Genomic DNA, 70,137 nt, shown 5'->3' on the forward strand with positions numbered 1-70,137 from the left:
AATAAGCAACAAGGATTTATTGTATAGCATGGGGAACTATATTAAAAAAGAAAGAAAGATCAAGTTCGACTTTATCCCCATGCATGATGACTTCTCCTCCAGATACCCATCCTTAGCCTCTGTACCATCAGGGACTGGCTGGTGGAAATGAAAAGAATAAAGAATAAAGCCACTAGGAGTACTGTTGAGTTCATGAAGCGATTGAGAATCGGGTGGAGCTTCCATAAGGTGCAGAGTTCTACTGCAGGCCCTAGACATTCTCATCCTGTCTTCAGGCCAGGAGCACCTCACCCTACCTCCACCCCAGATTGAAGCAGGGCAGAGTACAATTAGGCTCTCCCCAGGACATACGGAATGCAGCCTTGGCTGTGTCTCACCCAGCCTCACAGCAAACCCACAGGATTCTTTTTCACCCATCTAGTTGGCCTTGACCTGTTGCTCATCCAGACTGGCAGATTCCATCAGACCCTCGCACTTGGCAGTTTCTGGTCCTGTCTTCTGCCTAGCATGATACATTCTACTCCGTCAGTGGGGAAGATGGTGGAATCTTGGGTCCAAACGTGCCGGAGCTTGAACCCTTCATTCCAGGAATTTGACAAAAGTCTAATTAGTTACAGAGACAGGACTGGAGCCTGGATCTCCTAATTCCTATCCAGGGCTCTTTCCAGAGTTCAGAGGCAGTGAGATGATATTCCAGATGAAGAATCTAGAAGGCTGTCTCCTGGCAGCAGGCTGCTTCATGCCCGTCATTAAGTGTCATCATCTCTGCTTTCCTTCCAGAGCTGGGAGTGCCCAGGGAGACCTCATTGCAGCTGAGGTTGAACTGGTTGTTGTTGTTCAGTTGCTCAGTAGCATCTGATTCTGTGCGACCCCATGGACTGCAGCACGTCAGGCTTCCCTGTCCTTCACCATCTCCCGGAATTTGCCCAAACTCATGTCCATTGAGTTGGTGATGCCATCCAACCATCTCATCCCCTGCTGCCCCCTTCTCCTCCTGACCTGGAAATACACTGCATCATCTTTCAGATGGTGATTCTTACAAGTGTTCTTCAGATCAAAGGGCAAATTCTGCAGGAGATGCCATGGTGGAGAGGAGAGTGACCGGGTGACGAGAGTTCACAGATATGTGTAATGTCCTGGGCTTCTTAAACAAACCATCAGGCCCACCCTCAGTGTTTGAGAGGTCTAAAGCCAAGGCATAAATGGAGGCCCACACGCCATGTATCCAAATATTTGAGAGTTGTAAACCAAGCTAACAAATCATTAGATAATGTTTGTTCTTTCCTCTTGCCTGGACAAACATATCTTTATAACAACCTCAAAGGCAGGTTTTAATTGCACATCTTTGGACACCTAGAACACTGGGGCAGAGAGGTGAGGTTTCAGCCCCACCCATGGCCTTCTTTCTTTCATTTTTGACCTGAGGGCCATTGTGCTGAAGCAGGGAAAACCCAATCCTGAGAGTCCACCCCAGTCCAAGACAGAGGCCTGCACAAGCCCGAAGGCAGGCCGTCTGGGGAGGAAATTTCCAGATCCTGGCTACTTAGAGCACAGGAGAGGGGAGGAATGGAGTTGGATGGGTGTGTCCTCAGGCCTCATGGCCCTCTTCCCTGGAGGAGGACCAGATGAGGGCTATCTAAAGCATATAGCCAAGGCAGGCCCTCTTGCCCATCTATAGGCTAGTATTATTAAAATTATTTCCATTTTACAGATGAAGTAGCTGCAGTAAGAAAACCCTAGTGACTCTACACAGGCACACACCAGGCACAGAAGAGCCGGGACTTGAACCTGAGCCTGCCTGCCTCCAGATCCCTGCTGGGCCTCTCCCCCCACACTGCTCTCCCCATGGCCCAGCATCACCTGGGATGCTGTGAGCCTCTCCCTGCTGGGGGCCCGAACTCCCAACATGTCTTGCCCCTGGAAAGGTGCAAACAATCTCTTTATTGGTCTCTTTGCCTCCTGTCTTGTCCCCTCATCGAGCCAGGTTTTCTAAGACACAAAAGCTGTGACAAGTGACCTTCTTAATCCCCTGCCTTCAGGGTCATGTTCAAAGACCTCGCTTTGGCCCATCATGCGCTCTTGCACGCTTCCTCTCGGCGGTGGTCAAGCCCCCTCTGGCCTGCACACACTCTTGCAAATGTGGCTCCTTCTCTGGTCTTGTCAGGCCTCCCATCCCCTCTCCTAGCAAACTCCCTCATCCTCTTCATCTGGGCTTAGATGGCCTCTGTTACCGCCGCCGCCACCACCCCCCCCCCAACTCTAGTTCTAAGGTGTATGCTCTTTGTCAATTAATCCCTACATCAATAAGTGTCAGGCTCCACACCTGACACTTGGCACCGGGTGGTACAGAGCAAGCCACCCATCAATGCTCATTGACCTCCTGGGCTCCCGACAGGATGGGAGCTGGTCCTCTTCTCCTTTCTGTGCTTCAGCCTGAGTCAATCCCTTCTGAGAGATAAGGGCAGCAGAGAGCCATTACCATTGCCAGCATCAACGCCTCTGAATGACAGGCACTTCCTGGACCAGCCCAATGTCCTGTGGTCCAAACGGCCACTGGAGGGGAAGAGCCCCGAGGGAACCCTGCTGCTCTGAGCTCCAGCCCAGCCTCACAGCTCCTTGTATAAAAGGCATTCAGAGCAGGAGACATCAGGTTCATACCCCAAGCTCAGAGCCCTCTTCTCCTTGTAGCAGTGTTTTTCAACATTGCAAATTACAAAAACAATTCACTATAGAAATTTATTGGAAGTCTGTAGAAGAAATTTAAAATTCTCTGTTATTCCACCACTCAGAAAAAAACCACAGCTGATATTTGCATACCTCCTCCAGATCTTTTTTCTACCTGTATAAAATAATTGAATATTAAATATTAGAATTAAAGGTTTCATACTGTTTTATTTACCTCAACATTTGATGTTCCAGTCTTATTTGCTTAGTGTGAGATCATTAGCATTTTCCTGTGTCATCAGGGTTTTTTTGAGAATTTTATTTGGATGGCTATATGTGATCCTATGCTACAGTTCTGTAAGTCAGCTGAACTGACACAGGCCAGGAGAGTGGCAGAGGGGATGGAAAGAAGTGGAAAGACCGGACCCATATGAAGTCTTCCCTGATGGCTCAGATGGTAAGAATCTGCCTGCAGTGTAGGAGACTCAGGTTCGATCTCTGGGTCAGGAAGATCCCGTAGAAGAGGGAATGGCTACCCACTGCAGTGTTCTTGCCTGGAGAACTCCATGGACAGAGGAGCATGGCAGGCTACAGTCCATGGGGTCACAAAGAGTCAGACCCAACTGATCGACTTTCACTTTTCATATTTAAGAGCTAGAGTCAAGAGGTTAGGTCAATGCCAGGGATTCTCCAGAAAGCCCCGGTTCAAAAACACTTGCATGTTTAGCACCGTCAGCCTGTTTGCGTGAAGAGGTGCTCCCATTAGTGGGGTGTCTCCTTTGACAAAATCCTTAGCGGAAGTCCTAGTGAAAGAGGAAGAAAGGAAGCAGAACAGGGCTCAGATGGGGAATTGCAGTGAGGGTCATGGGCACCAGAGGGCAGCACAAGGGTCTCAAGCATCTTGGGAGCTGAGTCCCACAGAAAAGGCCAGTCACCTTGGGTCAAGCCATTCTGCAGCCCCACCCCCCAGTGTGTACATCTACCCTGGAAATAAAGATGCTTGCCCTGCATCTCCAGTACTGTCCTGAGCATGGGAGATGAGATAACTTTGAAGGAGCCCACAATGAAGAGTCAAGAGTCTAGGAAAAGAACCTGACCATGTCCAGGCTGCCCCTGAGAGTAAGGCTAACTTCCAGTAATCAGCCCTGGGGCGGGAGATCCCAGGAAGAGGAGGAACTCTGCCCCCAGGTTCTGGAGTACCAGAACCAGAACCAGGGACGGGAGTACCCTGTCTGCAGTCGGGACTGATCTAAAGGCCTGGGTGGGGCAGCCCTGGTTGCAGTCCTGTATGTGTCTTGGGTGCCCGGAGCTCTGGACTCTGGTGGAGCAAGGGCACCCATCGCCAGTGGTCGCAGCGGTTGGCACGGCACCTAGCATTCTGTGCCTCGAGGCAAGCTGTGGTTAGTGGGGGGAACACAAGCTCTGGGGCAGCGCCCCGCGCCCCTCGCCCCCCAGTCCCCGGACTGGTCTGGGAGACGGATCTGGAAGACCTGCTTCTACTTAGCCTCTCCGAGCCTCAGTTTGCTCCTCTGTAAGCTGACCCGCCGAGGGGCTGTGATGGTGTGGCACGCGCTGCGCACTCAGTATACAGGCCTTGCTGCTGGTGGTTGGAATTCAAGCCGCTGGCGGGTGGAGTGGAGGCTCCCTGTTTGCGGACACCGCCGGAAAAGGGGTTCTCCTGCCCGCTCCACGCAGACAAACTGCTGACAGTGGCAAAGCCACGTTGCCACGCTTGGAGGAAAACCGCCTTGGTTTCTTTTCTTTCTTTCTTTAAAGTCTATTTGGGTTTGGTTTCGTCTAGGGTTTGGGCCATCGCGTGCGGTTTGCTTCTCCTCTCGGCTGCTCGGGTTGAGGTCCTGGCCGGGAACGAGCAGCTCGAAGGGCTTTAGGACCCGGCGCGTCCCGGTCCCCGGAGCCCCGGGAGGAGAGGCTTGAATGAGAGGCTGGAGGGGACCTCCGCTGAAAGGACTCGCGGCGGAATAGCTCCGCTGTCGCCAGGCAACCGCCCTGACGCAACGCAAAAAAAAAAAAAAAAAAAAAAAAAAAAGTCCCTTAAAAAAAGAAGAGTGCTGAGAATTCACCGTAGCACGAGAGAAAGGGAGGCAGAAGCCGACTCAGCCCCGAAGCCGGGGCCAGAGGCTGCGGAGGAGCTGGGAGCCCGCTTCGAAAGGAGAAGGCGGGGACCTGGTGACACCCCGCGAGGGGCCTCGGAGCGCACGGGAAGGTGGGTTCGCGGCTGTGTGGGGATGATCCCAGGTCTGGGGGCCGGTCTAGAGCTGGTTTGTCGGTGGCCTGCGGCGCCGCCAGGGGAGGGGGCTCGCGGGGCACCGCAGGTCCCCAGATCCGGCGGTAGAGGGGAGCAGCGGGGACTGCTGGAGCACCCACCTCAGGGCACCCTGGAGTGGACGCCCCGCACCCGCCCGCAGGAGGTGAGGTCCTACCTCAGCCGCTCCTGGGGGCTCGCTGCCCTCGGCGGGAGTGGGACGGTGGGTGCATCTCTCCCATCCCAGCGGGCCTCTTCCAGGGATCAGATCTGGGTGGAGATTTGAGGTTTGAGACATGAAAGGGAGGCGCCCCACTCAGCCTCTCCAGGTCTACTCCCGCCGGCTGGTCGCCTCCAAGCCCACCGGCTCCCTCTGTCTACTTCAGGCTCAGTGATGCGGCTGTTCCTGTCCCAAGGATGCAGTCCCTAACTCAGAAGTGACCCAAGGGCACTTGGGGCTGAGAGTGCTCTGAAGGGCCGAGGTCAGTGTGGTCAGAGAGAACTGCACGGCCAGGAGGGCCTGGGAGAATGAGTAGCCCTGGGGCTGACTCCTGCTCACTGAGAGAAGGCTGGCAGGTCTGTATAGCCTGTGGCCAGGAGGCGGATGTCTGTGTGCACCAAGTCACGTTGACTGTTCTGCTTTTTTTTAAATCCCATATTGTCTGTATCCGTTTCTCATTCCCTGTTTCTCCTGAGAAGATTTGGAAGGTGGGTTGTTTCCAGGTTGGTAGACCACCGTCTCAAACCCACAGCCGCGCTGTCCCAGATTGTTTCCACCAGCTCCCAGCGGTCCCCAGTGAATCCCAGGTGGAATGAGCCAGATCCCTAGAGTGCCTGAGGGAGGCGTGGTTCGAAAGCAGCTTCCTTTCCCATCCCCAGAGACAGTGCTACCGCCCTCCAGGCGGGATGCTGAGCTGGGCAAAGTCCTGGGAGAGCAGAGATGGCCAGGGCGCCTCTGCCTAGCCATGTCTTCGGGGTGGGAGCTTCTGCTGGCGGGTTTTTAAGGGGCTTGGCAAAGCAGCCAGGAGCTGTACTCAGAGTGCACAGTGAGGACAGCTCTTCTTCCCTGAGTGCATTTGCCAATCAGGCATGGCTTGAGAACCCTGCACACACACTGGCCATTTTATCCTCACGATCGCCTTTCAAGGAGACATTATGCCCCCATTTTACCAACAGGTCTCCAAGAGACTCAGTAACTTGGTGCAGCTCGTGGGACTGGTGAAAGAGCAGAGAGATTCAGCCCCACATGCCTGACTCCTAAGACAGTGGTCTCAAAGGAAGGCTTTGAACATCTGAGCAGAGAGGGAAGAAACCAGATGAAAAGCAGGCTGCATGGCAGGGCTTCTCCTGTGTCCTGGGAATGTCCCTGGCCATCTCAAGGGCCCTGTGGAGCCAGGAGAGAAGCCAGGCTCTGCATTCCACCTGGGTGGCTTCAATCCCACTCCCCTGAAGCCAAGAGAGAAAAGGGTCTTCCCTCACCCCCTTTTCCTCTTTGCCCAGTCGAACACCCCCAACTTCTCATGTTCTTGCTCCTGTCTTGTCCTCCTAATTACATGCATGGGATTCCACTAAATTAACAGTCCCACCTCCATATCTACCAGCTTGACCTCTTCCCAAGAGGGACTGTGGCAGGGAAGTAAATTCAGGCAGTGCCTAAGTATTGCTGAGAGAGATCCACCGAGCCCCAGCCCAGTGAGGAAGAAACTGCTTGTCAGTCTCCTCACGCATGCAGGTGGCACTCTCTAGGTAAATTTTGCTCGTGGAAAACTCCCTTGGCCCCACAGGAGTGTCTGGAATTCCCAGAACCTTCTGGGAGCTATGCCTCCCCCAACAGTCGCTCTTTGTTTGCCTGGGACATAGAGCTGTTTGCAAAGGTGGAGGATGGATGACGATTGGAGCAGTTTGATCTCAGTTTCCTGACTAGGCGGGAAGGGAGTTCTCACTCACGAAATGGAAATCTTCTAGGATTAATCAGGATGACTCTTAACATGCACATGGACTCTGGGATTTGGACCCGGGGCGAGAAGAAAGAAAGGGAAGGCAAATTCTGAAGCAGAGCCCAAGGGGGTGTGCATGGACCAAACAGAGGGCAGTGGGCAAGTGGACCCGGAAGGATCTGGAGGTGGGCAAGGTGGTTAGAAGGAACTTTGTCATCAGCCTGTAGAGTTTGAGCTGCCCCAGGGGTTCAAGTTGCCAACGTGAGTTAGGAAGACTGCAAATGTCAGCTTCTGCATGGTTAGGACAGCTGCCCTGGTGCAGGAAAGCCCATCACTGCCCCCTCCCCTGCTCCCCCCTCCTCTACCCCTCCATACTTCTCTCTGGAGAGGCAAGAGAAAGGAAGACAGAGAAACTGTCAAGAGAAGGTAGCAGTGTGCTCTGCCCCATACCAATCTTTTGTCCTCCCGATGCCGCCCAACAGCCATGCCCCCCCCCCCCAACCCACAACAACACTCGCCCATGAAAAGCTCCTTAAGGAAGGAAATGCGGAGCATAGGAGCTATTCTTCCTGTGGGCACACCGTCCAGGAGGGTAGGGGGACAGTGAACCCCCCACCATCATGGGCCGCCTCACTCCTGGCCCCTGGGCAGCAGCCTTCACACAGCCCCGGGGAGGGGTGGGGTTCATCTCCTCCCAGGCACAGACTGAGCCCCACTTCTTCCAGGCCATCTCTCCAGGACGGCTAGAGAGCCCCTCAGGTATCCTGATTCAGATGTGGGAGCTGCTTATGTATTCCCAGAGGCTTTGTTGTCAGGCTTGTCCCCTGGGACCTGGAAGGCCCAACTCAGAGCTGGTTTCCAGGGACATAATGGGCCCAGACAGGGACCTCCACTGCAGCCACAGCTCAGGCTCACTGAAGGCTGAACAGCCTTTCCTCATTCCAGGAAGCCAGCCAGGCCTGAGTGTGAGCTGGGCCGTTCAGGGCCAGCCGGGTGGTACACGGTGAGGAGTACACAAGAAGGTTCTAGATCGGGATGCTTGACCGGGCAGGCCACTTCAGGCACTCGTCATCCTTGTCCATCATCAAGTTAAAGCCGCGCTGTCGCCCCCATCCCGTGAGCATTTACCTGTGTGTCGACCCGGAGACATCACTTTACTGACCCACGGGTTTGGCCCAGACGCTCAGGTTCTGCTGTGTTGTTGTTTGTTTACTTGTTTGACGGCAGCCACTGAAAACTATGAGGTGAGCGCAAACCTCAGTATCAGGATGAATGAAAATAAGCCTCAGACGGAATTCTGCCTCCCAGCTAGACATTTTTCGAACACTTGTTTATTTGCAAATGGGTCCAGCAGAGGTCAGACAGCCTGTTCTGTGAGCTTGGTTCAACTCACAGTCATCTATCTCTCTAGAAGGCCTGATCATACCTCCCTCGAGGTCTTGCCAGAGTCTTTCTCCCTGCCCTTTCATGAGTCAAAATTCATTTGGCCAGCATATCTTGAATACCTCTGTTTTCACCAACGAGAATGCATTTCTAATGTTTGCTGTGTTAATTATTAAATGTCTGGTGCTGAGCAGTAAGAAAGACACTCAAGCATTTGCCAGAGTCCCTTCTCGAGTGGGGAACCCTACACTAGGCTCCCAGCTGGGGTTGGGATGTCCCTTGTTGAATGCAGCTGGTTGCAGCTGGCCCCGCAATACCACAAGGAACATCTCATGTCTGTGAAGTTTTTTAAGATCAATCCTTGACATCTCACCAAGGAAGTATAAGATGATAGCTCTGTTCTCGAGGCGTGCGGAGTCCAACCAGAGTTGCTGAAGAGAACAGAGCACTTGCGCAACCCAGAGTTCTGGGCTGACACTAGAGTGATACTCTGCAAATTCTGGGGCACACAGACGTGTGAGCTAACGTCAGTGGTTTGGCAGCCAAGGAGAGTCCAGCCAAGCACTGTCATGGGCGGGAGGGGACTGTCCTACTAGAGGCATAATTAAGAATTCACATATACTCATCAGATCCTTCCAAGGCTTTGCAGTTGATTCCATTATGATCCCAAGGTCAGAGAACTAGTGTCAGGGCTTGGCTATCAACCCACATCCACCAACACCCAGCCCTGCCTCATCCCTAACCTGTTCCATCTCTTTCTCCATTTCTTTCTCCAACTCCTGATTCCTGCCCTTTGTGAAGTGCGAATTCAGGCAGCTCAGCATCTGGCTGTGTTCAGCTCACGCTGACACCAAAGGGGAGCAAAGTCACACATCCTACTTTCTGTTCTGCCCAGGGCCCCAGAGAGGGTGCATGGCTGTGCTTTGGGGGAGCTGCAGACAGAGCTCCCACACATCCTTAGTACAGGCCTTGCCCAAACACAGGGAAACTCTGAGGGCCCTTCACCCCCCTGAGAAGTTAGCACGCCCAGGCTACGCAGAAGCTAGTGAAACTCCTTAGGAAGTCCTTGCCAAACCATTAGGCTTTGGAACTTTGGATGCAGAGTGAAACAGAAAACCAGTCATCCCAATAGTTTCCCATTTGAGCCTGAGCTGGTTGCTTCTGCTTATTTGAAGTTGAAGCCTGTAACCCTGTGGACTCAGATAGTCCTACCTCTGACTTGTCTGGGAGCTGAGACAAATGCCAATTCGGGGACCCTTGGGTGGGGTGGACACACCCCACGGGAGAGGAGGCACAGTTCCTGCATCCTCAGCTGTGAAACGTTCCCTGTTCTTAGAGTCAGAGTGTCTGCTCAAACAGCCTTCGGCTTTGATCTCTGCAAATTGCTTTAAAGGCCACTTTGTGTCTGCTTTCTGCCCCCTAATCCCCGCTGCCATGGCCTTTGGCCAGAAGAGCCCCACGGTCACATGCAGCGGTCGGCCGGGCAACGACGGGTTTGCCTCACCCCTCCTGCGCATCTCTGCCTCGTCAGGGTTCTCACGGAGGAGAACCTCTGCCTCGGACTCTGTTTCCCATGGCTAATCCCCCCAGCTCCCCCCGAGGGACCCTCAGATTCTCAGGCACCTTTCTACCGCCTGTCAGAGTCGAGCAGCCCTTTCCCAGGGCCTCGCAGCCTTGGAAGGGACACCGTGGCGGGGATGCTGGGTGGCCCGGCAGCCCCTCCTCTCCTTTCAGCCCGGCAGTAAATTACATCTGTGGCTCCCGGGAGCCAGGACCTCTCCCCAACCCACAGGGACACACAAGTCTTTTTCGGAGGTTTCCTCGGCCACCTCTTTCACTGGGGAAAACGATAGGAAAGGTCTCTCCATTCCCAGCCTCAGCGGGAGGCCTGTGTGGCCTCTCTTTGCAACGGGGAGCAGGCCCATCAATTATTCAGCGTGGCCCGAGCTCTTTGAAAGCACAGAAGTCCTGACAAGTATTTTTATAGATCCTTGCCTGCTCACAACATCCCAGCGAGACAGAGCAAGCTTTCTCCATATTTTAGACATTGGAAGCTCCACTTGGAGCCAGAAGATGTGGACCCAAGCCCAGCCAGCTCCCGGAACGGAGCTGTGTGATCCCAGGCAAGTCTTGCAACATCTCTGGTTTGTGGCTTTGCTATTACACTCTCAGGAAGGTCTTTCCACCCCAGGTCATCGAGCGAGTATGGGGAAACATTTGTAAACTGCAGTGTGATTTCCCAGTGTTTGTGATGGCTCCTGTGATTTCAGGTGTGGACAAGGGAGCTCTGAGTGATAGCCTGAGGTGCAGCCATTAGCACAGGACTTGCAAACCAAACTTCACTGGGAGAAACGCCTGAGAGCGCGGGTGAGTGGGTTCCTCTGTCCCAACCCCCTGTGAGTGCGACTTGGTGACAAGGTGACGACCTCATGGGGTGCTGTGGTCTAGATTCTGTGCTTATTGGCAAGGAATAAGGGTCAAGGCCATTGCCCCCAAACCGTGCATTTCAGAGGGGAGAAGCGAAACCCTAAGGGGAAGTGAGTCACCACAGTCGCTCGAGTTGGTGGGGGTGGGGATGGGGTCCTTGGAGCTGACTCCCAGGTCAGGGACGCCTCTTTCCCACCCAGGCTGGGCCTGACCAAAATGGGGGACCCATTCCCCTCCCCCAGCAGCAGTTCTGGGACCCCTGGAGCAAGCAGTGAGGAGTGAGGAATGTAGCATCCCCCAGCCTCCTTCCACCCTGTCCATTGGGATAGAGGACTATAGAGTAGAATGAGGTGGTGTCTGAACTAGGCTCAGGGACTTGTCAAATTCAAACACGAGGCTACATGGAAAGGCTAAAACATCGAGTTGAGACCAGCTTCCTAAACCACCCCTGCCCTCCCCACTCAGACTCACTAGAAACATTCTGACCTTGAGCTTGCAGGGGGTCTTCTACTGGGCAGGAAACCATCTGGAGGTGTGAATTTGTTCACTGGTTCACAGCACCGCCATCCTCAGCATTTAATGAGCATCCGCCGTTTGCAGAATTCGGAACACAAAAGAGAAAGGAAGGTTCTTCCCATCAAGGAGCTAGATGGTGGCCAGGGAGCCTGGACACTCTCACCGTTCAAGGTCACACAGGCCATGGGTGCAGTGTGAGTGACAGTGCTGGGAACATTCAGAGGATGGCTTGGAAGGTGGGGTTTCCTAGAGGACTTTGGAGAGGAGACCAGCCCTCAGATGAGCTTCAAAGCAGAGCTCTAGACCCAGTGAGGAGAAGGGTGTTCCGCAAGGACCAGTGGTGGACAAAAGGATAAAACCAACTGTCCAGAAAGTCTTCCTTCTTTCATTCATCCTATCACTCCTTCACTTGTTCATCAAGTTTACTGAGCACCTACAATGTGCTAGGCACTGTTCTGAGCGCTAGGATCACAGTAGTGAACAAGACGAAGTCCCTACGCTCAGGCCTACATTCCCATCGGTGACCCTTGTGATCAATGTGTAATATCTTAGTTATGTGAGTGGGAAGAGCTACAAAGCAAAAGGAAGCAGGGACATCCCAGTGGGCTGGTCAGAGCCGGCATCTGTGGAGGTGGCATCTGAGTGGTGGTGTGAGATCAGGGAGAAGTCAGCAGACAGAGCAAGGCATGAGGGTGGGGGGCACAGTCTCGGAGTCTTAAGAGGAAGTGGCTGGAGTCTCACAGTGGTTTGGGGCAGGAGTGATCTAGGCAGCCAAAGGGTGGCTTTCTGGAAGTGGTGAGTGGAGGGTTCTCCTGGTGGCAGCTTGTGGCCCCTGAGGTACATCGTGGGTGGAGGCGAAGAACCCAAGTACCACCCCACTGTACCTCCCCACTGTGCACGTCCAGAGCACACATGCAATAAAGCCCACCCCACCACACACACACATCCGCATGCACACAAACACACAGACACTCTCACACACGATATCCCAAAGCAGTTCGCCCCCACCATGCACCCACAGTTGGTACCCAGGGTCCTGTCTCTGCACCATGTCTTCCCCACCTCAGGTGCTCCCCACACCAGCTTTGACCAAGACCAGGAATACAGATGAGCTGGGAAAGATGATCTGTGCAGGGCCAAACCAGCAGTGTCCCCGCCTGCTTCGGTCACCATGGCAACCTTGGAGGAGGTGAGAAAACGCGCTCTCTTGCAGCTCCTGGAAGTGCCCTGGAGACTGTGGGTCGCTCCATGGGGCATAGGGCTGTGTCCCCCAGCCGCTCAGCCCCGGTTGTTAGGGCTCCCACGAGTCTACAGAGCACAGATGGGGTTTTCCAGCCTCCATCAGCCACCGGAGGTCAGTCCTGAGGCCCAGCCCTGGGCTCTCCATTTAAGATAAACATCAGGGTTTTATGATGAAACCCCATACTGAAAAGCCAGCCTCATCACAACTCCCCCTCCGTGTCCCACAGCTACTGACCTGTCACTCACCTGGAACAAAGAGGCATTCGCTGCTTTAGAAGATGAAAGAAAAAGATTCAGGTGTGAGTCGTGGCCTCAGCCACTTTGGAAGTTCATACTGTGAAGTGCGGACCACAGAGCTTTCTCCCCGACTCTGTCCTTTCAGCCCTGCGGGAGGCTGTGGGACAGACACTGCAACTACTTCATTTCCAAAACAGGGGCCGAGCCCCAAGTCTCACAGCTCCTGCTGGAGAGGGATCCCCCCCTCCCAGAGGACAGATCTGCAGCAGGAAGCAGAGGTCCCTCTGTCTTCAGCCCCAGCAGCCTCTGACCTGCTCTCAGGGCAGACCTGTGGGTGGAAGGTGGGACGGTGTTGCCCTGCTGGGAGGTGGCCGGCAGGCCTGGTCTGGCTAAAGCCAGAATGGGCGCTGCTGCTCCTGTCCTGCTTAGGTGGCCCGTCAGCCCTGGGCCTGAGTCCCTCTGGTAGGTATTTTAGGCCTCATCACACACAAAACACAGCCACAGGGAGGCTCTCTTTTAGGGACTGGTGGGTCCAGCCTGACTCAGGAGTCTGAGAGCCACAGAGGTAGAAGGCAGATGAGCAGAGGCAGCGGCCAGCACAGCAGTGGACACAGAGCCGGAGGTCCGGCCCCGGGAGAGGGCTCCGCAGCTGGGTCTGTCTTCTGCAGGCGCATTTCCACACTGAAGAACTGGCTACACTGCGGCTGAGGCCCTCACAGGATCTGACTTTCCTCAGCAAGGCAGACCTGGCCGGGATGGGATGCCTTAAGGGGCTGTTCCTCTCCACTCTGGTTCCTGTATGTTACCCAGTGCTCTGCTGCTGGAGGCCAGGGCCAGCCTCACACGCGTGTGCAAAAGAGCCGGTGCTGCAGGTATCACCCCAGGGAAAACCAGAGCATATCAGTTGAGGCACAAGAACACTTCTACTAGAAGGTGCAACAGAAGTGTAAATTTACCGATGTGCAAAATTCTTATTGCATCCGCATCAAGCATTACCCATAGTAGACTGTAAATTAGGAAACAATCAACTATGGATGCAGCTGGAGTCTTTTTTTTCCCTAAATATTTATTTATTTGGTTGCACTGCCTCTTAGTTGCGGCATGTGGGATCTAGTTCCTTGACCAGGGATCGAACCTGGGCCCCCTGTGTTGGGAGGGCAAAGTCCCAGCCAACGGACCACCAGGGAAGTCCCTCCAGATGGACTCAGTAAAAGCTTCTTTGAGTGGACAGCAGTCATCCAGCCTCAACTGGAGGTGGTGGCACCCCATCTAAGGGACACGTAGAAATGTGGGGGAGAGTGTCCTCTCGTCTTCATCTTATTTTATGACACTGCTCAGGCCTCAGTTATATGCTTTGGCCCCCCAAATGAACTGTTTGTCCCCCTCATTTCCAAGAGTCAGCCCTCAAGAGGCTCAGAGGCCAGGGGAGGAGACCATGGAGAAAGTTCCTGGTAGAAGTGCTGTGGTCTAAGAGGGCCACTGAGCCCAGTTTTGAGCCAACCTGGAGCCAGGCCACAGGGGTTCAGTTCCCAGCTTTTCAGCTGGTTCTGTGACCCGGGGCTGGCTACTCTACCTCTCAGGGCTTTGGTCTCCTCATCTGGGTCATGGAGATGGTGATAATACATGCCTCATGAGGGTATTGTGAGGACTGAACATGTTCGTGCAAGTGAAGCTCTTAGAACAACACCTGGCGTGAGCTGCTCCAAGGAGATGTGACCTAATGTTGCTGTGATGACATAATTGTTTCCCCGATGTGGTCTCGTGGCATTGCGGGGGCATGTGCAGCGTGGGCAAGTCGAGGAAAACTTGAGGGGGGAAAATTCCTGAGAACTGAGCTGTGGAAGGGAGCAAAGGGTGTTCCGGGCTGAGGGAACTAGCTTGTGCAGAGTCACAATGGCATGGGAGGGCCCGGGATTCAGTGTTGGAGAAGAAATGAGTCCCTTCTCGTGGAGAGCCCAAGACCAGAAGGAGCAGACTGGAGCCTGGGGATCCAGACTGGGAGAGAGTGACTGAGACTTTCTTAGAAAAACACAGGGCAGTAGGGAGGGAGAGGGATACTTCTCTGGTGGTCCAGCGGTAGGACTCCATGCTCCCAATGTAGGGGCCCTGGGTTCAATCCCTGGTCAGAGAACTAGATCCCACATGTTGCAAGTAAAACCCGGCACAGCCAAATAAATAAAAATAAGTATTAAAAAAAGAGAGAGCAAGTGTCCCATGAGAGAGAGAGAGATGAGAGAGAATGGGTCTTCAGCATCCTTCCTGTTCTCAGAGTCCGTCTAGGAAGCGGGTTTGGAAGTCGTCCAGGAGGATAGATTAGGTCATCTTGGGATGAGATGTTGGCCGCATGACTGGGCTGCACCCACATGACTCCCCCAGCAGCCGGGGCATTAGCTCATGGCTGGCAGGGCATCCTTTGTAGCAGCCACCGTGGGCCCAGAGTGAGCCAGGAGCGTGTTTGAACAGCAGTCCCTGTGTGTGGTGTGGGTCCCAGGTGCCGACACGTCACTACTAAGGAGCTCACGCGCCCCCAGGGCTGATCTTCTGCTTCAGGAACTTCAGGTTCTTTCGCAGCTCAGTGGCGGCCTGGCGGGGCATGCCCAGGCCTGGTGGGATTACGGTCCAGCCTTGTTTTTCCGGATGTCCCGGGTCCTAGATCTGGCGGCATTCTCTGGTTTCACTCCTGGGATCTCTGACTTTGCCAAGTCCCCAGCGAATGTCACTTTGTCTTGGGCTTACTGTAGACCGGCACTGTTAAGGGCTTGATATTTGTCACCTTGCCTAGTTTTCATAATGACCTACAAAGTTGATAGTATTATCCTCGGGGCCAGCTTCACGAGCAAGAGACCTGGGCAGCCCCACAGGGCCCTGTCCTTGGTTTCATGCTCTGCTGTCCCTGTCTTGAAAATCTAGTACTTTTTTTTTTTTTTTGCTGCCCCTCAGGTCTTAGTTGCAGCGTGTGGGATCTTCCATTGTGGTGTGTGGACTCTAGTCGTGGCTCTCGGGCTCAGTAGTAGGGGCTCTGGTTTAGCTGCTCTGCGGCAGGTGGGATCTTTGTGCCCTTACCAGGGACTGAACCCGTATTCTCTGCATTGCAAGCTGGATTCTTAACCACTGGACCATCAGGGAAGTCCCACAATCTTACTAGGTTGTAACAAGGTGCCCTGATTACATTTTGCACCAAGCCCAGCAAATTACATAGGGAGTCCTGATTCTCCCCATTTGTCAGGAGAAGACACAGAAGCGCGGAGTGGTCTGAAGCCACGTGCCTAAGATTACAGAACTGGGCCCCTGGGGGACTGATACCAAGGCCTATGCCCCCTGGAGTAAGAGGAGGCTGACCCAAGTCCCTCAACCTTCCTGAGCTCCATCTTCCCATTCTTGAAATAGGGGGACACCACCTGCTCCTCACTTGCCCTGTGGCTCAGCTGGTAAAGAATCCGCCTGCAGTGCAGGAGACCCAGGTTCGATCCCTAAGTTGGGAAGGTCCCCTGGAGAAGGGAACAGCAACCCACTCCTGTATCTGGCCTGGAAAATTCCATGGACTGTATAGTCCCGGGGGGTTGCAAAGAGTTGGACTCGACTGAGCGACTTTCACTTTCACTTTTTCACCTGCTCCTCAGGGCAGCCATGGGGCTTGAGGGAGAGGACAGACACACGGGGAGCCTTCTGTGCTCACGCTCAGCCGATCGGGGATCAGCACGGGCTGACTCCCACAGATGCTCCTGCCCATACCGCCAAGTCGTCCTGACACCGCCTTCGCAGGTCTTCTTGGAACTGATGCAGAAACCGCTGATTAAAATCAGCTCCCCGACCCCAGGAGGCAGCTACACAGCAGCGGTCAGAGCTGTTTTCCCCCAGAAGGAGCATGCCTCCTAACAGGTCCTCCCTCTGCAGGGAGGGTGCAGCCGGCAGAAAGGGAGGCAGACAGACATCCCAGTAGCTTCTTCTGCTCACAGATCTCAGGGCTCGTCTCCTTAAAAGGCTTCGATGGAAATTGCCAGCGCTCCTCTGTCAGTGGAGGATGCCCTGTAGGGTAAAACCACCCTGGGCACACTCCAGCCAGACTCTGACACCTCAGCAAAGAGGCAGATGGTGCCTGGGTGGGGCCCCAGACAGAGGCTAATGGGTCTTTAGATTTGGAGAGATTCTTGAGGAGCCTGGATAACAGTGATGCTGCATGGAAGGCCCCCATGAGAATACCCCACATTTGCAGGCTGTGCTACGCCTACAGAAAGTCCACACAAGCCAGTGTCCCAAACCTAGGGGGTTGGTATTATCACCCTCTGTTTTACAGATGCGGAAACTGAGGCTCAGCAAGCCTGGAAGCACCTACAGCTGAGCAATCTGATTCCAAGTCTTGTGCTTCTGTCTCAAGACCTAGTGGTTCTCAACCCTGGTCCTCTCAGATCACGCGGGGAGCTTTGAGTTGATGCCTGAGTCTGGTTATAGACGAACTGAACCAGGACCCCTGGGACAGGCCTGGGACTCATGTTGTGGAGGTTCCTCAGAGGATTCTCAGCTGTGTGACTGGAGGTGAGAACTAGGTTTCTCTGCCATCAGTAGGGGGAAGATTTCTTTGCATCCCTGGAGCCAGGGGCAGTACATCCCTCTGGTCAGATGCCATCTCAGGAAGGGGTTGCAGGAACCGTCCAGAGAGACAGCAGGCTCTGCTCTTGAATAATTCCAAGCCCAGGCGTGAAATGAGCCCACAGCCTCCCTAGCGGCCCAGCCCTCACACCATCGCCCCATGCCTGGTTCCCATCACCCTAGACACACAATCACAGCTCTTAGTTTCAGCTTTCCTCCTTAGCCACATCCAGGTCAATACAAATCTCTTCATTCCCTACCTTTTCCATACCAAGTGTCCTCTCCGGGCTGAAGATGTCTTATTGTTTTTTTTTCTCCCCCACGTAAGCTTTATCTTGGACGTTGTTCCATACCAGTTCAGTCTTTGGCCCAACTGCATGCCCTCCCACAGATTTTCAAAACTCACCCTGAAAACCAAGGACTCCTCTTCTCTGCTGAAGTGAAAGCTCTCCCACTCTGATGGCCCACCTCCACCTGCCCAGACCCTGTGGGACATGGAGGCCGGGAGCCCGGGGCCTGCTTGTGCCTCAGTAACTTCCCTGACTCCCTGTGATGGGGCAAGGGCCTGGCTCTCACCTGCTCCGTGGGGGTGGGAAGGCCAAGCCGGATCGGAGAACTGAAGCCCCAGCCCGGGAGCTGCTGCTGTGTGGGCATATTAGGTGAACGTGAGAACCATCTTTGCAGGAGGTGAGTCATGGCCTCGCTCTGTTTAACAATCCACCCAAGTGCAGCCTGCTTTCTCTCTGCAGGTTTCTTTGCTTCCTGCTCTGACGAGGTGAGGTAAGGTGTTGTCCTTGGAGAAAGAAGCTGAGGGTATGCGGTAGGACTCGCCCTGAGGAACCAGAGCGTAGGAAGGGGCTGTAGTGGGCAGGGTGGGGCAGAGTCAGGGGTCTCTGGCCTTTCCCTCCAGCTGGCAGCCTTAGCTCAAAGAGACCTGAGCCTGGCGTCCTTACTAATCACTGGGAGCTCTTGGGTGAGCCCTGTAACCTCTGGAGACTCTGACTCCTCATGCATAACATGGAGACAAAAATAAGTAATTATAGACTTACACGGAGGATTAAATGAGATAATAGGGGTGGAACCATTTCCTAAATGGTAAGACACTGTACAAAGTCCATTCTTTCCTGCATCGACTTTAGGCACTGTGCCTCTCTGAGCCTCTGCGTCCCCTCCTGAGGCTGCGTCCAAGGGAGGGGTCAGCACTGACGTCATTCCAATCCTTCCTGTAGGTTCCACACCAGCCAGCAGCTTCCCGCCGCCTGCCCTTCCTGCGAAGGGGACGGGGTCCGTCCTGCATCCCCACTGGAGTCTGATCTGCCTGCCCCTCCAGCACTGATAGATCTTCTTGGCAAAGCTGCCCCCAAAGATTCCTGCTAATGCTTGTCTGTTCCTGCTCTTGCAAAGCATGGCGCCCACAGCGCTCCAGGAAGCCTCTTAAGCCCTGAACGTCGGCAGCTGCTCCAGAGGACGCTGTGTAGGTCCCCTCCGCCCGCTCTGGACTCCAGGAGCCGCGCCCTTCCTAGCGATGCCCTCGGGAGCCTCGGCCCCCACTGGATGAGACCCCTCCAGAGCAGGACCCGACCTTGCTGCCCACCAAGAATCCCTCGGCACCCTCCACCACCTCTCATGTCTGGCTGTCCGGGCAGGTTCTAGAATGTCTGTGCCCCAGATCCAAGTAGGAGAAGGGGCCGGTGGGGAAGAAGGGCCGGCAGGAACGACCCCACCTCCAGATGACCACCTCCGGAGCCTGAAAGCCCTCACGGAGAAACTGAGGCTGGAGACCCGCAGGCCTTCCTACCTGGAGTGGCAGGCCAGGCTGGAGGAGCAGACGTGGCCCTTCCCAAGGCCGGCGGCCGAGCAGCGGGGCTCGGCGGAGGAGGAACCCTCGCTCCTGCGAACCAGAGCACTCAGGCCGCGTCCCCCATCTAGTGGGAGGGCTAACCAGGACGCCGGGCCCCCGCCCACTGGCAAGCTGGAGGGCTTTGAGAGCATCGACGAAGCTATAGCCTGGCTCAGGAAGGAACTGGTAAGTGGCTGTCCCTTCAGGAAGCCCCAGAAAAGAAGCCTTTCTCTGCCTCTTCCCCTGCCAATTTCACATCTTCCTATTCAGACAAGGGGGTGCCTCATTATTATGTAGGTCCATGTGGTCCATCAGCCCCCAACCACAGGTACTTATGGAGAGCCTGAGCCCATGCTCTGAAGGTGTCCACAGCCTTCCTGATGCCACCCCAAAGCCACAGCATTCCACACTGAGTGGTCCCAGAGCTGAGCGGTTCCAGGAATGAGTGAGGTGCTTGTTGTCAATTGCTGAGCCTCCTAGAGCCAGGTCAAGTTGGGTCTGGCAGAAGAGTCTCACGCGCTCCTTCCTGGATTGTGACTGTGCCTCTTCCTGTCTGAAACCCTGTCATCCTGCCATCCGCCCGTGTGGTCCTTTATTTGGCGGCCACTCTCTGCACGGCGCTATGCTGGGCAGTGGGGCTGTGTGGCTTGGGCTCAGCCTAGCAGTATTCCGTGCACATTGAGGGGTGAATCGGGAGATGCCTGGGGTGACATGGCTGATCAGGCCTGGCGGGGGTGAAGGCTTTGGGTTGAGCCTCGGAGACTGAGTAGGAAATTGCCAAGAAACCAAGGCTTCCCTGGTGGCTCAGAATGTAAAAATCCACCTGCATGCATTTCAGGAGACCCGGATTCGATCTCTGGGTCGGAAAGATCCCCTGGAGAAGGGAATGGCAACCCACTCCAGTATTCTTGCCTGGAGAATTCCACGGACAGAGGAGGCTGGTGGACTACAGTCCGTGGGGTTGCAAAGAGTCTGACATGACTGAGTGACTGACGCACTGGATGAGAGGGCATCCAGGTGGGGTAAGTGTGAGCACTGGGCCTGTGTTGGGAGCTGGGGCCAGCAGCTCAACCCGTTTTCTGCCCACGGTCATGGCAGACTCTCATCAGTGGTGGTGCTCAGCACAGGAGAAGGGGGTGGGCGTGCCAAGCTGCATCGCTTGGCTCTTCTTAACCACTGTACTATGTGGTGTCTCCCAAAGGCAGTTGATTTTGTTCTGTGACTCCTAAAAATGTCAATTCATAGAGATGTTGGCAGGCACTCAACAGAATGTGTAGGGTGGGGCAGAGGGAGAAACAAAACTGGTCCAGCCCTTACGCTGAGGTCTCTTTGAATCCTAGAACAGACCAGTGCAATTGCTATTATTGTCTCCATTATACAGATGAGTAAACTGAGGCTCGTAGGAGTCAGACGACCTGCCCAGAGTGATGTGACTAGTAAGTGGTGAACTCAGCCTTTACCAGTGAGAGCAGAGCTTTGGGGAGAGAGACCGTGGGTGAGGGGGGTCCTCCCCACAGGGCCCTGTCATCAGGCAGGCCTCTTCGGGTGGCAGGTAGGGAAACTCTCAAAGCAGAGACTCTCCAACTCTAACGGGAGGATTCTGATCTTGTTAAAATGAAGATTCTGATCCTATAGGAATGGAATCCATGATTCCGAATTTCCAACAAGCTCCAAGATAGTGCTATCCTGCTGGTCCATGGACCACACTTTGAGAATCTAGGACTGAAAAGCAGGCAAGACTGGGGTCAGAAAACCAAGACGGGACCTCAGAAGGAAGTCCCAGGATCCCCAAGTTTGTGCCCTAAGCCCTGTCCCTGCCGCATCTACACTATGGGCCTGGGTTTCCAGAGATAAAGTTACAGCATCCCACACCGAGTGCTCTACGAGCTGAGTTTGTTCAGAAGACTGTGAGTCTGAGGCCAGAGCAGCCCAAATGCAGATAGGCAGGCAGGCCAACTGAAACATGCAATTCTGCCTGCTTCTAAGATTAAACACTAACAAAGGCAACCTATAAAATCCTTTGATTGGCTTGAAAACAGAGTCGAATGTTTGGTCAGCATGCCCATTCTCTAGTTTTAAGTCTCAGTCAAACATCAGACTTTATGTCATTGTTTTCCTAATTTGTCATCTGTTAACTTGTTGAAGGTGTCATTAAAAATTATTGATTTTAAAAAAATAGTCATTTCAAAATTGGTTTCAATAACCTTTGTTTTATTTTAAGCCCAGAGTCAAGTTTTCTCTCTACCTGGGAGGACTCTCTCTGGCAATTTGTCAGGCTCACTTGCAAATATGTCTTTTCTCTTGATCTGGCCAAGGAAACCAATTAAGAATCTGCAATTCAGTCAGCCATGTGCCTGTTTGCCCTACACGATGCCAAACTCAGTTGCTTGGGAGTTTGGGCTCAGTCGTGGGTTTGTGCCCTGAACAGGTCTCTATCTTATCCTGGGACAGTTGATGCAGTGAGTGAGTCATGTCCAACTCTTTGAGACCCCGTGGACTATAGCCTGCCAGGCTCCTCTGTCCATGGGATTTCCCGGGCAATAATACTGGAGTGGGTTGTCCTATCCTCCTCCAGGGGTACTTCCTGACCCAGAGAATGAGTGAGGTGCTTGTTGTCCATTGCTGACCCTCCTAGAGGCAGGTGAAGTCGGGTCTGTAAGGATGGGTGGTCCACTCCTGCTTCCTAGGAGGCCAGTTCAAAGGTAGAGTGACTGCTTGAATGTTGGTTTATTTCCAAGGCCAGATAGGATCCTAGCAGCGCCATCAGGGTCTGCCCTCCCTCTCAGCTTGGACTGCAAGGAAAGTTCAGGCACTTCTGACACCCCCAGGGACTTGCAAGTAGTGAGTTTTCCTTCAGAGTCACTCACTGTGAGTGGGAGGAAGGTGGGAATACTTAAAAACCCTGCTGGCACTATTTCTCCAGCCAGCAAGACCTGACCTTTGGTTCCCCGAGTGTCCAGGAGAGGTGTCACCACCCAGCCATGGCAGGCAGGGCTGCCAGCTCTGTACTTGGCAGCTTCGGCCCCCTGACTCCCCAGGTTCGCTTTCTGGGAAGAGAGACTCAGAGCCGGGTGAACTGACCCTCTGTGATTCAGCTTGATCTGGATTGCTCCTGCTGCCAGAGTGGCCAGAAAAAGAGATGCTCCCTTCTGCCTTCAATCCTAAAACATTTCCCTTGCCAGCTTGAAGGATAAAGAAAAGGGAAAAATCGTCTCCTTGGCCTCTGCAGAGCCAAAACTAAAACCAAAAAAAAAAAAAAAATTTCCAGCTTCCTAAGTGCTTGTCTTGTGGCAAGAACCCCTGAGCATCAACAGATATTTTTCTCTTAGCCTCACGCGGTTGTTTGATCCCCACAGACAGCCTGCCGTCGAAAAGGTGTTTATGGTTGTTAGGAAAAGGAGAAGAAACCTGGCAGGTTTTAATAACTGTAAGGCCCGCTGTGGCAGGAGTCCTGCAGCCGTGGACCCAGCTGGCCCCTCTGTGGCCACAGCTCAAGTCCAGCTTCTCCACGTTAACCTTCTCTTGCCTGTGCTGCCCGCTTGACAAGCATGTGACTAGGGTGTCCACACTGCCCTCTGAGGCCAGTGTTATCCATTGCCACTGAATGATAATGGCCAAATGACAATTCAGGCTCACTGAGCATCTTCTGATGGGGATGGAGGTGAGAGGCATGAAGGTGATACCCACATACCCCCTGCCCACCTGGGAAGCATCTTATGGTCCCCCAAAGCACTTTTACATGCAGTATCTAAGTGAGAAGAATTGGAGGTGTTTGCTCTTCCCATTTTATGAGAAGACTGAGGCTCAGAACATTGATGAGACTGAGGGTCAGAGAGTTTAAGTAACTTCTCCAAGATCTTATGCAAGGGGGAGACGAAGCCAAGACCCGCATCTCCAGGCTCTGGACCCAGATCTCTTTCCTGTGTACTGGGTACCGGTGCTCACATCAGATGTTCAAGTCATGGGGGCCAGGAGTTGTTGGAAAGCCTGCATGTAAAATGCTACTGATCTCAGAACGGGACCCCTGTTATTAGCAATGTCTTGTAACAACCCTAAAGCAGGGATAGGGCGAGCCATGTCCAGAGCATGATGAGAATAATTAGTTGCTCAGAGCCAGCCAGGCTTTGTGCTGGCTGAGATGAGGTTTGATGCACAAGGGATTCCAGCTCTAGTGTGCCTTTACTCAAGGCTCCTCCATGTAGCTGGGCTTTCTGCCTGTTGTTCCTGCAGGAGGAAGACTGTCCTGTTAATCTGGCCAGATACTGCCCTTTAGTTGTTACTAAAGAATTGATAAAGGTGTTTACCTGGTGGCTCAGCAGTAAAGAATCCACCTGCAATGCAGGAGACAAGGGTTCTATCCCTGGGTTGGGAAGATCCCCTGGAGGAGGGCATGACTACCTACCCCAGTATTCTTGCCTGGAGAATTCCATGGACAGAGGACCCTGGTGGCTACAGTCCAGGGGATCACAAAGTGTGGGACACGACTGAGTGATTGAGCCTGGGGAGATAGCCAGTGCGGTGCGCAGGCGCTGTGGTAGGAGGAGTCCAGTGTGGGAGTCTCTCTCAGCCTTCATGGTTGGGGGACAAGGGCTGCGCTGGGCCTGAGGATGTTGGCGTCGGAAGGGTTGGTTCTGAAAGAGGGGACACAGACCCAGCATGGCTGCTTCAAAGGGCCAGGGGCCGAGAATGGGGAGAGCAAGGGAGCCAGGAGGGCTGGTTGTACCTTTGAAGGGTTTGCAGAAGGGGAGAAACCTGACCACTGGCCTGTTGACTGAAGGGCTAAGTGCAGAGAGGCGGCTGGTGCAGGTGAGAGGCAAGTGTGGGCATGCCCGCCTGCCCCTGGCCGCAGTGCCCCTCTCTGCCCTCTCACCTTCAGGCACAGAATTCCTTTCTTGGGCGTACGGTTTCCAGGGCTCCCTCTTGCACAGGATGAGCTCTTATGAGGTGGGGGAAGGGGACGAACATCCCCTTTCCACAGAGGGGGTCACATCAGCTGCCAGAGCCCCTCATCTCCTTACAGGCTGGACAGGGACTGTCTATGTCTATTCCGGCCGCTGCAAGTGGAATTGGTAAGCCACAGATGTTCAGTTATCACAGTTCCAGAGGCTAGAAGTCTGGGATCAGGGTCCCAGCATGGTCAGGAGAGGGTCCTTTTCTGAGTTAAAGACCTCTCCCCATGTCCTCACACGATGGAAGGGGCCAAGGGACTCTCTAGGGTCTCTTTGATAAGAACAGTAAACCCATCATGGAGCTTCCCTGAAGGCTCAGTGGTAAAGAATCCACCTGCCAATGAAAGACATGAGTTTGATCCCTGGGTCGGGAAGATCCCCTGGAGAAGGAAATGGCAACCCACGCCACCATTCTTGCCTGGGAAATCTCTCGGACAGAGGAGCCTGGTGGGCTACAGTCCATGGGGTTGCAAAGAGTCGGACACGACTGAGTGACTAAACAACAAAAGCCTTCATGAGGGGTCCATACCCCTCTTGACCTCACCACCTCCCAAAGGCCCACCACCACCACCTGGTATTAGACCAACATGTTGGGCATTAGGGCTCCAACATATGAATCTGGGGGAGAGGTGGACACAAAGATCCAGATCAAAGCAGACTAGAACCCAGAAGCTCTGGGTACAGACCTGGAGGCCTGCAGAATGTATCACCACATTCTTCTTAAAGGTCAGCCTCCCCTGTGTAGGTGGTAATTTGGCCTGGGACCTTCCGAATTTGAAAATCAAAGACCTTATCATAGAGTATGTAGAGTATGACTCACCGCTGGTGATGGAGAGTGCCTGGTGGGGCCTGAAGCAGCTCCTGCTCTCTGTCCAGCTCCGGGGCTCTGCTCCGACTTCCCCTCCCAGCAGACAACGGCTCCAGGGGGTGCAGGAGAGCACCTCGGAGGAACCCCTCCAGACAGAGGGTGGGAGCCATGGGACCTGCCCCCACCCACACCCCCGGCCAGCGACATCAGGAGACCCTGCGTCCAGCCTGCGCCTGCCCCAGTCCCAAGGCGGGGGGCTGCAGAGTAAGTGGAGGCTGAGAAACACGTTCCACCCTCTCCCCGAGTTGACAGCATCTCCTGGAAATCAAGTCACAAACACAGTTTGGTTTCTGAGGTGTCTGAAAAAAATTTTTTTAATTTTTCCCGGCATCTGAGATTGCCAGCCAGCAGCACACTTCAATGACAAGCCTTGCTTTCTTTCCTCACAGTGTGATTCTGGCTCTTTCTAAGAGGCCAAGATCAAATAATGAGTCATGTTTTATCCAGGCTTCTAAGTGTGTGTCTGAACAACACTGATTAAAACAGTAACTGGACCTTTAGTTAAATCATGAGACAGGTTACAAAAACTGTTCCCAAGTTTCCAGCATTAAGTCCCATAGAGAAGGGAGCATGTTTCTGAGAGAATGGCTTGGACTTTATACCCAGCCTCTCTTCAGCATCAATCAAAGATTAATTGTAGCTGTTAGGCTGGGCTTCCCAGGTGGCTCAGTGGTAAAGAATCTGCCTGCCACTACAGGAGATGCGGGAGACTTGGGTTCGATTCATGGGTCTGGAAGATCCCCTGGAAGAGGAAATGGCAACCCACTCCAGTATTCTTGCCTGACGAATCCCATAGGCAGAGGAGCCTGATGGGCTATAGTCCATGGGGTTACAGAGTCGGACATGACTAAGCTGAGTTGAGGCTAGAATAGCTTAGACATCGGCCTTAGAAACAGGGATTGAACAAAATGTCCTTGGTCACCTTGGGATTTTTTTTCCTGTCTGCCTGAATAATGCCCCTTCCAAGAACTGTAGGAAGCAAGTAGATCAGAAGTAATATGCCATATAAGCTGAGCAATGCCGGTCAAATAAAGGCAAGAATTCCACCATCTAGGTCCTTCTAGGTACAGAATATGGAGATTGGGCAGGGCCTTCCAGTTTTGAGCCTTTATTAAAAAGACAAGAGATGCTGGCCCTAAAACCTGGCCCCAGTGACTCCACCATCCATGTGGGCTTAATGCTCGCCCTGGCAAAGGCTCAGCTGTGGGACATGTGATTTGTAGTCCCCCCTCCCAGGGTGGCCTGTGGCCTCTGCGGGATAAAGACACTTACAGGATTCTCAGAGGCGTGGCCTGTAGCTCCAGCAATCCTATAATTAGGGCATCGTGAAAGGCTGTGTTCCCACGGGGTGAGGAAGTGCATGCACCAAAGTGGGGAGGGGGGTGCTGGGTGGCCGGTGACCCAGGCCCTGTTGCAAGAGGTGTGCTGCAGGCAACACACGTTTGATTCTCTGAGTCAGATAAGAATGGCTCTTAGGAGAGCCTGTTTCTTTCTTTCGGGGGTAGGAAAAAAATCTTATTGTGCCAGTCACAGAATTCGGTCTCAGCCAACAGAAACTACCACTGGCTATCTATCGTAAGTCAAACTGATTGAAAGGGGATTTTTAAAATTAATTTTTGTTGGAGTATAGTTGCTTTACAATGTTGTGTTAATTTCAGATATACAGCAAAGTGAACCAGTTATACATTTACATATATCCACTCTTTTTAAAATTCTTTTCCTATGTAGGTCATTATAGTGTTGAGTAGAGTTCCCTGTGATATACAGTAGTAGGCCCTTATTATCTATTTTATACATAGTATCAATAGTATATATATGTCGATCCCAGTCTCCCAGTTCATCCTGGCCCCCCTTCCTCCTTGGTATCCATATGTTTTGTGGAATTTAGAAAAATGGTATAGACGATCTTATTTGGAGAGATTGGTTGTTTCTTAAGGTGAAAGGTGAAACTCCAAGGGAGGGAAGATGTAACTAAAGGTGGTCATTAAGCTGCTTTGCCAGAGGAAGGGCTTCCCAGGTGGCTCAGGTGTAAAGTATCCACTTGCCAATGCAGGACATTCAAGTTTGATCCCTGGGTCAGGAAGATCCCCTGAAGAAGGAAATGGCAACCCACTCCAGTATTCTTGCCTGGACAATCCAAGGGACAGAGGAGCCTGGCGGGCTACAGTCCATAGGGGTCACAAAAGACTCAGATACAACTTAGCAACTAAATAACAACAACTGCAAGAGGAGGAGGAAGATTTCCCCAGTTTTCTTTGATGAGATGAGGGGGTGTGATGAGTAAGGCTCCAGGGTGACAGGGATAGAAAGGGAGAATCAAGGAGGGTGCCGGCCAAGGAAACTCAGCAAACAGAAGAATCTGCGTGTGTAAGTGATTTGCTGTGAGTTCTCTTTGTCCGAGTCTCATGGGTCTTTAGTGATTTCCTGGAGAGTTAAAAGAGGAGCTGACTACTCCTGCCTCTGGACTGGCAGGAATAAAACCAAGAACTGCAGTTAAATGGTGCGGAGAACAGTATGGCAGTTCCTCAAAAACTTAAACATAGAATGACTACATGACCCAGCAATGCCACTTCTTAGTTTACACCCAAAAGAAGTGAAAGCAGGGACTCAGATCCTTGTGCACCTGTGTTCATAGCAGCATTATTCACAAGAGCCAAGAACTGGAAGCAGCCCAGACACCCACTCATCCACGGATGAGCGGATAAGGCACATGTGATCTATATACTCAGTGGGATGTAAGTCAGCTTTAGAAAGGAAATCTGACTCATGCTGCAATGTGGATGAATCTTGAATGAATGAAATATGACAAAACAGTAAATAATGTACTGATCACTTACTCGAGGTAACCAGATAGTCACATTCACAGAATGGTAGTTGCCAGGGGCTAAGGGAGGGGAAATAGGGAGTTATTAATTAATGGAGATGGAGCTCCAAGTTTGCAAGATGGAAAGAATTCTGAAGATAGTTGGTGGTGATGGTCACACAGCAATGTAAAAGTATTTAATACCACTGAACTGCACACTTCACAAAGGTTTAGACGGTAAGGTTTTATGCTCTGTGTATTTTAACACAATTGAAAAAATCCTAGTGGCAGGGAGTGGGGGCAGGGGGAGGGTGGAAAGAGCCTCTTAGCTCTGCACATTTTACTCAGGTTTCTTCGGGGGCTCATAATACTTGTTTCTATATGGATTTGGTTTGATTGCAGTGAAGTTACCTCTTCATTAAGGACTCAGTTTAGGATTTAAGATGTGGAGTACCCCTTGGAAAACTCCTGTGTGATCTGCAGAGTAGGTGGGAATGGGGCCAGTACTGCTGCTTTTCCTTGGAGCCCTGGGACAAACACTATTTCTTTGAGCATCAGGTGAAATAGTGGATTTATATTCAGGAGTCATAACAAAATATGTCTTGCAAACAAGTCCTAGGATGGGCTGCTCACATGATGATGTGCCCTCAGGACCAAGGCAGTGGAGGAAACAGAATTCCCAGCCCCTTCCAGTGTTGAGACTCCCACGCGGGGAGTGACCAGGTCACCATCCCCACCGGAAGCCGTTTCCTTCCCTCTAGGTGGAGGTGAACACTTCCAAGCTCAGTGGGTGGCAGGTGACTCCACCAAGGTGGCTTTGTCCAAGGAAACTGGATAGGTGCCTTACTATCACCCCTCCTTCAGCTGGTTTTTCAACCCTAAATTGTTCTCAGACTCTTGACCAGATCTATTTGCCATAGAAAAATAGCCCCTTTCTCCCATCAGGCATCCCCACCCACCACATCTCACAGAGACTTGCAGACACCTGGTCAAAACTGGAATTCTCCAACTTTAAGGATATTTTCAGAAGGTGAGGGTGGGATGATCTGAGAGAATAGCATTGAAACATGTATATTATCAAGTGTGAAAGAGATCGCCAGTCCAGGCTGGATGCATGAGACAAGTGCTCGGGGCTGGTGCACTGGGATGACCCAGAGGGATGGGATGGGGAGGGAGGCGGGAGGGGGGTTCAGGATGGGGAATACATGTAAATCCATGGCTGATTCATGTCAGTGTATGGCAAAAACCACTACAATACTGTAAGGTAATTAGCTTCCAACTAATAAAAAATAAAGGGAAAAAAAATTCAAGAAAAAAAAAAAGGGGATATTTTCAGATTGAGGATCCAATTCCTGAGGCCAGTTTCTGGGTTCATGTCTGAGCCACAGGCTTCCTAGCTTTCAAAGAGATCAATCTTCAAATTACAGGAAACCCCAAAAAAGAAGTGGTTCAAGCCAAACTCCTAGAAGACCATGTTAAATAAAGCAGTGATGTGAGCTGGCACTATCTTTCAGACAAATTGGACCCCTATCTCCTTCAGAAGGGCTTAGGCAGCACCTAGTCCAGCTTCCAAATAAGTGAATGAATGGCCAGTCACCCTCTGGCAAGCCTGCCATCATGGCTCTACTAGGGTATTCTGATTGACGATGCATCTGAGTTATGATGCCCAGGCATTGAGAAGTAAATGGACCAACTGGATGCTATGAACTTGCCATTAAATACTTTGGTGGTGATGGTCATTCAATACTTTGCTGATCCCCCATGCAAGACTTCCTATCTTGGTTTTTCTCATCTATAAAATCTGAATTAAAGAGATCTGTAGAAGTACATCAAACAATGAAAGAGAGAAAATAGAACAATGAAATGCTTATTGGTGGAGTTACTAATTTTTCTGCAAGGCACTTGATTCTAAGCCTGAAGAGGGAAAAGTGAGAATGTTGGCATTGATTTGCATAACCAGCAGGAAAGTCCCTCTGGACTCCCACAGTTGGTCTTTCTAAATCAGTTTGGCTCCAAGCACTGGCTGAACAACACAGCTGAGTGTGAAGAAACAGCAGTACGTAAACATTAACCTCTTGCAAGCAGAGCAGAGCAAACAGTGAGAAGGAGTCAGATCTCGTGCCAAGTAAGAGCAGCTGGTGACCTCAGTGACCAAGTGTCATTAATGGAAAACACTGCACTAGGAGCCGAGGAGACCCCGGGAGCGAAGCTGCGACACTGGATAGCTCATTAAAACTCTTCTGGACTCAACCAGACTGCCACACTGCTACCTTGGGGCTGGCTGTGGTTCCAACAAAGTTAACCGGGAAGTGAATTTTAGAAACTGTAAATGTGTGACCAGGTGAGGAGTTATTATCCCATTTCTTCCTCAGTAGAAAAAAAAAAAAAAACACTAAATATATCAAGAACCTTCTCCTAGGTCATGAGCACAAAACGGGTCCCATGCCCCACACTCCAGCTCTACCTGAAGAGGTAGAACTTAGAGGTCAGAGGTTGGGCTCTGGAGTCTGACTTCTGAGCACCTCATCCCAGTTTGGTGAGCTTTGTGACTTGTCATGAGGACTGACTTTGCTGAACCTCGGCCTCTTCATCTATAAATTGTGAGTGCATGCATGCTTGTTAAGTCACTTCAGGCATGTCCAGCTCTTTGCGACCCTATGACTGTAGCCCGCCAGGCTGTTCTGTCCATGGGATTCTCCAGCACGAATACTGGAGTGGGTTGCCATGCCGTCCCCCAGGTGATCTTCTCGACCTTGGGATCAAACCCGGGTCTCTTATTTCTCCTACACTGGCAGGCGGGTTCTCTACCACTAACAACATCTGAGAAGCGCAGAAATTGTGAGTAGGATGGTGATATTACTTCCAGAGTTGGGGTGAAGATTAAGTGCTGCATATCAACATACCCAGTTCGTGTCCCCCCCTCCCCAATTCATATGTTGAAACTCTAGGCCCCAGTGTGACAGTGTTGGGAGGCAGGGCCTTTGGAGATGATCAGACATTGCAGTCATGGGAGTGGAGCCTTTTGGTGGGATTATTGTCCTTATAGAGGAAAAGAGACCAGAGCACTCTCTCTGCATCACGTGAGGACACAGTGAGAAGGTGGAAGAACCTGTCAGCCAGGAAGAGTGTCCTCACTGGGAACTGAATCAGCACACCAAGTCCTTGAACTTGGACTTCCCAGCCTGCAGAACCGTGAGAAATAAATGTCTGTTGTTTAAGCCACTCAGTTTATGGTATTTTGTATGGCGGCCTGGGCTGACTAATACCTACTCAGAAAGCTTAGAACGTGCCTGGCTCACAGTAAAACATCCAATAAATATTAGCATGTATTTATGCTTGGCTCTTTTGAAATAAGAAGTATTGCAAATACTCTGAAATGTTTAAAGAATAAGGTGACAGCATACCACCACCCGGCATATAATATAAAACAGCATCAATAGAGCTGAAGCCCCGAATACCTTCCCTAATCGCAGTCTCTCCTTCCTGCCCAGAAGTAACCATGCTCCTAAACTTGATATTTATCATTCCCATGCATTTCTTTATACTCTTACTCCATTTGTAAACAATGAGACAGCTGGAAATGCTTCCAAGCCAGGACTGACACACAGGCCTTCCAGAAGGATTTGGATTCAGTATCTAGCTTACTGCAAAGGGCTGTGTGGCAAGCGTGTCCTCGTTTGTCACCTCACTCTCTGATTTTTCACCTCCCTGCCCTGAGAACGGGATACCCGCTCTGTGCTCTGCTTAGTCGTTTCAGTCGTGTCCGACTCTTTGGGATCCCATGGGCTGAAGCCTGCCAGGCTTCTCTGTCCATGGGGCTTCTCCAGGCAAGAATACTGGAGTGGGTTGCCATGCCCTCCTCCAGGGGATCTTCCCAACCCAGGGATCGAACCCGGGTTTCCCGCATTGCGGGCAGATGCTTTACCGTCTGAACCACCAGGGACTCCTGGCTACTCTCCCTAGGTGGGCCCCAAATGATGACGCAAGCCGGTCTGTTAACCAGGGTCTGTGCCCCGCCCCAGCGCCCCTCCAGCGCGGCGCTGACGCCTCCCCTCCCGCCTTCCTTGCAGACGGAGATGCGGCTTCAGGACCAGCAGCTGGCACGGCAGCTCATGCGCCTGCGCAGCGACATCCAAAAGCTGAAGATCGAGCAGACCTGCGACCTCCACCGGCGGATGCTCAACGACGCCACCTACGAGCTGGAGGAGCGGGACGAGCTGTCCGACCTCTTCTGCGACGCTCCCCTCGCCTCCTCCTTCAGCCTTTCTGCACCACTCAAGCTCATCGGGGTCACCAAGATGAACATCAACTCCCGCAGGTTTTCTCTGTGCTGAGAAGCCCAGGACGGGGCGGTGGAGCCAGATCGAGGGTTTGGGAGGTGGACCGGGGATGTAGGAAGGGAGCTGAGGCCCAGCTACCCCAGGGGGTCTCTCTGGAGGCAGGGTGTCCCCAGGACAAGTGCTCTCGGAGCCCAGCTGTGGAGCCCAGTGTCCCCATGCCTGACCCTGGTTTAATGCCCAGAGTCCTGCAGAAGGGCTGCTCCATCCGATGTTCAGTGAGACCTGGGTACCCCACGCACACATCTCATCCGCCCACTTGGTAACCCAGATTCCTGTTTCCTGGAATCACTGGTGCTATGACCTGGGAACCCAAAGTGGGGGGTGGGGGCAAAGCTGTGATTCTTGCAGAAGGCTTCCCCAAGGACACCGAACCCCAGAAGGGAGGCATTAGATACGTCAGCCGCGCCTATTGTGCTCTGAGGCTCACTTCACCCTAAGTGGCTGACTCAGCAACCTCAACAGGGACCCACCAGCAAAGGAAAATCAAAAAGAATAACAGGTGGCACTTGGGAAAGCAGGCCCCACCTGCTGCCAGCGCCCTGGGCAAGGTCTTGGACCTTGGCCCCACAGATGCCAGGTAAACTGTTTCCGGTATGTGGGGTCCTGCCAGTGTAGCCGGGGTAGAACAGGCAAGGCTGTTGCCCGCTCTGGCTACACACACCAGTCCCAACCTCCAAAGAACCCCTTTGCTGCCACCCCACAAGCTGGCCTTGGTAGGGCCTAGGGGTGGGCTTCCCCAGGGGGACCAGCAGAGGCCTCCTGGTGGCTTCTGACACTGTCACCTCCACACCTTCGTGCCCTCCGCAGAAGCTCTCCCCGAGCTGCCTCTGAGCTTCTGTGCCTGATTGAAACGCCTAACTTTAACTGAATCAGACTGTTACTAACCTATGGCCAGCTTGTTTATAACTGCTTGATTTTTGCCCAAATGGCGAACCAGTGGGTAGGTCAAGTTTGACAGAGGTTCAGGGTTTGGTTTTAAAAGGTTCTGCCTAAGGACAGGTGGGGGGGGTCAGCAAGGTAAGGATGAGACCTCCACAGTTTGGGAAGTTAACCTAGTGGAGCGCCCTGTGCCTGGGGGTTCTGGGTGTTTGACCCAAAGTCTTTGATCCTTCTAGCCAAGCCCTCTGGTTCATAGAGGAATAAAAGAGGCTAGTGGAGGAGCCCCCCCCACCCCCGCCAGGCTCCTCAGTGGCTGTAGAATATGGATGTGTTAATTATAATCATTATTAATAATGCCTGCACCAATCATGTATCAATGAACTTGAATTCCAAAGATGGTACTAAGGCTTTGCCAAACCACGAACTGCCAACCTCTCTACTCTCCGCCTCACTCAACTCTGTCACCTCCCAAGTTAAAATTCTGCTTGCCGTCAGCATTCCGTCATCGAAGTGAGGGGTCCTGTTGCTCTGTCTTTCATGCTTCGTCTTCCTGTAGAGTTTTATCAAAGCCCATGCATACTTGCACACACACACACACCATGACCCATGCTGGGGCAAGGTTGGTTTCCTCTTGTGGGCTGGGAGTAGGAGTTTGTAAATGATTGGTCCCTGGTTAGAGGATGATTTGGTGTTTCCTTGTGATTTCTAACAGCCAGAGGGTTTATGCTTCCCTCAAAGATGCTACAACCACCTAGCCAAGGTCTGTTTCAAGCTGACTCTGAGCAGTGGCAGAACTCAGTGGACTCTGAGGTCCACGGAGAAGGCCTGGGTGGAAGGCCAGGCTGCCCCACGCCTGTCCTCACCCCAGCGATGCCTTTCCTCGGGGGTTCTGTACAGATGCTGCCAAGCCCTACAGAGGCACGCCTGCCAGGCTTCCTCCAGAAGAACCCTTGAGGTCATGGGGTATCAGGCTGGCCTGCACACACTCACACCCACTCTACAGAGACGTGAACATGTACACACCCAACCCACATGGGCAAGCCCATTCCGTATTCTGGAAGAAAAGTGCCAAACTGGTTATTTTTCTTTCTAGAAACCAGTCATTACAGTAACTGAAAAAGCTGGAATCAACCAAAGCTGAGCGATCTAGCTGAATGTCATCAAGTCCATGGGTGAGGCAACTGGGCAGTTCAGTTGCTCAGTTAACCTGATGATTCCTTTCTTTGAGATCAAGGCACACACCTTTTGGAATAGGTTAGTTGTCTGAGCTATTGTGTTTAGTTCATCCCAAGAGAATCTTACTTTGGGATAAGGGAGGAGGGGATCAGGAAGAGAAGCGCAGGGGAAAGACAGGTGTGTTTTCTTACTTGTTGTGCAGCATCTGTTAGCAGCCTTATTTCCAAGGTGAATGCAAACAACTAACCAGGTCAGTTCAGCTCTGTGAAGTCCCTGCCTCTTGTGGTCAAGAGATGTCCGAGTCAGTCGCAGCCTAACCTTCCTCACCTCAGAGCAGCCTTCCAGCCCTACTGTGTGTATACAACACTGTTGCAGTTTTACTCATTATCTGCCCATCTCTCTGACACCCCCAAGAACCCCTGGGTGTAAAACTCGAAGTCTGCATTAACACTGCCACGCGGGGCAATATCTGACACCTTCGTGGGCTCAGCAGTGATCCCAGAGGCCTGGGGAGCCCAGGCAAGCTTGAGACGACCTGCCCCTGCCCCAGGCCTCCTCCCTGTAGCAATACCAAGTGCTATTATGTAATCGATGGACAATTTATAATTTTATTTTTTATGATTGTTTCTATATTGCTGTTAGCAAAAGTGAAATTAAAATATTTCAAAAGGACATCTTTATAAAGAGGAGAAATGTGCTTCCTTTTACCTTGTTCCCGTTACAGCACACACAGGGCCAAGCACTGAATTGGAAGAAAGAGAAGCAAAGAGGGAGATCAAGAGGGAGTGGGGAGGACGGGGGAGAGAGGAGGAGCTACAGGATTCACTGTCCTTCCTTCATGATGCCTTCCCTCACGGAGGGCTGCTTGGTAGTGATGCCATCAGGAGCTTCCCAGCTCAAGATGTGAAATTAAGATACCCAGCCATTATTCCTGAATTTGACCAAAGCTGGACCCAAAGCACACCCACTCTCTCCTACATTGTGTTAAATCGCTTCAGTCCTGTCTGACTCTTTGCGACCCCGTGGACTGTAGCCCTTTAGGCTCCTTTGAGAAGATTCTCCAGGTAAGAATACTGGAGTGGAGGGCCATTTCCTCCTCCAGGAAGTCTTCCCGACCCAGGGCTTGAACCCAAGTCTCTTGCATCTCTGGCATTGGCAGGCGGGTTCTTTACCACTAGCGCCCCCTGGGAAGCCCCTCTCCTGCATTAAAGACTTCAAAGGTGACTGGGTTCAGCATACTTGGGTCAAACTCAGAGCACAGCTGGACAGTGGACCCACGGGATGTATATTTCAAATCACAATTCCATCATCCAAGTACGTTGCCTCGCATTACTGTCCCATGTGGAGAATTTGTGTCAAACTCGTTCAACATCTCAAGCAGCGGTCCTGAAAAGGAAACCCGCATAAAGCATCGCCTGGAGCAGCCGATGCACATGCATAGTCCCAGGAAATTCCTGGGCTCTGTTCAAGATTCCTGGTGTGCAGCTCTGGTTCAGGACCTAGGAATCTGTTCTAACAAACACCCCCGTGAGACCAGCACAGGTGGTCCCCAGACACTTAGAGAAACCTTCAGAGGAACAAAGCAGGCAGGGGAGGCATGTCTTGGTTTACTTTGGGACCTACCACGGGACACCCTTCAGATACTTCGGAGGTAAACCCAGCAGGGCCCACCGGTAGCTGGAGACTAAGGATGGCTCTCTGGTCAGCAGCTGGATGGGGGTTGCTGTTTACTGAGATGAGAAAATTTGAGGGGAGCTCAAGTCAGGAGTCGTCAGGAAAAGACCAATGTTGGGTGCATAAATTGGGGAAACTGGATTTGGGTGTTTGGGTGATGTTAAAAAGCACCACACCCAGATAAACTCCTCTAGGAAGAAAGTGTTGACAAAAGTACAACACCCTAGGGACGCCAGCATCCAGGGGTCTGATAGAGAAGGAGCAGTCCAAGGAGACTTAGAAAGACCAGCTGGTAAAGTACAAGGGAAAACAGGTGAAGGAGGCAGGGAGCCTTAAAGAGGAAAATGTGTCAAAGAGTGTCGTCAATATCAACCACTGTGGAGAAATTAAAGAAAAGGTACACAGAGAGATGAACAGTGGTTTCAAGCAAGACAGAGCCCATTTGTGCTTTATTACAGCAACAATAGCCCTTTCAGATCAGGGGTAGCACAGAAGTCCAGTTGTGTGGGTTGAGGAGAAAATGGAAAGTGAAGAAATGGATTCTTTCAAGTGGGTTTGCTATAAAGGGAGCTGAGAAATAGGAGCTGGACAGTCATGAAGTCAGGGAAACAATTTTTGGTTTCCTTGAAACACTGTATAACAAAATAAATGCATAATAGAGTGTTAATTGTGCATTAACAGTGTATCATAGTAAAAATGTATAATAAAGGTGCTGGCATAATATATAATAATGGTGCTGACAATGGGAATAATCTGTTAGGAAAGAAGAAATGGATGGTGCAGGAGAGAGGAAAGTAATTGTAACGATGAAGTTCTTCAGGAGGAGAGGAAGGGAGTGTCAGCGTGTAAGTGGAGGGAGGGGGCAGGCTGGGAGGGAAGCAAAGACACTCCTTTCATTGTCATGAGAGGGAAGATTGAAGATGAGTGGCTTAAGGAATCTCTGGTGGGAAGAGGAGGAGAGTCCCATTGGATCCTTCCCATTGTCCTTGTAAAAGAGCGTGACTTGGAGTTGGTGGAATGTTGAAGGTCTGGGGAGAAAGTTTTGAAATAATTATCTCATCAAGTGGGCGTGTTCATTTGTTAGGAAGAGTAGTGGAACCATCCGGCGGTGTCGGCTCCCCATTTGAGGCTGTGGTCTTTCCGTGTGATGCAGATCCTGTGAATGAAGTTGTGTGTGTGTTTTTTTTCCTCCAGCAATGGTTAGACGCCACAGCACACACAGAGCAGGCAGAGAGTGGCGAGGGGGTGTGCCAGGCAGGTACATGGGAGGATGGGGAAGCAAAAGTTAAAGTGTTTTGCAAAAGAGCAACCAGTGTTGAATCAAGGAGTCCCAGCTGAGCGAGGAGGAAAGAGGGGACATGGAGATTCAGGACTGGAGTGCCAGAGCTCTGGGTCCACAGTGGGGGTTCTGGGTGCCTTCTGGGACTCCCTGAGTGACAGGGCTGGTGGAGAAAGGCTGCGCAGGTGTGGGGACAGTGGAAGTGACAGTTCGGGGACCGTGCAGGCTCGTCTTTCAGAGACCCAGCCCGAGGCTACATTTGCTGCCTGCTGGCTCTGGCTAAGTGTGTGCTGCATGCATCGGTGATGTCGGTCAAGACCGAGAGCCCGACGTGCAGACTTCACCTGTCTTATTTAGAAAGGGGCCTTTGTGCTCAGTCGACAGCATTCCCCTTGGCTTCTCTGCAACAGCAGAGCATCTCCCACTTTCTAACGCTCCCTGTCAAAGCCCCGAGTCTGAGATTGTGAGGGCTGGGGAACAAGGGCTGGGGGAGCAGCGGTGGCCCCGCCGGGACACACAGGCCAAATACAGCCAGGGACCTATCTGATGGGAGTCTGATCGGAACTGCTCAGACACATGGAAAGTTTCAGACGAGGCTATTTTTAAATACCCTGTTCACAGGCTCAGAGCAAACATTGGTGGAGACAGCGAGGCGGTCTCTGAGGGAAGTTGATTCAGGAAGACAAACCTCAAACATTGGAGCGCTCTGGACAGTAGTCACCCACACTCACGGCAAGGAGATAAGTCCATCGGGGACGCTTCCCACCCGGCAGCGACAGGCGCCGATAGTGGGTGGAAATTCCCCGAAGTGATCCGGCAAGGCGTGGTTCAGCTCTGCAGGACTGGAGGCTGTTTATTTCCTAGACCTTTTTACAGACGGGGAGCCCCTCAGTCATGCTTCTTCCAGCCCCTTCCTCCCGACATGGGGACAACTGAAGTCTGAGAGAGGACCCAAGGGACTCTGCCGCCCTCAGGGAAACTCCCTCCCAAGGGGCACCCGGGACCAGCCACTGCCCCTCAAGCCTCACCTGGTCAGGGTGCTCCATCTGGTGAAACAAGACTGAGGCAGAACAAGGGCGCTCTCTCTCCTGTCGGAGTGGGTGGGAAGTGAAATTGTCCCAGCATCCCAAGCCGGGGAGGACCTGACCCAGGGCATCCAGGCTTACAGAACCACTGGAAGAGTCAGGGAAGTGGCTGTTTTAAGACGTGACTCCCAGAGCTGCTCTGGATTCCAGCGGGCAAACTTTTGGGCTTCTGGCAGTACCTGAGTGGGTGATTCTCAACAGGCCTTCTGCCTGCCTCTCTGCCTGCCGCAACACTGGGTTTTTACTCACACAACACCCCCCACCTGAACAGAAGACGTGTGAGTTTCCCACCCCTATCAATTCTGTGGTTCTCGGCAGATACCAACTGGGTGTTCTACGTCTTAATTTCGACACTGTCCACACACAAAATGTCGTTCCCTATATCCCCCACTCCCAACCATAGTGGCCTGTAAGCTCAGCTGTCTATACCTCTCTCTAAGGAAAGACTTGATCCTAAAGATGTAGCATGGTGCCCAGGAGGTGAAAAGGGATGCGCTGAAAGCAGGTTTCTGTTAAAAGTTTCCAGCTGCTTCTATTTCTAGCAGAGGAGACACAGAGTCTCCCTGAGTGGTCCCTTTCAGAAAAGTGGATCAGAGGGACTCGCTGACCACTCCCCTGGGGGAGGAGAGCCAGGAGTCTCTGAGCTGTTGGCTGCCTGGGAGGGGTGGGCAAACTGCACCCACACAAGGCCTCCAGAAGAAAATGACCTTGACGCCTCTACAGCTTCAAGAGAACCTCGAAGGCTGAGTGTGTGGCTCCTTCATAGGCTCACAGATGTGCAGTGAGACATGCATCCCAGGGGTGGGACACAGGAGCAGTGACAGCATCGCTTCAAGGGACAAAGCAGAGAGCAAGAGGCAGCCTTGGGGAGTGATGAGTCTTCGGGAAGAAGGGAGAGGAGAGAGACATGCCCTGATGAGATGGGGCTAGAATTCAATCATATAACATGTCAGAAGAGCATGGATTTATATCAACCCCGAGCTGCAGGGCGGGCACACCATATGCTGTCAGAGTCAGGTGGCTTTAGCAACCTAAGTACAACTTTTTTTTCTCCTTTCTTGCAAACAAAGAAGCATGTCCAAGAGCTGGAGTGGCTGATCAGTGTCACCGTCTGGCTGATGCAGAACTGGGAATGCACCAAGGCCTCCTAACTCCTCATCTTGGCTCTTCCCAACACCCTCTCTTCCCTGCAGAACCTTGCCTCCGGAGCCACACAGAGAAGGAGGTCTGAGAAAACAAATCTGAGAAGTTCTTCCCCCAGTACTGTAAATAATTTTTTCAGATTTTTAACATGGAGTTTGGTGGTTCAGATGGTGAAGAATCCGCCTGCAATGTGGGAGATCCAGGTTCGATCTCTGGGTCGGGAAGATCCCCTGGAGAAGGGAATGGCAACCCACTCCGGTATTCTTGCCTGGAGAATCCCATGGACAGAGGAGCCTGGTGGGCTACAGTCCATGGAGTCGCAAACAGTCAATCAGGACTGAGCGACTAACACTTATTGAGTTAAGGAAATCCTAAAACGCCCCCTGCTGGAGAAACAGAGGAATCTACTAATACATGGTTTGTTTTCCAAAGACTGTAGCATCCTTAAGAATTTACACCTTGATATTTGCATTTGTGATTGTCATCAGTTTCCATATTTGGTGGAAAACTCAAAGTTCAAATGCTGTTTCCACCACTCAAAAACTGAAATCTCTAGTTGGAATACACTGTCACAATTAAATTAAATTCTACCAATACTTTTTAGTATTTACTATGTGCCAGAAATATGCCAATTCTAGGAAAGCAAGGTGACTGGAAGCTGAAGGTTTATATGGTTCTTTGGTTTTATTCATGCCATCTCGACAGAGATTCATGTTTTGTGTCAATTTTAGAAATCTGTGTGACCTTGGGATAAGCAAAGATCTTTTTATATAAAAACACAATAAAAACCCAAACCAAAAATTTTAACAAATTGGACTTTATCAAAATGTAAAACTCCTGATATTTGAGAAGAGATTGCTTATGGAAAAATAAACCACAAACTGGGAGAAAATGTTCTCAATAGAGATGTCTGACAAAGAACTTGTAGCCAGAAAATTAAAAAAAAAAAAAAAAAGAAAGCTTCTTACAACTCAGTAATAAAAAGACAACTTAATTTTTCTAATGTGCAAAAAAATTCAAACACACCCTTCACAGGAAAACAAATGGTCAGTAAGCATGTGAAAAGATGCTCAACACCACCTGTCATCAGGGAAATGAAAACTAAAACCACAGTGGTGCACCGCTTCCCAGGCTTCCCAGGTGGCGCTAGTGGTAAAGAACTCGCCTGCCAATGCAAGAGACGTAAGAGACGTGGGTTCGATCCCTGTGTTGGGAAGATACCCTGGAGGAGGACATGGGAACCCACTCCAGTATTCTTGCCTGGAGAAGCCCCACGGACAGAGGAGCAGGGTCGGCTACAAACCATAGGGTCGCAAAGAGTCGGACGTGACTGAAATGGCTTAGCACGCACGCACACCACTTCACACCCATGAGAAATACTAAAAAAGACTAGTAACACCAAATGTTGGTGATGTGGAGCACTCGTATGTTGCCCCTAGTAGGTTCAGTTGGTTATTTCTCTGAATTGAGTGCTGGCCGTGCCTACACACCATTACAATCATTGCAGAGAGCCTTTCATATCCACACTGGATTTTATGGTCTGTGACCAGGCATCTTCACAGCACTCCCATTCACTCTTGACTTAAATATTATTGTTGTCTCCATCACTACAGAAAAGGAGACTGAGACTCAGAAATCAGTGATTTTTTTTTTTTTTTTTAGGACCACATAGAAGATGATAGACCTGGGATTCAAGTTCAAGTGCCAAGGAACTTTGTTTTCTGAATTCGCTCACCTCTTGTGCCCCAGGAAATGTAACTCAGCTACTGTGTTAATTAATTGAAATCACTGTGAGTAATAACATATCAATAACAACAGTAACAGATCTAAGTAGAACTAGGCTATAACATTCATGTTCTTGACCAGACCAGTCCACATGTGCTTTTCGAACGATAGAATGACTATAACACCGACTGTTGTGTTTAACAATGCTTTATTTATGAGTATTTCATTTCAACAAATACTCTGCGGTGGGGAGGCATTGTTAGGAACGTGGCATTCAGAAAGGATTAAGACACAGTCCTGGTCTTCCAGGAACTTAAAAGCCAGTGTTAAACCCTGTTCAGCTCAGGACTGTTTTCTCCTGTGTGTGGTCCTCACACCAGCTGTTACTTCCTACCGACATCCCGTCAGCTCCCAGCGACTCACAGAATGGGCACCAGGTAGGCACCATGTCTGGACTGTCTTGTTTTCCAAGAAGTATAATGGCATTTCCCAAAGTCAAATGGAGGAAGGACCTGACAAGTACAAGGGCGCTGATGCCCAGAGTAGGAAAGAGTAATTTAAACCAGAGCTGGCTTGCGGGATCCAGAACACACAGCGCCGTTTTTAACAGGGCTGTCAGCCTCCAGCCTGACAGCCCTAGCCTGCTTGAGAACTGGTAATGTTAGAGTTTTGACATGCTTTTTAACATAATTATAAAATCTGATAAGTCAAGCAAACACAGGTCTTTTTTGCCTTTTTTCACAAATTTTAAAACAACTCTTTTATAAATCATCGCAAACACCTCCAATTATAAACGTTTCTCTGGGAAGCTAGGTTGGGGCACTTCTGTGATACATACCTTTTATTTACACATGTCCTGCCTTTTGAGGGCAGGGGAAAGAAAGCAAAGACTGTTATTCTTCTTTTCTGTGATGAGAAGCATTCTCATGAAGGACCCGTTGGTTTTGTGCATCTCAATCCTTTTTAAAGTTTTGGTATATTCATTTGTTGAATGAATGACAGTGAGTAAGCATTCCCTGCCCACATTTGGCTATCCAAATGAGCCCCTGTATCAACTCTTTTAGCTTCCCAGATGGCTTAGTGGTAAAGAATCTGCCTGCCGATGCAGGAGATGCGGGTTCGATCCCTAGGTTGGGATGATTCCCTGGAGAAAGAAATGGCACTCGCTCCAGTATTCCTACCTGGAGAATTCCATGGACAGAGGAGGCTGGTGGGCTACAGTCCATGGGGTCGCAAAGAGTCGGACATGACTGAGCCCACACGTCACACAGGCTCTTTCACGTGTCCCTGCTCATATTTATGGGCTGAAGCCCCCTCCCAACTTACCAATTGAAATTCAGCTGCAGCCTCTCCTCTATAAATGAGTTCCCCATGTGATCTGAAAATATTAGTTAGCAGCAAGAATGGCCATGTAAATCAAATGCAAATCAAATCAGCAAAATGTATTCTATCTAGTATCAAAACAAACTAATTGAGCTGCTACAATGACATATCAAGGAATATAAAATGACTGAGAAAATAAATCAATAAATCATTTTAGCTATTTCAAGTAACTGATCTTTTACAGTTTTTGCCACTTTTTTTTTTGACTGGCAAACTGTCACCTGATAGGTGAAACTAATTGTCTGAACCATAATTTGACTTGCAGAATCATATCAAACTCTCAACCATGCTCCCCATTCAGTTAATATTTGGTAGGTGACTTTAGTCCTAAGTAAACATCTTAGTCTCAATGGTTTCATTTTGTGTGCTGAATCTTCTACTGAACTAAGGAATTTCACTAAAGAATTTCTTATTCAATATTTCTGTTACCAACTAAGTCATAAAAATATTTATTGAAAGGTCCTATTAAAGAATTGGTTTTATTTTATCAACTTATGTTCACCTGCAGCCCATGAAATTTCGTGAATATCAATCAGCCACGTGGAAGGAACTTCCATGACAGTGTTTACCTTTGTCATCAAATGTGCATTTATATATAGTTTATTTAAAAATGAATAATTTTCTCTTACAATTGATGTTTCATTACTTTAAATATTCTTTATTTTTTTCTTTATACATATTTATATGTGACCTATATCTTCACTGGACTTCCTTAGTGGCTCAGCTGGTATAGAATCTGCCTGCAATGTAGGAGACCCAGGTTCAACTCCTGGGTCAGAAAGATCTGCTGAAGAAGCGATAGGCTACCCATGCCAATATTCTTGGGCTTTCCTGGTGGCTCAGCTGGTAAAGAATCCACTTGCAATAAGGGAGATCTGGGTTTGATCCCTGGGTTGGGAAGATCCCCTGGAGAAGGGAACAGCTACCCACTCCAGTATTCTGGCCTGGAGAATTCAATCATGGGGTTGCAAAGAGTCAGACTGAGTGACTTTCACTTTTATATTTTTCATTATTTCATCTTTTCTCATTATCTTCTGCTTCTCTTTCTTACTTTATATATTTAGTTTTATAAGTGTAACAACTCTATCATTCATCAAAATAATTTTTCAGCTTTAATAACTGAAATACTTCTTTCTTATAAAACAAAACAAAGTTTTGAGGTATGTTAGAATATTATTTACTTGAATCAAGTCTGTAATTTGTCTGTTAGAATATTATTTATTGATACTTAAGTCAAGTCTCTAATTTAAAATTTTTTTCCCAAATATTTAATCACTCCCATTTCAGTTTCCTGCTCTAGAGGAATCATCTAAATTTCACATTTAAATATAAAGTCCTCAGCTGTTTAAGCCCCTCACCCCTTTCCCTCTGTAGATAATCTAATCACCACTCAATACTCAGAAATGCAGAGCCAGACCATCTGTACCCTTGACCCTTGCAATGGGCACTATGAGGATGGGCCAGCACTAGGCCCCCAGCACCTGGATGTGCCCCTCTGGGCCTGGATGCCCTCGGACCTGCTCCTCACCCTTTCCAGGTGCTGCGTATTAAGGGGCAGCCTGCAGCCTGCAAACCCCCTTCTCCGCGGTCAGCCGTGTTCAGCCCAGTGGGAGGTGCTGGTGGGGATGGAAATTCAGGAGGAGAAGAGAAACCAGGGTGTTTCTCTCATCCCTCCCTCTGGCAGCATGTCCAGCAGCATCTCCATCTCGTCTGCAGTTCCAGCACTGCCACGCAAGCCCCTGACTCTGGTACCTACCATCTCTCCTCCTCTCTCTCAGCCCAGCAGAGGGCCTTCCCTCTGCTCCTGGACTGACATTGTCCCTGGGTGATTCTGAACCTCTCCACCCCCTGGGGAACCGATTTCCTGCATTATATCTCCTTTGCTATCCCAGTTAACCTTTGGCTGATGTGTTGCAATTTCAAAGCCCAGTGATAACATCCTGTGGGGAGGCTCTGCCCCATCTCCCACTGGCCGTGGGTGTTCCCTGCAATACTGCCCATGGTTTGGATCTGCCCTTTGCCAGATCTTCCCAGCTCTGATTTCAGCAACATCTTTTGTTTGTGGCTTGAACTTTCATCTTGGGGGGAAACTATGTCATGGAAAATTGCTCACCCTGCCCATCCCTGCTTTGCCAAGGGCCAGCTGTTAAATGCTGACCAAAACACCCCTGGTGGAGATCAGGATGAGTTAGCGCAGTGAACGCTTGTCCATTGGCTGCTGGCAGAGCAGAGGGCTTCTCTGTGGAGGTGGGTGTCCAGCCCTGGAGGAGAGCTGGCCCCACGTGAAGATGACTAGAGAGCCTGGCTAGCTGCTGTGTCCGGAGCAGGGCTGTGTTAGGGTGAGGGGAGGGAGGCACTCAGCTCGGGCAAAAAATGTTAGGGGCATCAGGAACCTCAGTAATCAAGACAATTGGTATTTTTAACGCAATATTTTTAAAGGTCAAAATCAATGCCCCCAAGCTCCATATGAAGAAAATAACAACATTCTCAGTGAAGACAGGACTGAACAAGGCTGAGATCACAGTGAGGTGAAGAAGGTTAAGTCATGCAATATCCATCTGGGTCAGGTTTTGATCATTTTTCCACATTTCTTTTTTGTATTAATTTTTATGTTTTTTAAAAGTTCATGAAGTCGTGTCGGCGTTGCCGGCACCGCCTCGCCGCGGTGGCCGTGATGCGCTCCACCCGCGAGTCCCCACTCTTGGGAGCCCCGGCCGTCGAGTCGGACGTAGCCGAGCAGAATAGGAGGGCTCTAACGCCAGGAGGACTGCGGTGATGGTGTGAGGACTGATTCCCAGAGCCTTGCCTGACCTCTGACCCATCAGCATGGGGAGCACAATAGCAATGTGCAAGAGGCTGGTCTTCAGAAGGCCTTCCGGGAACACAGGGGCAGCTCCTGCTGAAGGATTGGCATCTCCTGTCTTTTTCCTGCTTCCTGGCATTTCAGCATCTCTCCAGTGGGGTGTCCCTGAATTCTGAACACCAACTTACGCCAAATTATCGTCATCAGCCTTCTGGCTGCTGCTGTCTCACTTTTATACTTTTCTGTTGTCATAATCCGAAATAAGTATGGACGGCTCTCCAAAGACAAGAAGTTTCAAAGGTACTTGGCACGAGTTACTGACGTTGAAGCTACAGACACCAATAACCCCAACGTGAACTATGGCATCGTGGTGGACTGTGGGAGCAGCGGGTCTCGGATATTTGTCTATTGCTGGCCACGGCACAATGGCAATCCTCACGATCTGCTGGATATCAGGCAAATGAGGGATAAAAACCAAAAGCCTGTGGTCATGAAAATAAAACCCGGCATTTCAGAGTTTGCGACTTCTCCAGAGAAAGTCAGTGATTACATTTCTCCACTCTTGAACTTTGCTGCAGAGCATGTTCCACGGGCAAAACACAAAGAGACCCCTCTCTACATTCTCTGCACGGCTGGAATGAGAATCCTCCCCGAAAGCCAGCAGAAAGCCATTCTGGAAGACCTTCTGACTGACATCCCCGTGCACTTTGACTTCCTGTTTTCTGACTCTCATGCAGAAGTAATTTCAGGGAAACAAGAAGGTGTCTATGCTTGGATTGGCATTAACTTTGTCCTCGGACGCTTTGAGCATATTGAAGACGATGACGAGGCGGTCGTGGAAGTTAACATCCCTGGTAGCGAGAGCAGCGATGCCATTCTTCGTAAAAGAACAGCTGGTATTCTAGACATGGGAGGCGTGTCAACCCAGACAGCATACGAAGTACCCAAAACTGTAAGCTTTGCCTCCTCACAGCAGGAAGAAGTAGCTAAGAACCTCCTGGCTGAATTTAACTTGGGGTGTGACATTCACCAAACGGAGCATGTGTACCGTGTCTACGTGGCCACGTTTCTTGGGTTTGGTGGCAATGCCGCTCGACAGAGGTATGAAGACAGAATATTTGCCAGCACAGTTCAGAAGAACAGACTCCTGGGGAAACAGACCGGCCTGACTCCTGACACTCCGTACCTGGACCCCTGCCTACCCCTGGACATCAAAGACGAAATCCAGCAAAACGGACAGACGCTGTACCTGCGGGGGACAGGGGACTTTGACCTATGCCGGGAGACCATCCAGCCTTTCATGAACAAAACAAACGAGACACAAACCTCCCTCAACGGGGTCTACCAGCCTCCGATTCACTTCCAGAACAGCGAGTTCTACGGCTTCTCCGAATTCTACTACTGCACGGAAGATGTGTTACGGATGGGCGGGGACTACGAAGCCGCAGCATTTACTAGAGCCGCCAAGGATTATTGTGCCACGAAGTGGTCGATCCTGCGGGAACACTTTGACCGAGGACTGTATGCCTCTCACGCCGACCTCCACAGGCTCAAGTATCAGTGCTTCAAGTCCGCCTGGATGTTCGAGGTGTTCCACAGGGGCTTCTCGTTTCCCATCAACTACAGAAGTTTAAAGACGGCCTTGCAAGTTTACGACAAGGAGGTGCAGTGGACCCTCGGAGCAATCCTCTACAGGACCCGCTTCGTACCTTTGAGAGACATCCAGCAGGAGACGTTCCGGGCCAGCCACGCGCACTGGCGCGGCTTCTCCTTTGTGTACAACCACTGCCTGTTCTCCGGCTGCTTCCTGGTGGTCCTGCTCGCCATCCTCCTCTACCTGCTGCGGCTGCGGCGCATCCACCGGCGGGCCCCGCGCAGCGGCTCAGCCGCCGCCGTCTGGCTGGAGGAGGGCCTTCCGTCCCAGAAGATCGCTGGTACCTTATGAGCCGGGCTCCGAGCCCCCGGAAACTCTACAGGAAAAGCCATTTTCGCCTCAGGGTTTCTCCTCTTCATTCTCACTTAGTTTTGTTTTTCTTTTCCCTCTTTGTTCCTGGAAACCCCACTGTCCGCAGATTCCGCTGTCCTGGAAGTACTGCGTTCAGCCCTTCTGTGTCCAGCTTTAAACGGAGGAGTCAGGAAAAGGGAGCATCACTTCATCTTTGCTGCGTAGAATATCTGCCAAAAATTGCAACAATTTTTGGTTGTTCTCTAAGGCATGTTCGATTTTAAACAGATGCACTTTGATACTGGAGGAAAACAGCAGGCTGTCCTCTGTCGGGGGAGGTGGAACCGAGGGGTGACTCTTTCACAGAACCAGAACACGTTCTCACTGGACCGATCATCCCTATTTCTGTCTTGAAAGCTCTCACCTAAAGAGGGAGATGCTTAGTTTTATTTATTGTTCAGGGCTTTTACTGTTTCTTTGCTTTGCAGGTTTAAAAAGCCAGAACCATCTATATCCACAGTAGATAGGTATAGGCACCAAAAGGTAACAGTTTTTAAAATTGACAGGAAGAGACCTGAAAAAATGTGAAAACGACCAGAGTGCTGTGTGTGTGTGAAACACCAGTGGGAGAGAGTGAGGGGGTGCAGTGCCGTCACTTTTAAAAGTACATGCTTCATTCAGCGTCAAAAAAAAAAAAAGTTCATGACTTTCCACTTGGCAATGATTTCTTGGCTACAACACCAAAAGCACAGATGACCAAACAAAAAAATATAAAGTTCATCAAAAGTAAAGACTTTTGTGAGTCCAAGGACATGATCAACACGTGAAAGAGCCTAGGAGAATGGGAGAAAATATTTGCAATTTATATATCTGATAAGAGATTAATATCCAGAATATTCAAAGAGCTCCTAAAACTTAATAACAAAACCCGCAACAACCCTTTTTAAAAATCAGCATAGGGCTTAAACTTCTCTGCAAGAAGATATACAAATGGTCAATAAGCACACGGAAAGATGCTCAATATCACTGAATATTAGAAAAATACAAATCATAAAACTGCAGTGAACCACCACTTCATACCTATGAGGATAACTATTATTAAAAACAGGAAATGATAAGTGTTGGAGAGGATGTGGAAAAAATTGGAACTCATGCATTGCTTCTGGGAATGTAACAGCAGTTAAAACTGCTATGGAAGACAGTATTGAGGTTCCTCAAAAATTTGAAAATAGAACTGCCAGATGATCCAGCTATTGCACTTCTGGGTGTTTAACTAAAAGAATTTAAAGCAGGGACTCAAACAGATGTTTGTATACTCAGCATTATTTATAAGAACTACCATGTGAAGTGAGCCAGGTGTCCATTGATGGAGGAACAGATAATCAAAATGTGGTCTCTCATACAATGGAATATTATTCAGCCTTTTAAAAGGATAGAAATTCTAACACATGTTACAATATGGATGAACCTTGAAGACAGTATACTAAGCAAAATAAGCCAGTCACAAAGGGACGAATATTGTGTGATTCCACTTCTACGAGGTACCTGGAGTAGTCAAATGCATGCAGACAGAAAGTGGAATGGGGGTTGCCAGGGGCGGGAGGAGAGGGGAATGGGGTTATAGTTTAGTTTCAGTTTTGCAAGATGAAAAAAGCTGGGAAGTGAATGGTGCTGACAGTTGCACAACTTTGTGAATGTACCTGATGCCAATGAACTGTACACATAAAAATAGTCAAGATGGCAAATTTCATGTTATGTGTATTTTGCCAAAACCTTTTCTTAATTAGGGGCAAAAAGCAAGGTGCAAACCAGTATATAATTGGTTACTCATGTTAAGTGGAGGGAGGAGGGGATAAGACTCCAGTATTTTATTTGCATGCATATGCATTTTCAAAGCTCTGAAAAGATGCGTAAGAAACTAAAAGTAAACTTTACCTTGCAGGGCTTGGGTGGGAACTGGGCAGATGGCAGGCAAAGGTGGGTGTGACATTTGTCACATGTCTTATAAGAGGTTCTAATTTTATATAAACAAGTCTCAGAAATTCCCAGGTGCTTATGGAAAAGCAAAAATCAGATTTGAAGGTTGCATGATGGCCATGCGGCCGCCTATGAATGCTAACTCCTTCTAGTGGAGTTTACCTTGACCTGCCATTGATCAGTGCCTTGTTGTCTGTCTTATCTCACCTGAAACCCAGCATGAACCTCAGACCAACCAGGAGAGCATTTTCCTCTGGAAACAGCCCAGCTCCCTTGAGAGCAGGAGGCCCTGAAGCCCCTGGGGCCCTTCCCTCTGGTCCATCCTCCCTCTGGGCTCTCTGTCACTCCCATGGATGCTCTTTCCTTGGTGATCTGGATGGGCCAGACCTGCTTGCCAAGCTCTCTGTGTTTCAGGAAGACTCAAGGATGCTCCGCCCTCAGGCTTACTGAGGGGTGACCATGTCGGGGGGCCTGAGGACAGACACCTGTGGGGCAGGCTCCCCCTTCACCTCTCCTCTACCCTCCCCTGCTCAGGGCGTTCTGGCTCTGGGTCCATGCCTCGCCCTGCCCACCTCCCCTTGGCCTGGGCCCCCGTCCTGCCCCATTCCCATGCAGGAGCCCTGCTCCTTAGTCCCATTCTGCTGTCGGACACGCACGGGTTTGAATTCTGGCTCTACTGCTTACGATCTGTGTGACCCTGGGGAAGGTAGTTAACCTCCTGAACCTCCTGCCTAAAACAAGGACACTAAGAAAGTACCATGGACGTGTGTGGTCTCCTGCTGGGAGGCCATGGTCCACACTGGCTTCGGGTGCCAGCATGGTTCTGCCTCTTGAGCTGGTTGGAGGCCACACAGGACTTTGCTTTATAATTATTTCTTGAACTGTACTTTGAATTGTATGCACTTTCCTATAGATATGTTCTACCATACAGTTCCCTCCCCCCCGAAAAAGCTTTTTTAAAAAAGCAAAGCTATAGAAACAATATCAGGTGCTGAATAAATGCTAGTTTAGTTACCCCTACCCCCATAACATTTCAGTTCCCATCTTTCTTAAAAATCCTTTGGATTCTCAACTATCACAGATCTCGCTCCCTTTCCAGCCAAGCTCCTAAAAGGGCTGATGTGATCCTGCCCCTCCGCTCCTCTCTCCCCGTGTCCTTTCTCTGAGCTGTCGTGGGTGTCGGGCTGTGCCTGGACAGATCTGATCACGCACAGGGTTTCTGAGGGGCTGGACCACTGCTGGCCGCCTGGTCACGGGCAGGGGACGGGGACGGATCTCCTTCCCCACGGCAGGGAGCGCAATGCTAGTCAGCCTCATCCCAGTGCGCAAGGGTGCGCCCTGGGCGCAGTCCCAGGTGTGAGGTTCTATAAATGATCCAAGGCAATGTCTTGCACCAGTGGTGTTGTTCAGTCGCTCAGTCATGTCCAAATCTTTGTGACCCCATGGATTGCAGCACGCCAGGCTTCCCTGTCCTTCACTATTTCCGAGTTTGTGCAAACTCATGTCTATTGAGTTGGTGATGCCATCCAACCATCTCATCCTCTGTCATCCCCTTCTCCGCCTGCCCTCAATCTTTCCCAGCATCAGGGTCTTTTCCAATGAGTAGGCTCTTCGCATCAGGTGGCCAAAGTATTGGAGCTTCAGCTTCAGCATCAGTCCTTGCAATTCAGGGTTGATTTCCTTTAGGATTGACTTGTTTAATCTCCTTGCAGTCCAAGGGACTCTCAAGAGTCTTCTCCAACACCTCAGTTCAAAAGCATCAATTCTTCTGGGAGTAATTTATCCATTTGAGGGAACACACTGCTTTCTCAGCTCCATTCCTGAAGAATCTGCCAGGAGGAAAGCTCCAGAAAAAGAATTCTTATCCACCAGTCACCCACTACACACCAGGACCTTCTCATATACCAGCCTATGCAATTCATCTTCCAGTCCTACAAACTGGGTGCTGTGATTGTCCACATTCTGCAGGTGAGGAAACTGAGGCTCAGGAGAGGTGAGTAACTTGCAGTGGGTCACATGGGTGGGAGGGTGGAGTCAGGATTCGCAACCACTACTGTGTGTCTCCCTTGCCACACCTTTTCTGGGATCATGCTTACCAGCATTTCTCCAAAGTGTTCACATGCCTGTGAGTTGCCTGGTTTCCTGTTAATTCTGACTCACAGGTCTGTGACCTCAAAGTCTGCATTTCTAACAAGCTCCCATGGATGGTGCTGCCGTCGGTAGATCTCACTTTGAGCAGCAAGACAGGAGAACAGGCAGAATCAAGCATACATGTAACCCAGGGAGTCACTGGGGTTTCCCTGGTTTAAGGGTGCATCAGCTAAACTGGATGGACTGAATGTTTGTGTCTCCCCAAAATTCATGTTGAATCCTAACCCAGGTTGTGATGGGATGAGGAGGTGGGGCCTCTGGGAGGTGATTAGTTTAGGAGGATGAGCCGTCATAGAGGGGAATTAGTGTCCTTATAAAAAAGACTCCCCCGCGAGGGGCCCCTTGCCTCCTCCACATGAGGACACAGCGAGAAGACGGCCATCTATGAACCAGCACCCAGTGAAAGGCCCTGGGTGGAGATTTTCAGGATGCGCCCTTCCCACACTTCCTGCTGATGCCCCGCCTGGGTGGTTTTTGTTCGCAGGCATACTTGCAGACTAGATCAGGGTTCAGGCCGCTCCCTGATCAGAGGGGAGGAGCTGGCAGCCCCCACTCTCTGTGCCATCTGACCCGAGGTTGCTGGGTTGCATCCCCCGCATCCACCCCCAGTACTGCTGCCACGCTTTCTGACCTGGTTATTTGTTCTCGTTTCCCAACAACAACCAGCATAGCTTCCCTCCTTCCCGCTTGTGAAATTAACTGCACACAGAATGAGAAGTCGGGGCCTTTCATGTTTCTAAGTTCCTTAGCTACGATTTTTGCCATAAACTGCTCCTGTAACAACTGGCCCAGCCATCCTGATGCGATTTCCCCAAGGCACAGTCCATACTTCTCGACAGATGCCTTCTGAGTCTTAACCACGTGCAGAACTTGCTTCTTTCTTCCGGGGTTACACAGCAGGAATGCTGGCGTGGCATCCTTGCCAATCTCTATTGCATGACATGGTGCTGGCCCGGAGATAGAGGCCTTGCTGCTTTGACAGCACGTGGAGTTCCTGCGCCCGCATGCACTCGACCGATGACTGTCTCCTCTCCACCTGTGCAGCCTGTCCCATCACACGCTGGGGACATTCGCTAAGCACAGGTTCAGAGCTGCCTGCCCCAGGGAACGGATGCTGTACCCCTGCACACGGCTCTGGTGTCTGCAAGTGCAGGCTCTACCAGGGTTCCCACCAGTGAGACAAAACGTCCAAGGGGCTGAGATCTGAAAACGGTGGGTCTTACTTGACAACAGACCCCCCCAGGGGACCCTAGATAGGGAAGAATTGTCATCCTTGGATCCGTTGACCCACATAAGCACTACAGGACCTCGGGAGCAGGGAGATGAGGAGAGAAGGCAAAGGGGCCTGTTGAGATGAAGCCAAACACACCTGGCACCTCAGCGACAAGACAGCATCCAGCCCCCGCTCTGGGAGCGCCACCAGCTTCATAGGCAATGTTGACTCTGGCAGGAGGGGAGGATGCTATCAGCTCACGAGGTCTGAGCCTCAAGGCAAGGGCAGAGCGGCTGATAAGCTAAGTGGGGCCTGGGAACTGCGCCAGGCACGGGCACACGACCTACCGTCCTTTGTTCTGGCCGACCACAGCTGGGGCTGCGGACGATTGTCTGGGTCTGGCCTGGTACCCGGGGTACCTGGTGCGGGCAAGATAGCCAGCCTAGTCCCCCAGATGTACCCCCAGACATGAGTTGTCTGCATTTTCCTCCAAATGTATACATGAGAATCCCTCACATCGTGGTTCTTTACCCTTTGTGTTGGAGAGGCACTCTTTGAGAATCTGATGAAAGCCAGCACCTTCTACTCTGAAAAATGTAGCATTTAATGTGTAGCTGAGAGTTTTCTTTTTGATCCCTATTTAATCAATCCCTGGGTCAGGAAGACCCCCTGGAGGAGGGCATGGCAGTCCACTCCAGTATTCTTGCCTGAAGAATCCCATGGACAGAGGAGCCTGGCGGGCTGCAGTCCATGGGGTTGCAAAGTCAGACACGACTGAGTGACGAACACTTTCCCTTTCCCTTTAGTCACTCACACTCACACTCAAACCCTGACTGAGGGTGTTCAGGCAGCATCTGGGGCGTGGTGGCCCCAGGCAGGGCCTGACAGCTCTGCAGCCCCCCACACCCCGCCTCCTGGGTCTTCCCCATCTGGCTGATCCTCCTTAGGTGTTTCATCAGATTATTGCCTAAAGGCCTCCCCGTCCTGGATGGCTCCAAGTGAGCCGTCGTACAGGTCCCAGATTCTGGGGACAGACCTGGAGGACTTCACCTGGGTCCCCTCTCCTTTTCCTGGGTGCTCCCGTCTCTTTCCGACGTGCCCCAATCCCAGCCCTTCACCACCAGCCCCGCCTCCTGCTGCAGGCTCTCCCCAGCCCAGACCCCTCAGACTGGCGGCCAGGTTCTCCTAAGACCCACAGTCCCCTTCACACCGGGTTCCTTGGCCGCACCTGCAGCTCAGACTCTGCACTATGCCAGCTGCTGCAGGGCGTGGGAGGGGGTTTGTCCCCCTGTTCTAAGGGATCCCAGTGCCTTGATTTCTACAGCATTAAGCGTAAGTCAGGTGTTTCCAGGCAGTGGAGTTGGACAGAGTATCAACAGAAGGCCAGAGCTTTCCTTGTAGCTCAGCTGGTAAAGAATATGCCTGCCATGCAGGAGACCCCGGTTCAATTCCTGGGTCAGGAAGATCTCCTGGAGAAGGGATAGGCTACCCACTCCAGTGCTCATGGGCTTCCTGGTGGCTCAGATGGTAAAGAATCCACCTGCAATGCTGGAGACCTGGGTTCAGTCCCTGGGTTGGGAAGATCCCCTGGAGAAGGGCATGGCAACCCACTCCAGTGTTCTTGCCTGGAGAATCCCCAGGGACAGAGGAGCCTGGCGGGTTACGGTCCGTGGGGACACAAAGAGTCGGACATGACCGAGCAACAAGGCGCACACAGGTGAAAAGGCTCAGTGAGCAGTAACCGGCTCGGCAGGTTTCCAAACCGCTGCTTGGCTGAGAGCCCAGCAACCGGCCACCAAAGCAGGAAGAAACACATCCCGTTTCCGGGTCTCTGCCACATCTGGCCTCAGGCAGGGGTGAGCTTCCGGGGCTCTGAATGTGTCCTTCTCATCCTGCCCGTGTCAGGTTCCAGGAAAGGAGAAAGTGAAATGCCATTCTGGGGTCTTTCCCTCAGAGTTCTCCTGCCTCCTGGGGAGGCAGGTGAGCATCCAGACTTCACGAGAACTAATAACAGGGCACCTGCTCTGCCATAGGCACTGCTTTTTTCCCCTTTAATTAACTAATTAACCTAGCTGCGCCAGGTTTTAGTTGCAGCACACGGGATCTTTAGTTGAGGCATCGGGGATCTAGTTCCCTGAGCAGGGATGGAAACGGGACACCCCCTGCCTTGGAAATGTGGAGTCTTAGCCACTGGACCACCAGAGAAGTCCCAAAGCCCATGATTTTTAGCAAATGCTTTTATCTGTGTGGGGCTTCCCTGATAGCTCAGTTGGTAAAGAATCCACCTGCAATGCAAGAGACCCCAGTTCGATTCCTGGGTCAGGAAGATCCCCTGGAGAAGGGACAGGCCACCCACTCCAGTATTCTTGGGCTTCCCTTGCGCTGTAGTCAGCACAGCAGGTAGGGATCAAAAGTGGTTGACACACAGTTTGGGGGAAAAAAAACAAACTAGAGACAGAATTAAAGTTTTAAAGATAGGACCAGGGGACTCAAGACCTCTTGGATCAAGAACCCTGTTCCTCGGAGCCACATCACTTTTATTTCTGTCTTGGCAAGCAGAGTATCTGTTGTGCTACGATGAAGTCAGCCTCCTGTGTCCCTGGTCACGTCTCCCATTTTATTGATTCAGTTCAGTTCAGTTCAGTCGCTCAGTCATGTCTGACTCTTTGTGACCCCTTGAAGTGCAGCACACCAGGCCTCCCTGTCCATCACCAACTCCTGGAGTTTACTTGAGCTCATGTCCATTGAGTCAGTGATGCCATCCAACCATCTCATCCTCTGTTGTCCCCTTCTCCTCCTGCCCCCAATCCCTCCCAGCATCAGGGTCTTTTCCAATGAGTCAGTTTTTCCCATCAGGTGGCCAAAGTATTGGAGTTTCAGCTTCAATATCAGTCCTTCCAATGAACACCCAGTACTGATTTCCTTTAGGATTGACTGGTTCGATCTCCTTGCAGTCCAGGGGACTCTCAAGAGTCTTCTCCAACACCACAGTTCAAAAGCACCAATTCTCCGGCACTCAGCTTTCTTTAGTCCAACTCTCACATCCATACATGACCACTGGAAAAACCATAGCTTTGTATAGATAGACCTTTGTTGGCAAAGTAATGTCTCTGCTTTTTAATATGCTGTCTAGGCTGATCATAACTTTTCTTCCAAGGAGCAAGAGTCTTTTAATTTCATGGATGCAGTCACCATCTGCAGTCACTTTGGAGCCCCTCAAAATAAAGTCTGTCACTGTTTCCACTGTTTCCCCATCTATTTGCCATGAAGTGATGGGACCAGATGCCATGATCTTAGTTTTCTGAATGTTGAGTTTTTAAGCCAACATCTTCACCTTCCTCTTTCACTTTCATCAAGAGGCTCTTTGGTTCTTTTTTGCTTTCTGCCATAAGGGTGGTGTCATTTGCATATCTGAGGTTATTGATATTTCTCCCAGCAATCTTGATTCCAGTTTATGTTTCATCCAGCCCAGTATTTCTCATGATGTACTCTGCATATAAGTTAAACAAGCAGGGTGACAATATACAGCCTTGACGTACTCCTTTCCCTATTTGGAACCAGTCTGTTGTTCCATGTCCAGTTCTAACTGTTGCTTCTTGACCTGCATACAGATTTCTTAGGAGGCAGGTCAGGTGGTCAGGAATTCCTATCTCTTGAAGAATTTTCCACAGTTTGCTGTGATCCACACAGTCAAAGGCTTTGGCATAGTCAATAAAGCAGAAGTAGATGTTTTTCTGGAACTCTCTTGCTTTCTCGATGATCCAACGGACGCTGGCAATTTTATCTCTGGTTATTGATTACTTTAAACTATCTTTGTTATTTTCTTGTACAAGGGCTATCACCTAGCTGGAGGTCATAGACCCACATACACCTTGGGAAAACATCTTAGTGTGTGTACAAGCAGTGTTATGAACTTGCACTGACCCAGCGTTCCAAGGTCCACACTATGTTTTTCCTTAGCTTAGCAGGGCATGACAACCTCAACGGATCAACCTGATGTGCTTTTATTTGGGTTATGCTGTATTGCTATATTTTGATTTTATTCTTTTCCCATGGTGATTTTCTCATGGCTTAGCCAGAGCAACAGGTGGCTGACTATTAACCCCAGTACCCTTGTGGCTCAGCTGGTAAAGAATCCACCTGCAGTGTGGGAGATTTGGGTTCGATCCCTGGTTTGGGAGATCCCCTGGAGAAGGGAAAGGCTACCCACTCCAGTATTCTGGCCTGGAGAATTCCATGGACTGTATCGTCTAGGGGGTCGCAAAGACTTTGACACGACTGAGCAACCTTCACTTTTCACTTTATTTGTGCATATGAGAATTCCATGGTTGTATTAATCTAGGAAAGGCCTTCCTTGGTGGCTCAGTGGTAAAAAAGAAATCTGCCTGCAGTGCAGGATACAGTTTCCATCCCTGGGTCAGGAAGATCCCCTGGAAGAGGAAATGGCAACCCACTCCAGTATTCTTGTCTGGGAAATCCCATGGACAGGACTGAGGAGCCTGGTGGGCTACAGTCCATGGTGTTGCAAAAGAGTCACAACTTAGCGACTAAACAGCAGTAACCCAGGAACTTCTGAAAGAGTACCTTGGATCAGGAAAAAAAAGATAGTAAATATGCACCCAACTTTTAAGTGAAAAGGGGGAGAAATGTTAAAACTGGTGTTTTAAAATTTCAACTGGGGATAAGAGAGGTATAAGTGATACATGTTTTTAATTATGAAGTCAATCTGGGTTCCCTGATATTTGTTGTGAAAAATGATATTAAATAGCAAAACAGAAACACTCACTAAAATGAGTATTCTTATTATTATTTTTCAGCGCAAAGGAATCTTCCCAGGGAGTTGTAAACCATCTTTAAACAGAAGTGTTGAAAACAGTTTGCATACAATTATACAAAATTCAGTATGAACAGGGACTTTTTTAAAAATCTTTTACTAAAACAGAAAGATTCTTAAAAATCATTTCTCTCTTTCAAACAGAATCCCATCTGTTTCAAGACTGAATAAATACATCAGCACAGCAGTTCATTTCCAGAGTTTATTTCCAAACATTGCAAAATTAGTATCAAAGCATATGGAAGATATTTAGCAAAAATTTCCCCTACCCCCAAACTCAGTGACTTAAGGAGGAAACTAGAAATTGTCAAACTGTTGCAATATATACATTCTACCTCTTTCACTGACTGGAAACGTGCAATTCAGCTTTACATATTCCTCAGCAAGACAACCAGATAATTTTGCTTTAATATGAATGTGCTGAATAATTTTAAGCAAAGTAATTTTTCATTAAGGTATTTTGATAATGGTTTATTTAAAGGAGAAGAAGGACCGGAAATATTGATTCATCTTTCAGTAGAGCCTTAAGGTCTCGCCAGTGAAGTGAGGAAACACTGCCAGGCTCACCTCTGATGAGCCAAAACTACACAAGAGAAGGAAAGTGTGGGTGGGCAGGGGAGGCAGCCTGTGAGGCTGGGCGGTCCCTGAGCAGTTGTGGGGCTGTAGCAGTTCTGTTTTTTATAATTTTTATTATAAATAATAAAAGCACAGTGTTCTTTTACAGTGTTGATTTACAGTGAGTATAGTTGATTATAGTTGAGTTGAGTTGATACATATATATAGTTGAGTATGGCTGATGTACAATGTTTGTTAATTTCAGGTATACAACAAAGTGAATCTGTTATACATATATACATACTCACTCTTTTTCAGGTTCTTTTGCCGTATAGGCCATTACAGAGTATTGAGCGGGGTTCCCTGGCTGTATTAGGTCCTTATTAGCTCCTACTTATATATAGTAGTCTGTATATGTCAATTCAATCTCCCAATTTACCCCTCCTCCTCTTATCCCCCAGCTGGCTTTCTTATGCCCCATAAATTACATGTTTACAGACATGCTTTCAAACATACCCAATGCTACTTTTTCAGGAAATGTTTAACTATGGTCTTGTTTCTAGTCCCCTGATTGAAACCACAGCCTTGGAAGTCAGGAAGCTGCAGCCAGGCTCACGCCATTTCTCACAGGTGAGGAAGTGGAGACTTAAGACAGGAAGGGACTTGGTCAAGATCCACAGCCTCAGGCAAAGCAATGGCCAGAATGCATTTCTCCTCCAGGTGCAAAGCAAATCAAACACCAAATCAAACACCCCTCTAAAATCAAACACCCCTCTAAAATCAGATTTTCACATTTTGTACTTACTTGGAAGACTTGTGGATTTCCAGTGTACCAGACAGGCTCATGTTCAAGTACAAAAGTGTCATCAAGGAAAGAAGGGAAACATTTAAAGTGTCACTGCCTATTTGTTAGGCAGTTGGTTTCCTTTAGGTCCTTGGATTATGAATCCTGGCAGACCTAGAACTGTTGGCAGGCTTCAGTGTTCTAGGGAACAGGGGAGGGGGCAGAGCATAGACCCCCCCCCCCTCCCCACAATGGGCAAGTGAGTATCTTTGAACAGCAAGTGAATGCCCCTGTAGAGTGATGATGGAACACAGGCCTCCTTCCTTTTCCATCTTCCATTTGCATTTAAGTGTTTGTTGCTTTGTCACTAAGTCACGTCCAGCTCTTACAACCTGATGTACTGTAGCCTGCCAGGCTCCTCTGCCCATGGGATTTCCCAGGACAGAATTTCCCAGGAAGACTACTGGAGTGGGTTGCCATTTCCTTCTCCAGGGGATTTTCCAGGGATTGACCCAGGGATTGAACCCACGTTTCCTGCATTGCAGGTAGACTGGTTCCCACTGAGCCCCCTGAGAAGCCCTTCAGAGGATTAGTGGAGCTCTTCTGAAAGCTCATCTAAGAGTGCACAGAAAGGCTGTTGCAAGGAAGTCCTCTTTAAGAAATCGTGCTTGGAATTGGTCCCAATTTGGGGGCCCAGTGCTGGAAGAGACTGACCCATGGTTCTTGAGATTCCCACCTCCATCAATTGAGTCCACCTGAAGGCGTGGAGCCCCCAAACCTGTACCTTTAGACAAGCTCCAGGAGATTCTGACGTGGCAGGTAAGGGATTGAAGTCCCTGTCACCACCCCCAGCTCACCAGCAGGAAGGCAATCAAAGTAAGAGATGCTCCCCTTGACCAGTTAGATCATCTCTGATATTCTTAGTTTCCTACTAGTAGTGTATCTTCTTAGAGAAAAATAAATTGGAAGTGATCATTTTTGACAGGTTAAAATCTCCTGAACATTGTGAACATGGGATTAATACACAGACATTTTTTAGGCTCTGATGGGATAGTAAACAATTCTTTAAATTGGGAGACTATCTTTGATGGTCTTTAAAAAGAAATCTTTGGTCTTAGTCAAGGGAATGATGGAGTCTTAGGAGTAATATTTAATTAAGTTTAATTTAATACAAATGTCACATATCTTCCTGGAAGTGGTCACTTCATCTTAATTAAGGAAATAGAAATGATTGTGACTTAAGTCTTCATTCTGTGATTTGGACAAGTTTAGGCAAATAGCAAAGATTCAGAATGGCTACCACCAAACCTACAGCACTGAGAAGACACTTAAAGCCAAGTCAGTTCTCCATGTGGCAGTTCAATATGAGCTGCGAAAATTCAATCCAATTAGTCCTTCAGCCCCACATCATCTAGATTCCTTGGGGTCCGGAACCTCAGGGTTGTTATGGCTTTCCCTGGACAGCCACCCAGGACTCACGAGCTCTTCCTCCGGCCCCTTCAGTTAGCCTGGGCAACTCTGTTCTCAGAACCGTGGAAGTTCAACATTGTCGTCACCAGCTCTGGGAGGTCAATATCGTGCTTCCATCCCCAGTCCTTCCGAGCGTTGCTATCATCAAAGTTCATTGGCCAACTATCCGCTAAGATAAGACATGGAAAAGGAGCTTAAGTTATTCAGGCTCTAGGTTTGCAAAAAGGTCTAGAACACTTTAAAGGTCAACATTCCATGAAAGAAACGTTCTCTGAAATCTCCCTTGAGCAGAGCAGAGCAGCTATTGCGGGCACACACAGTCACCTTCTTAGACTAGAAGCCTGTATCTACTGCCAGGCACTGTGAGTGGTCACCTACCAGGAGAGTCCCCTGCAGACTTGTAAGGTGGGACGGCCACGCTCAGATGGCGCTCACGCAGGGGCACAGTCACAGCCTTTGAGAACCCAGGGCTGCTCTCACACTATGTCTGTCTGTTTGATGTTTAAACTGGCAAATGGCGAAATGCTGACAAGTTGTTTATTTGGACATCATTTCCCAAAACTGTGCCATCTGCCAGCCCTGGTGCAACAGCAGCTCCTTCTGCAGAAGGTGTCAGGCCCCTGGGGAAGGCACTGGGCTCTCCTTCTCCTCCACGGTTTCCGTCCTCACGGACTCGTGGGGCGGACTGAAGCTCAGCTTTGGCTCTGGGGGGACGCAGCAGTGTACCAACCTATGGCCTGTCGGACAGGGTCCACGCTGTAGGTGACCTGGAATTCTGGCACATGCTTGAGCACCTCCTGGGCCAACTCTGCGGGGGTGAAGCTCATGGCGTTGATGTTGTAGGTTCTCATGGACAGGGACTCTGCTGGGGCCTCCATGACCTCCAGCGTGGCCCGGAGGCAGTCGTCAATGTACATCATTGGGAGCCTGGTGTCGGGTTTCAGGTTGCACTCAAATCTGCCATTCTTGACCGCTTCATGGAAAATCTGGACTGCATAGTCTGAAAGAGAAGCTTGTCTGAGGGTCCTCTTACAACAAAAATTATGAGTGAGCCTCTTGGATTAAAGCAGTGGTTCTCAGACGTCTTAGTCTCAGAAACTCTTTGTGGGCTTAAAAAAATCACTGAAGGATGCAAAGACTCCAGCCAGCAGATGGCTGAAATGACAGCAGATCCATCCCCACTCCACTAGGCAAATAGAAAGCTAATCTTACATAAAAAAGAAATAAAAAACAACCCTACCAGTTGTTCCTCCTCCAGGCTGGGAGTCAGCAGAAATGATTCCAGGATATCTCAGGCATCGGAAATCTAATCCATACCGGTAATAATAATACTACGAGAAAGAGAAAACTTAACTTTAAAAAGAATCTTTTAAATCAGGTAGAGCAATGCAAAGAATTAACAGCCTTTTCCTCAAACATCCCCCCATACAGTCATCTTAAAATCTTCCTCGAGTAAATGAAGACCCTAGAATTGCCATTTTTCTTTAACAAATAACCCTGAAGTTTGTAATTTTCAAAGAATCACCATTCTGGTGATTCTGGTAATAACATCGTTAGACAACACAGTAAATAACAGATCAGCTGACTGGGGAGTTTCTGTCTTTCTTTGGAAGGAAGACCCTGCTCATTGTCCTGAACGAATCTCCACAAGCCTATCCTAGGAGGCAGTGTTGGAGAGCAGAGGGAAAAAGGGTCGCTGACACACATCAGCTGAAGGGCCAGACACCGGCTAAAATGCCCTTTATGGACATTTTAGTCAAGTGGTGAGGACTCTGCACTTTCAATGCTGAGAGCCCAGGTTCAACCCCTGGTTGGACAACTAAAATCCCATAAGCATAAGCTACAAGGCATGACCAAAAAAAGATGTGCTATACAATTATAAAGACAAAGTGCATTAAAAAAGAAAACCAAAAGGACACTTGAAGTTATTTTAAAGTTAGCTCTGACAATAGTAATATCAGGAGCCCGAAAGAACAGTGCAGTACAAATAAGATGGGCAGCAAATGAAGGAGGGGTGCCACTCAAGGGGCATGTTTGAAGTGCTGAATGTTAGCATAGGGCTGAGGATTCTGCTGGAGCTATGGGTACTGGCCACTTGGCAAACACAATCAATCCCCAAGCATTTCTGGGGGCAGGGATTGGAGGAGGGAGGAAGTCCTCTCCAAGGATGAATTAGCAGGTGTTTGAGACAAAAACAGAAAAGGAAACACTGAGTCACCTTGCCGGACGATGCTTACCTCGCCCATGAGCTCAGCGTGGACCTTGGACACCCCATAGATGGTCCTGGGTCTCTGGATGCAGAGGTCGGGGGTTGGGTTCCGTGGAGAAGTAGGTCCGAACGCCCCGATGGTGCTTGGCACAAACAATCGCAGACCGTGCTCTGCGGCAACGTCCAGGACATTGTGCAGTCCTAAAACAAGCAGCCATCGTAACCTGGGAGACCTCTTTGCAAGGAACTGGGGAATCCTGCAAACAGGCCATCCGGGGCACGACCAGAGACTCACCAGTGATGTTCACGGCTCTGGCCAGGGACACGTTTGCTTCTCCCACTGCGCTGAGCAGGGCGCTGTAATGAAACAGCCAGGTGATGCGGTTGTTCACCACAATCTCCCGAAGATTCTTGTAATCCAGGATGTCAGAATAAATAAATGGGCCTGCAAGGAGCAGTGAAACGGGCAAGTGAGGGAGTTCAGGGCTTGAAAACGTCAACGGATTTTCCCATTGATTTTGAATTCCATTGCTACCAACTTGGTAACAACTATTCGGACACAACTCAGCATTTTCCTTATGCAGAATACAAAGCCCGACCCCCAGGTGTTTCCCTGGTGGCTCAGATGGTAGAGAATCTGCCTGTAATGCAGGGGACCTGGGTTGGATCCCTGGGTCGGGAAGGGTCCCTGGAGAAGGGAATGGCTACCCACTCCAGTATTCTTGCCTGGAGAATTCCATGGATGGAGGAGCCTGGCAGGCTATAGTCCATGGGGTCACAGAGCCAGACGCGACTGAGCTACTGACACACACACTCCATGGTTAACAACACCTAAGTCTCACACAGGACTTGTACCTGCTGAGCACTATTCTAAGGGCTTTCTGTATAGCAAATCCCCTACACAGGAATGAGCTCATCCTGAGAGCACGCTCGTAAGCCCCGCTTGTGCATGTGTGTGTTAGTTGCTCAGTCGCATCCAACTCTTTGCGACCCCACGGACTGTAGCCCACCAGGCTTCTCTGTCCATGGAATTCTTCAGGCAAGAATACTGGAGTGGATTGCCATTCCCTTCTCCAGAGGAACTTCCAAACCCAGGGATAAGTCCAACAAAGTTAGCCTAGGTACCCAACTAACACAATCAGCTATATAGTACTATACTGTAACAGGTTTATAGAACTTTTAATACAAATCATACATACATAAAAAACAAAAAATAAAAAATTTTTAATCTGGCAGTCTAGCACCTTGAAAAGTACAATAGTACAGCACAGTAGCTGGCGCACAGAGGCTGGCATGCACCTTCACATCTTTGAACGTTTGCAAATTGAAAGTTCGTATGTAGGGGACTTACTGTATATTTAACTCTCAAACAAACTTTGAGGTGAGTATTTTGTTGAGGAGGAAACTGAGGCCAAGACAGGTTAAGTAACTTGCCACAATCAAACAGAATTAAGATTAAGAACTGGGATCAAAACCAGGCAGCTGGCTTGAGTCGATGCCGTTCATGCCAAACCTGCAGGTACTTGGTGATTTCATTCCGCTTAAATAAGCTGCATATTTTAAAGGAATAGATAAAATGGGTTTACAAAAGCCAAAAACCCACTGTGATATAAATGACCCACAAATTGTGGGTTTAACACACCTGGTTAGGTTAGAGGTAGAGCCAGATTTCTGCAGTGCCAATTTCCCCCACTTTCAGCACATTAATGCTCTTCCCTAAGGTGAACCGCAAAAGACTGACCTGGAACCAGGAAGGGCTAGGAGATGTTATAAAGATATTTTTGATGAGGAAGTGATCTAGGAAGCCAGAGCCATCTTCCCGGGAGTGTCTTGATGGATCCACCTCTCCCAGACATCTTGTATTCAACCCAATGAAATGAGTTTTAATTTCTGACCTGACCTCTAGAACTTTAATTTCTCAAGTCACTATTTTATGTAGGTTACAGCAACAATAAGAATGCAATGCACACATTTATCCAATAAAATATGTTCATGGGAATTTCAAAAAAATAAAAAATACATAAAAACATGTTTGAGGTGGTAAACAACTCGACTATAGGAGTCTGAGATCCGTGTGTATGCACAGGTGTTTAAGAGCAAGTCCATGCTGAAATAGGAGGATTAATTCCTCCAAAACTTAGAGGTTCTTTTCCTCATTTCAGAACTTGATTTCTGTGTGCTTTCTCTCTGAGTTAAATTCACTAAAAACTCTGAAAAGTAGGAATCCAAATTTTTATTCCACAGCTATGGCTGCAGATTATATCCAAAGATACTACTACACAATTTACACCAAGGTCTAATGAACTTCCGTCCTTGGATCACCTGAACAAGCAATGACTATACCAGTGACGTTTTACAGAACTAATGAAGACAAAAACATGAAACTTTTTTTTCTTTTCTGGCTACACTCCCACAGCATGTGGGATCTTAAGTTTCCTGACCAGGGATTGAACCCATGCCCCCTGCATTGGAAACATGGAGACTTAACCACCTAATGGCCAGGGAAATCCAAAAGCAGGAAACATTTTTAAGTAGCGCCAAGTGTGCCTCAAATCTCCTCCTCCTTTAATTCACAAGCCTGGTTACGAGCGATGACATGAATCCTACGAGCTGCCTCTCCCACTGCTCTGAGAGCCTCTTACCACTAAGGAAGACGTGTTCCGGGGGCTTCCGAATGTCAGACAGAATCACATTGTCCTTCCCGAATCGTTTCCTAAAGGGAAAGTCAAACATACGAGATGGTACACTTGAGGACATACCGGGTCCCATGAACGCCATCCTGCCCGGAGGAACTGCCATGTACTGCCTGCCTCCATCCCACCTTTACACAGGGGCCTTTCTTCCTCTGCATCCTCAACAAGCACCCCTGCAGTTCCAGGGGTGCATCTCGGGGCTGCATCTCCTGTTTGTACCTTACCCCATCGTCGTCCGGGAACCTGTCACCAATGTCTTCCCAGTGCCCTGGAGTCCTTCCCTCTTTTCCTTTTACCCCACTTTCTCTAAATCCCACCTCGCTCCTTTTCAGTGTCTACAGGTTCTTCTCTCAGGCCCCAAACACCAAAAAACTGACCGACTCATTTGGAGGCAGGTCTTACTTTGCCTAACCGAGAGAAGGCAGAGGGCAAAGGACCAGCATGGGGACACGAGTCAGGACCTGAGACAGAGTCTGCCATGCTGAGAGGCACAATGAACCGCATTCCCAGCGGCCATTTAGATGCAATGTCGTAAGAGTCAGGAGCAAGAGGGGAGAGCAGAGATTCAGTGGTTAAACAGGAGCAAAGATAAGCTTCACAGATCCCCAAACTCAGATTTTAATTTCAACTTTGAGAGCTCTTACCTCAGAAAGTTAGCAAGCCCCACTCCAAGCTGGCCAAGACCCCCTGGATAAAGAAGAAAAAAGTGAAACTTCAATTTAAATCAAACCAGTTCAATTATTCCCAGGATGTAATAACAGAATAAAACTCTCCTGGTAATCTTAGCTAATCAGGTAAAGCCCCAGGATGGCCTGATGGAGTTGAATCACCTTCTCCGAGCTAGGTCATAGATGAGTACAGATAAGATGAGTTTCAGAGACAGAACATTCTCGAGCGGAGCGATGGCTGAGGGGAAGTCAGGGAACAGGGAGAGAACGGTCACAGGAGAGAAGGAGCATCTCCCAGCCAGGAGCGCACTACCAGCTTTGGCTTTGTTATTTGATGGGCTATGAAGCTTGTCTCCTACGGGTACCAGAACACTAATAGTAGCCACATGTAATAGTTTTTTTTTTTTAAAGAAACTTTTTATTCTGCATTGGGGTATACCCGATTAACAACGTTGTCATAGTTTCAGGTGGACAGCAAAGGGATGCAGCCACACATATCCACGTACCCATTCTCCCCCAAATTCCCCTCCCATCCAGGCTGACATTGAGCAGTGTTCCATGTGTCATATAGTAGGTCGTGGTTGGTTATCCATTTTAAATACAGCAGTGTGTTCACACTGATCCCTAACTGTCCCTTCCCCTCATCCTTCCCACCCTACCCTGATAATCATAAGTTTGTTATCTAAGTCTGAGTCTGTTTCTATTTTGTAAATAAGTTTATTTGCAGATATAATAGTTGGATATCAACCTCTGGTGGGATTATCCAGAGCACTCTCCTCCATTAGACCTGCAGTGGAATAGGAATGGAGAAAGAAGGCAAAAACCAAGAAGTCACCCGAAAAAAACAGTAGATAACTGGGTGGGTTAGGAGCTGCTAAGAACATTAAACAAATGATTACAGCATCTTAATCTGGATGCTTACAAATGCCATTGGTGGACATGGGAGAGCTGGGGGTCTAGGAACACATTTAGGGGAATACAACCCTAAATTCCATTTTGGGAGAAAGTAATCAGGCAGGAAGATGCAGACTGTGGGATCGCCTGTAATCACGTGTAAACATGTGGCTGAAACCAGCGCGCTGACGGTAACACCTGGAGGGTGCTTTGTTGGTGGCGGGAGGAGGGACTCAGAGACACAGAAGATGCTGGGAGAGTCAGGGAGGGAGGCACTAAGGGAGCAGACCTCACTCGAAACCCATTTACAGCAGAGGAGGAGGTGGCAGCGAGAGAAAGGTGCACACACTGAGGAAGGGAAGATGGATAAGGACGTGAAGTCAAGGCATGAAACTCTGGCAAACAGAAGACAATGACATGTGCTAATCAAATCAGCGGTGGGCTTGAGACAGCTGGAAGGACTTGTGGGCAGACGGTCAAATTTGCAGTGAGCAGATGCAGAACCGGGGGTTGGGTGGACAGGAGGTGGGAGGGCTGGCGAGCCAGTCTGTGGACAATGAGATGCAGGCTCCATGAGGTCATGGCGAGAAGTCCCCTGAGCCCCGGGCAGGCCCTGGCTATCTTCTCCACCTCCAAGACACAAATGTGCAGTAACTCCTGGCCGGAGGAGCCTGGCCAAGGAAAGATGCGCCAGACTCCAGAGTCCACGTTTTGTCCACACACCTTGGATCTCGAGCAGGAAAGGGGAACCAAGTCCCAGGGTAGCTTTCTCATCCCCAGGTTCCCAGGTCCTTTCTTCAGATGACAAGAGATTCGGGCAGGGAAACCAAGCCCCGTCAACAGCGACAAAATAAACACCAGGGATTTGTACAATTCAGGAGGAAGCCAAGAGTGGGAAGGGAGTTTCTGAAGAATACATGTTACCTGGTGGTATGTCAGACATTCCAAAAGCGAACATACAGCCACACAAAGAAAATAATGACGCTACAAAGGCGAGAGAAAGAAAAAAAAAAACCCAACCTGTAATTAAGACACGCTGCTGGTCTGCTTCCAAGAATGAAGTGGAGTGGAAGTTGGCATCCATTGGAATCTGCCGAGGGGAGGTGCCCAGAAACCGACTGGGCAGGACAGGAGCCCGGCAGCCACAGGCCGGGTTCTGCAGCATCCAGCAGGCAACCTGCCGCAACATCCGAACAACTGGCATGGTCTCTGAGACACACCTGTAACACAAAAGGAGCGGAGTTCAGAAACGACACACGCATCCCAATGTTCATGCAGCACCATTTATAGTAACCAAGACACGGAAGCAATCTAAGTGTCCATCAACAGATGAATAGTTAAAGAAGATGTGCTTCATATATATACAAGGGAATATCACTCAGCCATAAAAAAGAACGGAGGGCTTCCCAGGTGGCGCTAGGAGTAAAGAACCCACTTCCCAGTGCAGGAGACTGAAGAGATGCAGGTTCGATCCCTGTATCAGGAAGATCCCCTGGAGAAGGGCATGACAACCCACTCCAGTATTCTTGCCTAGAGAATGGACAGAGGACAGAGGAGCCTGGTGGGCTACAGTCCGTAGGGTCGCACAGAGTCGGACATGGCTGAAGCAACTTAGCACTCAGAAAAGAATGAAACAATGCCATTTGCAGAAACATGGATGGACCTAGAGAGTATCATACTGTGTGAAGTCAGTTGGAAAAAGAAAGACAAATATCGTATGATATCATATGTGGAATATAAAATATGATGCAAAAAAAAAATATCTACAAAACAAAAACAGATTCACAGATATGGAGAACAGATTTGAAGTTGTCAAGGAGGAGCCAGTAGGGAAGGGAAGGAATGAAGTTTGGGATTAGCACAGGAAAACATCTTATGGAAAAACCGGAATGAATTTTTTGGCCAACGTGATACTCTATATAGGATGGATAAACAACAAGCTCCTTCTGTAGAGCAGGAACTATATTCAATATTTTGTGACAAACCATAATGAAAAATTTTATATATATATATATATATATATATGTATGTATGTATAACTGAGTCACTTGCTATATAGCAGAAATTAACACATTATAAATCAACTATACTTCAATAAAATTTTAATAAACAAAAAAGCAGAGTTCAACATGTAACTGCTTACCTTCCAGACCCCTCAAGACACAAACCATGTAACCACGACTAACACTAAGATCGCCAGCTCCCAAGCAAAGCCATGCCCTGGATTCATGAACCAAACTAAAGAGACCGCTGAGAGCGGGGCCAGGGAGCCAATCTAGAGACGACCGTGAGACCAGCCCCGTGAAAAGGGATAAACGTTGCTCATGCAAAGTTCAGGCAAACAAAGGCTGGCTGAGATTTAGCACTGGAGCCGCAAGTGCTGACGACAACGGGATCTAAAGTCACAGTGGAGGTTACTGTGTACAGAGCCGTCCATGCCAGGAACACCAAGTCATGGATCCAAGTGAAAGCCTCCAATCTTCACAATCATTACCATCTGTCCACATACCACTGAAGTGCAAATAGGTCCCGGACTAAATAACACAGCACCCTATGAGACTCAGATGTTAACATCTGAGTGCTAACTCAGACATTATCTTAAGGATGATCCAGACTAGAAAAGCAGATCGCTAAGGTAAAAAGGCCCCCAGCAGTACTGAGTAAGCCGTGACTAATTTCTGTTTCACTGCCATCTCTTAAGAGAGGATAATTTAGAGAGCCATTTTCTCCCCTCTTCCAAGATCATGTGTATTTTACTGCAGTCCAGTTCCTCTTCCTTGCCAACTTTATGCAAGGTGAGCATGTCACAAGAGTAGATCAGAGTGCAGGGCGTACTCTACCGGTTCAAACAGCAACCTTCCTGCCCACCCTCCCCAAGGTCAGGTCTTTGCTCTCTGCACACTGCCCTGTGTCCTCCACCTCTGTCAGAGGTCAGATTTCCAACAGCACTGGGAGATGAAACTTCAGACAATGTATGTTAGTTTAGCAACGTGGACAATTCATGACTATTACTATTCTACAACTATCACTAGCTAACATGTATTGCTCAATACAGGCCACAGGCCCATGAATGCCTTTCTGCATTATAGCATTTAACCATTGTAACCATCACCCATCTCAGGGAACCCAGTTTTTAACCATCAAGCAGCACTACGGTCCCTGTTATGGGATGGCTTTGATTAACAATGCATACACATTAAAAACAAAACCAAAAAGCCCTCCACCCATCTACAGCATGTAGCTTTTCCAAGTCAAGATTATTATCTTGCCATTTCCAAGTTCAGTTGAATGCTTTTAAGGTAGCAGCTCTCACATTTTCTGGTCTCAGAACTCCTTTTGTTGTTCAAGTTGCTAAGTCGTGTCCAACTCTTTGTGACCCATGGACTGTAGCACACCAGGCTCCTCTATCTAGTGTTAATATAAATGTATTTTATGAAAATATATTTTCCAAAACAAAAAACATCCTGAGCAGAGTGCCACTGTTTTACATTTACTAATCTCTTTGATGTTTTCCTTAATAGAAAAACAACTGGGTTTCTGC

General features: G+C 49.7%; 3 protein-coding genes across 11 annotated transcripts in view; 2 read left to right on the forward strand and 1 right to left on the reverse strand.

Annotated features, from left to right (window-relative positions):
• Positions 1-4,727: 4,727 nt before the first annotated feature.
• On the forward strand, positions 4,728-34,792 carry FAM167A (family with sequence similarity 167 member A). Of its 9 annotated transcripts, none has more exons than XM_061132278.1 (7): positions 4,728-4,888; positions 10,518-10,614; positions 12,258-12,379; positions 12,660-12,729; positions 16,964-17,202; positions 18,486-19,282; positions 31,787-34,792. In XM_061132278.1, exons 6-7 carry the CDS (start codon positions 18,911-18,913, stop codon positions 32,048-32,050), a joined length of 636 nt encoding a protein of 211 aa, XP_060988261.1. In that variant the 5' UTR covers positions 4,728-4,888; positions 10,518-10,614; positions 12,258-12,379; positions 12,660-12,729; positions 16,964-17,202; positions 18,486-18,910; the 3' UTR covers positions 32,051-34,792. The 9 variants fall into 9 exon arrangements, with proteins under 9 accessions (XP_060988261.1, XP_060988262.1, XP_060988259.1 ...); XM_061132279.1 differs by lacking the exon at positions 12,660-12,729 and adding an exon at positions 17,648-17,943; XM_061132276.1 differs by lacking the exon at positions 12,660-12,729 and adding an exon at positions 18,006-18,036.
• Positions 34,793-45,309: 10,517 nt separating this feature from the next.
• LOC133048665 (ectonucleoside triphosphate diphosphohydrolase 4-like) lies at positions 45,310-47,290 on the forward strand. Its single transcript, XM_061132447.1, has one exon. It carries the CDS (start codon positions 45,664-45,666, stop codon positions 47,146-47,148), a length of 1,485 nt encoding a protein of 494 aa, XP_060988430.1. The 5' UTR covers positions 45,310-45,663; the 3' UTR covers positions 47,149-47,290.
• Positions 47,291-60,107: 12,817 nt separating this feature from the next.
• LOC133048917 (L-threonine 3-dehydrogenase, mitochondrial) overlaps positions 60,108-70,137 on the reverse strand; it is a 16,152-nt gene continuing 6,122 nt past the window's right edge. The window contains exons 2-9 of the mRNA XM_061132856.1: positions 67,617-67,816; positions 65,679-65,721; positions 64,984-65,054; positions 62,637-62,786; positions 62,370-62,542; positions 61,373-61,463; positions 60,863-61,132; positions 60,108-60,301 (exon numbers count right to left, since the gene is read on the reverse strand). Of these exons, the coding sequence (XP_060988839.1) occupies positions 60,162-60,301; positions 60,863-61,132; positions 61,373-61,463; positions 62,370-62,542; positions 62,637-62,786; positions 64,984-65,054; positions 65,679-65,721; positions 67,617-67,800 (1,122 nt within the window). The 5' untranslated portion in view covers positions 67,801-67,816 and the 3' untranslated portion in view covers positions 60,108-60,161. The remainder of the gene's footprint in view (positions 60,302-60,862; positions 61,133-61,372; positions 61,464-62,369; positions 62,543-62,636; positions 62,787-64,983; positions 65,055-65,678; positions 65,722-67,616; positions 67,817-70,137) is intronic.

The sequence above is a fragment of the Dama dama genome, chromosome 29 (genome assembly GCF_033118175.1).
Source record: "Dama dama isolate Ldn47 chromosome 29, ASM3311817v1, whole genome shotgun sequence".
In the NCBI taxonomy this organism is placed as follows: Eukaryota; Metazoa; Chordata; class Mammalia; order Artiodactyla; family Cervidae; genus Dama; species Dama dama.

Excerpts from the sequence above, each read along its gene's own strand:
- LOC133048665 (XM_061132447.1), top strand. The coding sequence starts at position 45,664 with ATGAGGGATAAAAACCAAAAGCCTGTGGTCATGAAAATAAAACCCGGC.
- FAM167A (XM_061132278.1), top strand. The coding sequence starts at position 18,911 with ATGTCTGTGCCCCAGATCCAAGTAGGAGAAGGGGCCGGTGGGGAAGAA. Across the intron at positions 19,283-31,786 it reads CCTGGCTCAGGAAGGAACTG|ACGGAGATGCGGCTTCAGGA; the intron begins GTAAGTGGCTGT and ends CCTTCCTTGCAG.